Here is a 72,089-nt window from a genome sequence, read left to right as displayed (position 1 = left end):
CCGGCGCTTAACCGATTGAGGGAGTGCTGAGCAGGTCCCGTGGGACTCGTGATGTCTGCGAGTAACTGTGGGCTGCCAGTGTGCACATTTACTGCTTTCGACTCGCTGTCTGCCTGGGCAGAGCGTACGTGCACGGGTTTCGTTTTTACAGAAACCACGCGCCGTGTGTGACATAGTGTTTGTGGGCACTGAGGAGTGGCCACGTTTACTATGTGGAGCACGTGACCGATCTGAGTCGATCTTATAGGCACGAGCCCTGTGTGCAGGGCTGTGCTTACATGTGGAGATGGGCAGTTACTATGCCCATCTCGAGTTACTATGTTACAGTTACTATGCCTAACCGAGTGGGCACGTTTACTATGCAGTGCGCGCGATCGTCTGAGTCGCTTTTATGGGCGCGAGCCCTGTGTGAAGGGCTGTGCTTATATGTGGAGATGGGCACTGAGCAGTGGGCATCGTCACTACATTTATAGCACTATCGGCCGTGGCCGGGACACCAGAAATTACACCTCTTTCGAGAAATATCTGGGTAGCCGTGATAACGGTTTTTGTGTGCAGGCAAGCGGGCAACCGCACAGGCTTGCACATTGCAAAAGACGCTGAAACAGTCACAATCCCTGGAACTGAAACAGCGGCGCGCTTAGGTGAGAGTTCGGCCGCGGCGACTCGTACACTGGCGCTTTCCTAGGACGGCTTCGGGGCTCCCGGCCTCACCGTAATCCTCTGCCGCGGTCCCCGCGGCGCGGGGCGACGGCCGGTAGAGCGAGAACGGGGGTCTCGAGCTGCGTTGCTGAAGCTGTTGTGATAACGGCTTTTGTGTGCAGGCAAGCGGCGCTTCGATGAAGCAGCTATCGTGTGTGGTGCAGACGCAGCCTCTTCAGCAGCAGAAAAGATTCGCGCGAGCAGAGGTGACGTCATGCAGCAGGCTTTAGATGGCAACACCGCTTTCGTCCGCCGTCCAGCAGAGGGCGGACAAAGGTGCGTCGCTATCGCCTGTTCCACCGGCGGAAGTGACTGGTAGTTCCTGTTTTTAGCATCATCCAGTGTGGAGAATGCTAGTGAGACAGACGAACGAGTTCGCACTGAATATGGAGCGTTCCAAGCCTTCGCCACCTCTTCGTGAAGCTCAGGAAGAAATGAGGCGGGCTTTGAGAAGTACGCTCATCCGAAAGGAAACTACCATCCAGCCGGGAACGAGAGGAGGGGCGCCGGTGCAGACCACTCGAGGCCGAGACTCGTCGCGGCCAGCGTGAGCACTCGCCTCGGCTCCTTCTCGATGTCAGCTCGTTTGCTGGGCTTCTGAGCAGAAGGCGCGAGATCCTCGGAGCTCGCCCAGCCCTCACTGCCCGAAGCTAGCAGAGAGCGCGTGTCCTCTAGGGAGAACCGGCGAGCTCGGTTGAGCTGAAGACAGTTCCGGAATCCGCTGGAAGCGGCGCTTTTACGGCGCCTCAGCGCAGCGGAGAATGCAGGCTCAGAGAAAAAGGCCAAGCGAGTCCTCAGACAGGCATCCGCCGTCAATGAGCGCGAGCGCTGCATGATCTTCACCCAGGCAGGAGACACAGATGACGAACCGGTCTCCCTCGCTGAGTGGGGCTCTGACGAGCCGCAGGAAGGCATCTTAAAAAAGACGCAAGCTCTTTTACGAGTGTGTGTCGCAGGGCGAACACACACACACGCATAAAGAACAGTTGGATATAACAGAATTGAAAGGATATGTGCGCCGGAGAGCGCAGCAGAAACAGCAGTGGAAGGCGGCGAAGGCCAGCAGCTTCAGAAGTGGCTCGTCCCGCTGAGATGCCTATCAGAGGGCGCTTGCTTCCTTCGTGATCCAGCGATGCGTGAGCTTCGCTGAAGAGATGAAAAATCAGGTGAGTCAGCCTTTTCGAGCTCCTTTTCTAAGGTTGGGCCACACCCGTTTCGGCGGGAAGTGGCATGAAGGGCACGAGGCGCCCTTAATGGTCTGATATGGCATCATCCTGCGCTCGATAGGCTGTGCACTTGCCGCAGAGCAGCCAATGAGCGAGCGAGCCGTCTCGCCTATGGCTGTGTACTGCTGCAAATGCACTTTACAAAAATTCAAAATTAAGGATAATTTTTTGCTTCAGTATTTCGTGAAAAGAGATTTTTCCCGTAGTGTCTTAGCTAAGACGCAGTACGAGAGAACTCTCGTAAGAGAACTCAAACTTCACATAAAAACTAGAATATTTAAGACCTTTATGTTGTGGAGCATTCATTTATTTTATTATGGGTTTCATTTGAATTGTAAATTGACTTTTTATTAGGCTGTTTTTAACAGTAGGCTACTGGCATATTTATTTTTATTTATGTCAGTTTGTGTAGGCTATTGGTGCTGGTAATATTTTTTATTGTATTTTTATTTATTTAATTTTTTTGCGAAACATGCATGCCAATAAGTGCCCTACTTTAAAAGAACTAAAGACTAATATAACGCAATATGTCCAGTAGGCCTATCTCGGGTCTTGTGTCTTTGATGTCTGCGAAGGTGTCTGTAACATTTGGTTTCACACCTGATTAAGCAAACGCCGCTTGCCCTGACCTCGCATTTGTCCTGCGACCCTCCGTGTTGAGAACATGCGCTGCGCTCAGTTTATTATTTTATTTGTTACCTTACAAATGCATGTATTCGGAATATTCTTTCATTCACGTTTTGCTAAAAGGTTTGAGTCGCATCCCACTAGTGGATCTCGTGAAATTCCAAAACCAGATCCAAAGGGGGTCAGCAGGATTGGACTTTCGAGAAGGCCGGGGAGGTTGGGAAATCTGACTCAAGAAAATGTAAACGAACTTTTGCATACAGGCTTTCAGAACAATGGTAACATCTCCAGACCAGCCGTGAATTTAGCTCACAGGTCATCCTCTACGAACGCGAAAGGATTCTGGAATCAGTTCATGTTTCGTGGGAAATCAGACTACAGATTCGTGCTGCCGATTAATAACGTCGAGGTCCGTCAAGAGAAGTGTCGCGCGCTCACTTTCTCGCAGGTAGCCACTGTCTGTGGGCAGGGGATTTCAATCTTACTTTATGGATTTTTTTTATACTGCACAAACAATGTTTTATTTTGTAAATGTAAAACAGTATTTTGTATTTCACAGAGGATCTTCCATGAAAACTGTGAAACGTTGGAGCTCCAGAACAACGTGTGTTTCGGGAAATGTTACACGGCGCCCTCTCGTGGGGATGAAGGAGGCTCACTTTCTTGTTCTGTCTGCTCACCGGTTATCATCACTTCCAAGACTGTGAAACTGAAATGCACTGACAACACAGAAATGATAAAAGTTGTGAAAATAATAGAGGACTGTCAATGCAAAATAAAAGAAGGACAACATTCACATCAAACCGGTCCCGTGCTGGTTGACCCAAGCGTTCAGCAGTACCCTTAAAAGCGATAATATAATAATTAATTATGACATTTATTGACTTTTACTTTGCTCTAGTCATTGTGCATGCACTGGGTGAATACGTTAAGTTACTTTCATAGCTGGAACAAAAGAAAAACTAAATGTAAATAAATAAAACCAATTTTAAAAAAAATGTGTATGAAGTGTCTTTGCTACATTGTTATTTCTGGTTGCTGTTGAATAGTAAATATTTGATGTAAACATATTTGTACATTGGTTGTGCATGTCATAAACCGTTGAATCTGAGCACTGGAAATGAAAAAAAAATATATAACTTGAGTTCGTTCATATATATATATATATATATATATATATATATATATATATATATATATATATAGAAGTGTAAACATTTCATGGGAACAAATACAGGTGTTACCTCTGACAGATATAATGCTATAATTGCGATAAAAAAGGGTTATTTACGCAATGATTAATTATCTAAAAGGTGTATTTTGCCTTATAAAGTTAACTAATAAAATTATTTAGCATTTTAACGTAATAAAATCATTTTAATATTGAAACAGTAATGCATTACTTTTATGTCAGCATCAATAACTTACTAACATGCCCGTTAACATCTTCTATGTTTCTATTTTTTATTAATAAAATATTTATACATTCATAGTTATGTCATGTAGCTCATATATTCAAGTGTACAAACACTATTTTGCTCTAAAACTGTTCTGTGCGCGTGCTGTTTCAAACGACAAAACATATTCTCGCGATAACCTGGAAGTCTATGTGAGACTAGGAGTCGGATATCCGGTCTCTTTTCGGTGGTGGACTCAGGGCGAGAAAGTCCTCCATAATGAAGGTATGGGGACTGAAAAAGTGATTTTACAAGTTTTATAGTTCACAGTGTGCTGGAAATATCGAATGAGTTCAATTTCTCAGTCTCAAAACAATCCGATGGACTTCTGATAATCGAGATCGGCCCAGACAGTATGAAGGATGGATGTTGATTTTGTTATGTTAGCAGTACAGCGGTGGAAGTGCGGCAACATGGCAGCGCCCGCAATAGACGTGCAGTGAGCACATTAGAAAACTGAAATTGTTGCGAGCTACGTTTAATAAGTCAATTTAGTAGCAATTGTTGTAGCTGTAATGACATCGTTAGGACACGTTCTAGCAGATTGGTATCGAGTGTCAAACTATCATCTACTCCTGTCGCATTAGCGCTGTTTAGCTATCGTTAGCAGAGACGTGTCGGATGAAGACCTCATGGTTATAGTTATAACTGCAGCACACAGTCTAATAATCTTGTCTTGTTTCTTTTTTTACTTGTTCGACTAGCTCAATATCTCGTTCCCAGCCACTGGCTGCCAGAAGCTGATAGAAGTTGATGATGAGCGCAAACTGAGGATCTTCTATGAGAAGCGCATGGCCACAGAGGTAGCAGCAGACTCTCTGGGTGATGAGTGGAAGGTGAGTCATTACAACTTAAACCATCCCGACTTTTGTGTGTGCATTTCCAATAAAGCAGAAAAGTCTTACATTTCATTAAGTCTTGATTACAAGGGTTCCCCTTGACCAGTGTCTTCAGTTTAAGACCGAATATATTGAAATACACTATAGGACTTTTCAAATCTGAATGGATTTTAAACACTAGGCATCATAGTCTTGCTAACTTTGAAAATGTTTACAGAAGAAATGCTGGATGTCACGCACTAAACCAGTGGTTCTCAGTTCCAGTCCTCACAACCCACCGCTTTGCACATTTTGTGTGTATCTCGTCACTTCAGAGATTTGTACTATTCGACCGGAAGTGCCCTGCGTGTTAAACAGCTGGAAAGTCATTCCAAATTCATGCATTAACATGATGAATGAAAAGTAAATTTTAAAATCGACTGAAAATGCCAAACATGCTTGGCTTGCTATCCTCTAATTAGATGGAATCATAGTCTGAAGCAAAAAAAAAAAAAATCTGTGCCTTTAAACACTATGCAGTTTACTGTGAAATCTGTCAACTTTGATTGGTTGCCAAATGAGCTTTATTCATTTTTGTGGCACACTAGCAGTTCCTTTTTGGCTGATCAGTAGCTTAAAAGGAGGGACAGTGTGGTGCCAAAAGCAACAGTAGAGCTGCAATCCGGATAACAAGCTGTTCATGATCTTAGTGGCTGGTTGTATTGCATGGCTCTGTCATACTTCAGTGTATTGTTTAGAGAATTGGGATAGGTGCTTTATGCAAAGGTGTCCAAATTTGTTCCATTTAATTGGGGCTTCTAGTTAAAGTTTATTTCACGCTCTCTCTGTTAAATCTGTCAACTTGGACTGTCTCAAATCTGCAGACTGCCTCAGACTTTCGTCCAGACTGTTCTGAAGATATCTGGAGAAAAGTAGTGTAGTGACTGGCCTTAAAACGGCTCAAAATATCAAGCTTGTTTAATGTCCTCTAAATAAATGGAATCATAGTCTGAAGCTCTGTGCTCATTATACACTTCTTGATTTTCTGTAAAATCTGTGAACTCTGCCAAAAAAACTCTGCAACTGCTTTTGACATAAGACAGCTATAACTGACTCCTCCAGAGTACAATTTGGGACAAAAGTCGTGAAGTGTATTCCACATTTAAGTGGACTTGACAACTGCAATATTCACTATGCTGTACTTGTAAACTTCAAACTGACATTAAAATTGGCACAACTGTGTTTATCTTGTAGGGCTATGTTGTGCGCATCAGCGGAGGCAATGACAAACAAGGCTTCCCAATGAAGCAGGGTGTGTTGACCCAAGGACGTGTGCGTCTCCTCCTCAGCAAGGGTCACTCCTGTTACCGCCCTCGCCGTACTGGTGAGCGTAAACGCAAGTCTGTCCGCGGCTGCATCGTTGATGCCAACCTCAGCGTTCTCAACTTGGTCATTATCAGGAAGGGTGAGTATAGTTAGAAGTTTTAATTGAATATGTAGGTTGTGGATCCACCATTGTTTTAAAGGGATAGATGCCATATTAAATTTAACACAAATTAAAATTCCATCAAGCCTTGAGCCTCTGTGACTGACTGATTTTTGCACAACACAAAAGGCAATTTTTTTGCAAAATTTAGGTTGCCAAACAGCTTCCAGTCCCATTAACACTTATTGTATGGTCAAAAAATATAAATGAAGTCAATGGAATCTGAAACTGGGATGAGCAATGGCAGAATTTTCATATTAAGAGACACTTCATTAATAGTGCAAATGAACTTCGGATTCATAGACGGCACACCAGCAGACCCTTTTGGTTTGATGGTAACCTCAAAGGGGGGACAGTGTGGTGCCTACAGCAACAGTGGAGCTGCTAACGGATAACGACCTGATCATGTTCTTAGTGGCAGGTTGTACTGCATTGCTCTGCCAAAACTATTGCTTTGCATTTTGTTTGTAAATGGGAACAGGTACTCTATGCAAGTGTGATGTGATGGAAACAGTTAAGCTGATCTTGAATGTATGCACCTTGAATGGCCTGTTCCATAGCATCTGTTTGATAGATGTTCCTCTCCTTCAGGTGAGAAGGACATTCCTGGGCTGACTGATAGCACTGTCCCTCGCCGCCTGGGACCCAAGAGGGCTAGCAGGATCCGCAAGCTCTTCAACCTTTCCAAAGAGGATGATGTCAGGCAGTATGTGGTCAGGAGACCCGTCACTAAAGAAGGTATTACTGCTTATGCTTAGTAGTTCTCATAATGTGATGTAAATATTGCGTCATGAGATTGAGAGGGGTGCCAGCAGCAGTGGAGCTGCTAACTGGATAACAACCCCATTCGTATTATGTGCAGCTGGTTGTATTGAATTGCTCTGTTGAACCTTCTGCAGTGCATTGTTTACAGAACTGGTATAGGTTCTTACATGCATTAAAAGGTGTCAAAATTTATTCGTTAAATCTTTGTGATGCTGGACTTACTATTTATTAATAAACAAGCTGGAGGGAAAACATTCTAGAGTGATGTTTGTTTGGAAATGCAGGCTTTTTAGATTTGTTGTGCATAAATATTTGGGTACCTAACATGATTTCCTACCAGATTCTCATCCCTTTAAGCCCGCAAGAAACGATTCATAACATCCTTTTAAAGCTTATAATCTCAGAGTTTTTTAATGAATGTTATTTTGATAAACTCTTAACAAATGCTTAGCAGCCCCTTTAAACCGAATTATCTAAAAATTACAGATATTTTTCAAACCACTGCCATGATAAAAAAATGTATCATTTGAAAGCTTAGAGTCTAAGCTTTACTATGCATGTAGCCGCTTTGATTAACTCCAAAATTGTGCTGAGTTATGTGGATAAAAAAAAAATTTCTCCATAATTTATGAAAAAAAATTTGTGCCATGCACTGACAGAAACATCATATAGCTCAAATAGTCATATGTGACCCTGGACCACAAAACCAGTCTTAAGTCACTGGGGTATATTTTTAGCAATAGCAAAAAAAAACATAAATTATAAATCTTTCTTTTATGCTGAAAAATTTACACTTAAGATTGGTTTTGTGGTCCAGGGTCACATATGTGATTTGAAATGTCCCATCGAGTAAAATAAAACAAGTATAATTGTTTGGGGTTTTGGCTTGAGTGAGGCATTACTTCAAATTCAAAACAACAGTTTTAAAACTGTCTAAAAGGCTAAGAGAAGGGCTACTTTGGTTCCAAATGCTGTAACTTTTGATTACTTCATGATATCGCCACAAAATGTAATTCTCATACAGCACATATGTTGGGGAACATAACCAAAAAAAAAAAAGAAATAATTATTTTCAGTAGATATTGAATTTCAAATAAGATTATGAAAAATTTCCCTTGACCTCACTTTATATATATATATATATATATATATCACCCATTTCTCAACATTTAATTTAGAAAAAAAAATACAGAAAGATTTCTATCAAACAGTACCTACCTTTTGACTACCCTTGCTACTGTCTTGGAGTCATTCTTTATGTGAAAAAGTATTAAAATGCCCTCAGGGAGTCAAGAGCTAAACAAAGAAGCTTGTTTTGTTACAATTTTTTTTAACATTTTGGATAAAAAGACTTTTATTAGCCATTTCTCAGCAGGAGAATGTCCAAATGAAATATTCTTCCACAATACCAACCTTTTGAATCCTCTTGCTACAGTTTTTGAGTCATTATTTTAGTGTATGTCACTCAGAAAAAGCATCAACTTCAGTGAGGCAAAATTGCCCTCGGGGCTTATAGGGGTTAATATGGTGGCTAGGTTCTGCTGTTTGTATGGTCACAAGTGTCTTCTCACCTTGTGTTCAATATCATGTCAGCTTGATTAGTTTTCCTGCATCTAGTTCATATCTAAAGCTATGGACCTTAAGGGGTTTAAATGTATCCAGAGACTGACCATGCTCTTTCTGACAGGTAAGAAGCCCAGGACTAAGGCCCCTAAGATTCAGCGCTTGGTTACGCCCCGTGTGCTGCAGCACAAGCGCAGACGCGTTGCTCTCAAGAAGCAGCGCACACTGAAGAACAAGGAGGAGGCTGCAGAATACACCAAACTGCTGGCCAAGAGGATGAAGGTACGTGGCTGCTGTTTTTGTTTAGTGAAAAGTCTAATTGATGTGTCTTCCTACCGTTTAATCTATGTGAATAGTTATATTGACTTCTGAAAAAGAAATGCCTCAATTGAATCTTTATTACTGAAAAAGCACATGTTGTGTTGTGTTGTAAAAGCTGACTGTCAATGTTCTTTTTATAGGAGGCTAAAGAGAAACGTCAAGAAAAGGTTGCCAAGAGACGCCGTCTCTCCTCTCTGAGAGCCTCCACATCCAAGTCCGAGTCAAGCCAGAAGTGAGATGTACCTCACAAATAAAACATGATTTTGTTTAACATTCTAAATGGTGTCTGGTTTATTTTTTATTATTACCCTGTTGTAAGGTAGTATGTATGTAAAAAGTTTAATTTTGTTAGTCTATTTCTTTTGGCCATTCTACATTTATTTTGCAACTGTAAGGGAAGATGTTAAGGTTTGTCAATCAAGATGACTCATAATGATCATAATGGGTTTCATGTGAAGATTGTTAAAAAGTCCAGATCTAACCTATATTACCAAAATGTAAAAAAAAAAAAGGTAACCGGTTTCAAGCTCAAGCACTAAGGGGAAACACTTTAAATGTTCATGCATGTAGAAAACCGTTTGTTGAATAACTCTTCTGATATGTTCAAGACCCCTAAAATAGTCTTATACCCTTTTGTTTTTTCCTTACAATGCCTGTCAGAGTAAACTAATTCTCCCTGCGACCAGAGGGGCGCTATGTGAGCATATTAACGATTGCAGGCGCTAGACACATGGAAGGCCATTTAACATTCAATCCTGTATGTTAACAGTATCTACTTCTGTTAATTGAAGCCAGTTCGTATTTATATACAGTCGTGGCCAAAAGTTTTGAGAATTACATAAATATTGGAAATTGGAAAAGTTGCTGCTTAAGTTTTATAATCGTAATTTGCATATACTCCAGAATGTTATGAAGAGTGATCAGATGAATTGTATAGTCCTTCTTTGCCATGAAAATTAACTTAATCCCAAAAAAACCTTTCCACTGCATTTCATTGCTGTCATTAAAGGACCTGCTGAGATCATTTCAGTAATCGTCTTGTTAACTCAGGTGAGAATGTTGACGAGCACAAGGCTGGAGATCATTATGTCAGGCTGATTGGGTTAGAATGGCAGACTTGACATGTTAAAAGGAGGGTGATGCTTGAAATCATTGTTCTTACATTGTTAACTATGGTGACCTGCAAAGAAACGCGTGCAGCCATCATTGCGTTGCATAAAAATGGCTTCACAGGCAAGGATATTGTGGCTACTAAGATTGCACCTAAATCAACAATTTATAGGATCATTAAGAACTTCAAGGAAAGAGGTTCAATTCTTGTAAAGAAGGCTTCAGGGCGTCCAAGAAAGTCCAGCAAGCGCCAGGACCGTCTCCTAAAGAGGATTCAGCTGTGGGATCGGAGTGCCACCAGTGCAGAGCTTGCTCGGGAATGGCAGCAGGCAGGAGTGAGCGCATCTGCACGCACAGTGAGGCCAAGACTTTTGGAAGATGGCCTGGTGTCAAGAAGGGCAGCAAAGAAGCTACTTCTCTCCAAAAAAAACCTTCAGGGACAGATTGATCTTCTGCAGAAAGTATAGTGAATTGGATGCTGAGGACTGGGGCAAAGTCATATTCTATGATGAAGTCCCTTTCCGATTGTTTGGGGCATCTGGAAAAAGGCTTGTCCGGAGAAGAAAAGGTGAGTGCTACCATCAGTCCTGTGTCATGCCAACAGTAAAGCATTCCTTTCCATTCCATTCATGTATGGGGTTGCTTCTCATCCAAGGGAGTGGGCTCACTCACAATTCTGCCCAAAAACACAGCCATGAATAAAGAATGGTACCAAAACACTCTTTAACAGCAACTTCTTCCAACAACAGTTTGGTGAAGAACAATGCATTTTCCAGCACGATGGAGCACCGTGTCATAAGGCAAAAGTGATAACTAAGTGGCTCGAGGACCAGAATGTTGAAATTTTGGGTCTATAGCCTGGAAACTCCCCAGATTTTAATCCCATTGAGAACTTGTGGTCAATCCTCAAGAGGCGGGTGGACCAACAAAAACCCACTAATTCTGACAAACTCCAAGAAGTGATTATGAAAGAATGGGTTGCTATCAGTCAGGATTTGGCCCAGAAGTTGATGGAGAGCATGCCCAGTCGATTTGCAGAGGTCCTGAAAAAGAAGGACCAACACTGCAAATACTGACTCTTTGCATAAATGTCATGTAATTGTCGATAAAAGCCTTTGAAACGTATGAAGTGCTTGTAATTATATTTCAGTACATTCTTAATTTAGTAATTTAGAATCGCAGATTCTTAAATTCTTTGGAAAGCTACAAGTGCTAACATATACTTGAGTATATAATAGTCAAGTTCAATAACTAGTATATAATAAATAGTTACATAAATGATAGAAAAAAAACAGTAGTCACCAATGAAAGCCGTAGTAGTAAATTAAAAACAAATAGGCAGTTAGCAGATATGTTAATACGGCTTGCCATGCTGGGATGCGACACCTGTGATGTGTTTTGTATTCTAAATCGATTCTTCAGTATTCTATTGGAAAAATTGACTTACTGTTCATTGATAATAAACCAACGCTTTATTAAAGATGACGAGCGTCTGTACAGTTGCGTTCATGATGATTGATTGAACCATATTCATTGTGGTACTTATGATACATCAGCTTTGTGGCTTTGATGCACCATCTGCCCGCACGCTCTCTGGGCACCTGATGTCAACGTTGCGGGGTTTTTCCCCTATTAATTTCTCCAGACGAGTCATTAATCCGCCCTCCCAAAAATCCGCAACAATCTGTGAGAGGTTTCCGTGATTTCAGACGTGTGAGCAATAAATACAACAGCACGTGTATTGGGCGGTCACGGCCACGGTGTTCACGTGGCTGAGGATCAACACTGAGCAGCGCTGTTGAATGTTGGCACATTACTACACATCTAGACGCAGACTTCGACAAACCTCGCAGCCATGGACCTTGAAGTGGAATCAGCAGAGTAAGTACACCGTTATTCACTTCACTTCGAATGGATGGGATTCTGACACTGTATTTGATCGTTTATGAGTGCAGAATATAATACATATACTTGTTATGGACGGATAAACTTATGATTTTTCAACTGGATGATATCGGGAATCAAATGCAATGTCAATAGAGTGTGTTAATGTTTACTTATCAATCAGTCGTTGTGTTAGACAAAAATTTAAAGTAGAATTTAATAATTAAAAAATCAGTCTACGTCAGCGTTTTTTCCCCTTTCCTTTTTTCATAACTCAAACAGCTAAGTTAATAAAACTAATGCCGATTAAACCCTGCAGTAAAATACAGATACCGTTTAGTTGATGTTTTTGTAAAGCTCCGGTGACAGCGTCCGTCGCTTTTTGCAGCGTGATTCGTCTGATCATGCAGTATCTGAAGGAAAATAATTTGCACCGCACTCTGGCGATGCTTCAAGAGGAGACAGCAGTCTCTCTTCACACGGTCGACAGCATCGACAGCTTCATCTCCGACATCACCAACGGCCAGTGGGATATAGTGCTGCTAGCAATCCAGTATCTGAAGCTTCCTGACAAACTGCTCATTGAGCTGTACGAACAGGTAAATAAGAGAAGGAAAACCTACAGCTTTCTCAGAAAATAGAAACTTGCAGCATGTCAAATAGTAAATTAAATCTTCACGTAGAATCTTACTTTTCAGAAGTGAGTGATATCTGGTTGTCTGTGTAGATTGTGCTGGAGTTGATTGAGTTGGGTGAGCTGGGAGCTGCTCAATGTTTACTAAAGCAGACCGACCCCATGATCATGCTGAAGCACACTCAACCTGAGCGCTACTCGCACCTGGAGACCCTCCTCAGCAAGCCATACTTTGACTCGCAAGAGGTACGTGTTCAAACTGTATCATTTAGTAACTGGTTAATGGTTAAGGTGAGAATCAAGATCTGTATAAATGACTGAGAAATTATCATTGGTGAGTTACACTCCAGTGCAGGGGTTGCCAGACTTTTCGCTCAGCTTTAAATGTAAAATATATACATTAGATTTTAAGCTATTATATTAATATATATATATATATATATATATATATGTATATATGTGTGTATATATATATATATATATATATGTGTATATGTATATATGTATGTGTGTGTGTGTGTGTGTGTGTGTGTGTGTATGTAATTCTAAATTATTCAGGAAAATATGATTTTCTTAGTGATAAACAGTTTTGTTAATGAGTACACTCTCCTGAAAGTAACAAAATAAAATTAAACTAATAATAATAATAATAATAATTATATATATATATTATATTATATTATATATATATATATATATATCTATTACAAATGTAAAATATTTTTATTTCTTGAAAAAAAACATACTGATATTTATGTCTTAAATTCTTTATTTACAAACATTTAAACCTGCACACTTTTATTTGAACGGAATACTCGAATACTGTAAACTTTTCTATCAACAGAAATGTTTGAATGTTTAACTAAAACAACTGGAAATGTATCACACCAGAAGCCTCGGACATTCAGGTTACAAAAGGCATCACCCACTCTTAAAAATAAGGTGGAAAACAATAAGATATGTATTTTTGTGTAACAATGATTTATTTTTTGTCTTGCCACTGGCCTACAGGCATACCCAGTGGGCAGCAGTAAAGAGAAGCGCAGACTGGCTATTGCTCAAGCTTTTGCAGGAGAGGTCTGCTTGGTGCCACCTTCTCGTCTCATGGCTCTTCTGGGCCAGGTTTGCTAACTTTTATGTTTTCTTTTTTTTACTAACCTGTTGCATTCTGTTGTATTGCATGCATCAGTTATCCTTTGTTTTTACAGGGCCGTATATGTGAGGGTGCTTTATACAGGTTACAGGAAACCAAAGCACTACGGCAGTTTGGCTCACTAGCAATGCTGGTGAGTAAAAAAAAAAACCTCTTCTACTTGAGCAGTGTTACCTGGGCTTCTTCTTATTCGACTTTACATACTCTACTTTTCCCACACTTTGTCTCTGAAGTCGCTGAAGTGGCAGCAGCACCAGGGTCTCTTACCTCCAGGTATGTCTCTGGAACTGTTCCGGGGGAAAGGTGCATTGAAGGACATGGAGGAAGAGCGCTTCCCTACTCAGCTCAGTCGCCTCATAAAGGTGCTGTAAACACAACACTGTGATCTCAGTCAGTTTACTTGTTAGAGAAAATAGAAAGGAATATTCTTACTGTTTGAAAAAGGTGGTGCAAATGTTTTAAATCAAGACCGAATATAAGAAATAAATGATGGATGTTATTCCTATCTGCATTACAAGGAATCTTATCTGAATATTCTACATGCTACAGGGCTCAGCATATGCACATTTAATTGCTTTTGTGACCTGAGGCTTTCATCTGTATCTTGCACTCTCTGTGTTCTGCCTTACTTGCTTTAACACCACACTTTTGGATTAATATCAGCATGCAATTTTTGGGAGGTTTATAGTGTCCCAAGGCAGGCTGGTATTGTCTAGGTAAGGGGTTTCAATTTGGGATCCAGGGAACCCCAAGTGATCTCAAAGGGGTGCTGGGATGTCTGGAAAAAATTTATAGAAAATTATTCAAATAAAATGATTAAAAACATTAAAAAACATTTTTTTAGAGTGGTCAGAACATTAACTCAAAACTGCTTTGGAACAATATTTATAGTGCTTATTACTATAATATATATATATTTTTTTTCCTGTTTGTCCATGTGTGCGCATGTATGATACAGTTTGGGCCAAAGTCCCATGTAGAGTGTGCACTATTCTCTCCTGATGGACAGTACTTGATTACTGGATCTGTTGATGGTTTCATTGAAGTCTGGAACTTCACCACTGGTAAAATTCGGAAGGTGAGTATATACTGCCCATCAAATAAATGGTATTTCATATAAATTATATATAATATTTTTATGACTTTTTCTTATATAATAATTTATATAATATTTATATGATATTTTTATTTATACATTTAGAACTGATCAGACGGTTAGAATAAATCAGATTTTTTATATTTTTGAAAGGAGTCTCATGCTCACCAAGACTGCATTTACTTTAAAATGTAATCTTATTCCTGTGATGGCAGAGCTGCATTTTCAGCAGCCGTTACTCAAGGGTTCAGTGTAAAACGATTCTTCAGAAACCATACGAATATGCTAATTTCAGCATCAGGATTATTTGATGAATAGACATTTTAATGAGCCACGTTTATTTGAAATAGAAATCTTTTGTGACATTACAAACTCACTTTTGATCAATTTTATGCATCTTTTTTATCTACTCAAAGCTTTTAAATGTTAGAGTATCGAATGATCTTTGAAGGTTCATGTGACACGGAAAACTGTAGTAATGATGCTGAAAATGTAACTTTGACAATCGCAGAAATAAATCACATTTAAACTAAACATTAAAACTCGTAACATTAAACAACAGATTTTACTGTATTTCTGATCAAATAAATGCAGCCTTGGTGAGCATAAGAGACTTAAAAAAAAAAAAAAAAAAACGTAATTATTCCGTAATTATTCTCTCTCGGAATAATTACGTTTGAACAGTAGTGTATATTCTGCCATATATATCCTATCATGAATGGGGCCAGTGGAGATTGCATAGCAGAGGTGAAACATGAGAGTACCTGCTAAGGTTGAATATCAGCTGGATGAGCTGACGTTTGATTAAATGTGATGTGAGTGTGTCGCCACAGTCAAGACAAGATCATGCTAGGGCCTCTAGCAGAATCTCAATAGATTCTCTGGTGAGAAATGTGTGACTCTGTAAATGTTCTGCAGGAGGTATCGTGTTTTGCCTTTTGCGAGTATGTGGGCTGTAAATGAGAAGTCTTTGTCCAGTGTGACACCAAGGTTTTTGGCACTCTGTGTGGATGAAATCAGTGAGTTGTATATTGAAATGACAAGGCACTGGCAAGGGATGAACAGCAGCACCCCGGTATTTAATATATTCAGCTTTAGATGATGGGCATTCATCCAGAGAGAAATGCTTGCCAGACAAATGATTTGTGAGGGTACTGTAACTGGTTGTCAGAGGATGGGGAGAGATAATTAAATTGGTTACCATCACCATAAGAATAACAGAAAGCTGTTAACTTCAATAAATGATTTGTTGTAAATACAATAAAACAATAAACTCCTTGCATTCTTTAAACAAACTTGATGACTTTCATTTGCCTTTTGATGAACGACTTCATATAATCACTGTACTGCACCTGATTTATGGAGTGTAGCAGAGAGGGTTGTTTTTCCAGCAGGTTCTTCCAAGGCTCTCTGACAAATATGCAGTATTTTCACTAGAATGCTTTGAAATGTGATTATATAGAAAAGTAATTATTTATTAACAGATTCAGTCTATGTTCATCTCTCTATGCTATATATAAATGCACAGCTCAAGAACATCATCTCCTTGATGCGTGAAAGAGGCAACGCACATATGCTGTCCTAGGCCTGTTTTGTGGGGGCAAAAAATTAATTCTCACATTAAGTGTGGCTTAATTTTTTCTGTCGGGAAAGCCTCGGATTCAAGTAAAACCTCAGAGGTATACAATATGGGTCACCCTAACACTCTATGACATCTATTAGGTTGAGCTGAGGCAGTTGGGGCCAAAAATAAATGCTAGCCCTTTCTCACACATGGACTTCCACTACTACTGGGGAATCTGAGTGTACAGTATGAGACTCGGAGTGATTTATTTTTCTGGCTGTTTAAAAAGCGTATGTTGTGGTTGGTGTTTTTCTTTCTGGTAGACATAAGAAACTGCCTTACCACCTAAATCAACCCATCATTTGGGTGTATTGTCTTATGCTGTTTCATTCCATACCTAGGCAATGTCTGAAAACCTATTTTCTTTTTTAAATATAACATCATTTTGTGTGGTTAAATGTGATGTGTGATGGTCTGCCCGTTTGTTTGTTTCTTGCACGAGTAGGATCTGAAGTACCAAGCTCAGGATAATTTCATGATGATGGATGATGCTGTTCTGTGTCTGGCAGTAAGTCACGACTCTGACATGATCGCATCTGGAGCTCAGGATGGAAAGATACAGGTATGGCCCTTCACTGACCAATGTTCCACTTGCAGTCTACTGTATGTTTCTAACTGTACACAGTCTCTAGTATTTGTCCATTTGAAACTATCATTTATATTTTTGGAAATGTCAAATCAGAAATTAAAACTGATATAAAGCAAATCATCTTTTTTTTTTTTTTTTGAGTGAAACATTACTGGTCATATATACCGATACAGGTATGGATTTGAAAGCTAGTAGAACTTGAACCTATGTTCTTGAATTCTAGAAGTAAGAAAAACAGTATTTTTGGTTCAAATAAATCAGCCTTGGTGAGATGACGTTAAAAAAGCTCACCAGCCCCTTGATGCTTTTCAGCGGCATTGTAAGAAACCTCAATCTCAGGGGACAGTAGCTCTGAAGGCAAATGTTAATTAAACCCTGTAAGCACTTATATATGTAGTCTTTTAATCACACAGCATCCGATTACAGTTGTGACTGCAGTCCATTATAACATGAAGAACAGTAGAGTAACTGATCTCTTTGATTTCTTTGATCTACTGATCTATTGATTAATTATTATCAATTACAAATTATTATTTGAAAATCCCTTGATTCAGTATTTCATGGCACAGAAAGCTAAAAATTATGATTTATCATCTTCACTGAATAATGATGTTTCCATTTAGACCTCATTGCACACCTTTAGTTCAGTTGAAGAGGTTTTCCTTACCTCTGTTCAGTTTGTTATGTGGTAAGATGTATCATTTTGTTATTCCAGGTTTGGAGGATTCTGAACGGGACGTGTCTGAATAGAATAGAACGAGCCCACGGCAAAGCAGTCACCTGCGTCTGCTTCAACAAGGACAGCAGTCAATTATTAAGTGGCTCCTTTGACCAGACCATCAGGTTCAACATATATTACAAATCTGACTCTGCACAATTTCATAACTGGTGTTCACTTTTAGATTGTGTTCTGAAGATGGATCTGTTATCTAACTCCTGTCATGTTTTGAGTGGCATTCCAAGTGGCAGATTCACAAAAAATTCAGCAAAAGAATCACACCATGCATGTCCATGACTGATCATTGTTTACATTACTGATTCCTGGTGTAACTTGCAAATATTCTTTCATGCTCCTAGTATTAATATTTATCATATGAAGCAGGTGTTAAATTGTAATTACAACAGTTTATTAAAAACAACCCCCAAAAATGCATTAAACAATGGGGATTTAAAACAAGTTGGATGTTATCCTACCTTTAAGAGGTTAATTACAATGATCTTTAATAAGATTTTTTTCAAGTTTTTTTCAAGGGCATATTCTGTTTCCTGATAATCCGTGCAAAGTCAGTAAATTTTAGTCTAATGTGATAACATTTCATTGGACTACAACTTACTGACTTTGATCACACAACTACCCAAAAAAATTGCTTATAAATTTATTGGTATGATATGTTATTACCAAATATTGTATTTAATCCTTTTATCAACTTGTTTTATTTTAATAAGCACAATTTTTGTATTTCTTTTTGGAACTGATTGGTTGTACGCCTCCTTAGTTTTTGAGTGAGTATTGCCAAAGTTATCCACAAATAATGCTTTTGTAATCAAAAATTGAGGTGCAAAAGCTGATTTCAATAGCTGAATTCAAAATTAGGTGATAAATGGGCATAATGAGAAATTTACAAGAAAGGTTTTTGACAGGGAACACCAAATTAGTTAAAGGATTTTCAGCACAGCACAAGGGTTAAATAATGGTTCACCCAAAAATGAAAATTCTATCACCATTTACTCACCCTCAAGTTTTTTCCAACTTATTTTATTTTATCATACTTTGGAAGTCAGTGGCTACGTCATCTGTTTGGTTACCAGCATTCTTCAAAATATCTCCATTTGTGTTCAACAGAAGAAAGAAACTCATACAGGTTTAGAACAACTTGAGGGTGAGTTAATTATGACATAATTTTTATACCTGCAAGAACAATCTTAAAAAGAAATATAAGCACATTCCTAAACGGTTCTCAGGTTTTTCAAATAAGAAAATAGCACTTAAGAATTTTATTCTTAAGAATATTTTGTGAATCTGGCCACATATTTTGCACGTGCATTACCCAGATTGTTGTTAATCTTAAGATAATTGCTTTGATTTTCTTGCTAAGTGGACAGAAAAGAGATTGAAGGTAGAAAGCCATGTAATGGATCTCACAATAGGAGCATATTGTATGCATAAGAAACAAAATGATCAGTTGCTATGCAATAACAAGTGCCAGTAGGAACAGTAGGCTACCTTATTGAAATGTTTTGCCATGTATACTTTGTAGACAGAAAAGGCGGTAGAGGAGGAGGAAATGTAAAGTCGTGGTCTGGGTGTTAAACATCATTAGGAATATTCCGTCACATGCCCAGACTCAGCATCTCTCCCTCACTCGCAGACCAGACTGCAGTACTTCTACAGCTGGGTATCAGTTCTAGGCTCTCATGGTGCATGTGGGTGGAAAGAAGCAGGATTGGCCACGTGCTTGAGCGAGGCAGCACGCACAGATAATGGGTTTCTGTTCGTTGCTCAGCTACCCATACAGCAGCGGACTGAAGCAGACGTTTTGTCATTCCAGCGCCTTAGCTGGATTGGGAATGGGAGGGGTGGTGAAGTGGCAAGCTGCTCTGCTATTGGCCACTTATTGATAAATACTAGCCCCTCCCCTTTTGCAATAGATTGGATTTATGCTCTCAGTAGTGTATGATACACGTGATTGCCAGCCTGGCTTTAAAAAATTATGTATAAAAGGCTACCTTTCTTGTTTGTTTTTGTCATGGTCATCTTTGGATCATGTATGTGTTTGGAAATCTTTGAATGAGATGAGTACATTTGAGGGGTTTGGTATGGTGCACATGGCAGTATAGATGTGTTTCAGGTAACATGTTGTATTTTTGCTTTGTTCTCTGTTGTAGACAGAGAGATGAGTTAGACAGAATTGAAACAAATCAAGGTCTAGGTATTAAGAGTCGTCAGGAATATTCCATCACATGCCCAGAGCGAAAGTCTCTGTCTCTCTCTCTTTCTGTCTCTCTCTCTCTCTCTCTCTCTCTCTCTCAGTCCTGACTGCAGTAGTTCTGCGGCTGGGCGGTAGTGCTAGACTCTCATGGTGCATGTGGGTGGAATTTCATGTGCATGAGAGGACAATATTTTTCAGTAAAGATGGTAGAATCACGTTGAAAGGTTTAGTTTTTTTCTATCTTCTAGTATGACATCGATATATGATTTTTATATTCTCTTAGATCTTTGATGCTAATGATTAATTGATTGACATAATGTTGCCTTTTGTTTTATAGTACTGTGCTTTCATGTCTTGCTTTTGTTTTGTTTTGTTTTGGCTTTGTTTTTGTTTAGGTTCATTTTGTTTAGTTTATAGCTCCTTTGTTCATGCTTTACGTTATAAGTTGATACAATCACATTGACCTCTCTTCATGCCATATTTTATTTAGTTTTTGTGTTTGTATTTTGCTTTTTTGTTTTGGGTGTCACTCTTTTGCACAGGCTTCCTTTATAAAGAAATGTTGAATCTGTGAAAATGATAAAATCACTTTGTATATGTTGCAAACAAAAGCTGTTGTTCTGCATTATGACCTTCATGTATGATTTTTTGAATTAAAATTCTCTTTGATTAATTTAAAGACTCTTTAGTGATAATGATTGATTCATGACATCATAAAAAAATTTTGATTTTGTTTTGTTATATTGCTTTTTTTGTTACTCCTTTGCTAAAGCTTCATTTTTTTAAATGATTAATTTGTGTTTCATTTCTAACTATTTCTAATTCTAATTGAATTTTGTTTCATTTCTAACTTTTGGATTTCTTTGATCAGGCTTCATGGTTTGAAATCAGGAAAGATGCTGAAGGAGTTTAGAGGCCATACGGCTCATATAAATGATGTCATCTTCTCACACGATGGCCAGCATGTCATTAGCGCGTCAGCAGATGGCACAGTAAAGGTAGGTGTTCATACTGTGGCGAACAACTTGCAATAGCCTATGCATATTTACATTTATTTTTGTGGATTTTCTTTACTTAATTGTCTTTTTTCAGGTCTGGAGCATGAAGACAGTGGATTGCACTCACACAATAAAAACCCCTGACATTCCTGATAGTACAGACATCACTGTTAACAACGTTGTGCTTGTCCCAAAGACTCCTGAGCACTTCGTGGTGTGCAATAGGACCAACACGGTGGTTGTTACAAACATTCATGGCCAGGTGAGAACAAAAATTAACCAGCATATACTGAGCAAGATACTTCTGGATCCTCCTCATTATTATTTTAAAAAGCTTACACTAGAGTGAAACCTACAGCAACTGGTTTTCATATTTGCCATAAATGGCACAAAATAACACAATTAATGAATCAGAAACCTTGACTAAAGGCTGGATGTTGAGCAGAAGTAAAAAAAAAAAAGGCATCAAACTTCCAATGCAGTTTGTGAGGTTTGCTAAAAATAGCTACGCACTTATTATTCTGACCGTCTGATGGCTTATAAGGCGTACCCTGTTCAGTCGTCTCACCCACTCTTTTCTTGACGTATTTGATGACTCACTCTTGCATGCTTCTTGGTACTCTCTGAAGCGTGCCTTTACCCATTTGCATTGCACTTTCGCTCTCTCACCCTCTTGTCCCCCTCTCTTTTTTCCCTCCCAGGTGATGAGAAGTTTCTGTTCAGGTGTAAGAGAGGGGGCAGACTTTGTTTGCTGCACGTTGTCTCCACGTGGAGAGTGGATTTATTGCGTGGGAGAAGACTATGTGCTGTACTGCTTCAGCACCATCACTGGCAAACTAGAGAGAACCCTCACGGTACCGTCCGCCCTCACAGCACATGCTGCATATCCACGAGATCTGTTTTAGTCTGGTGAAGTGTGATAGGTTCACAGCTGAAGTTGTCTTCTGGGTATTCCAGAACAATTGGTATTTATAATCCAAACACCGGCTGTACCTCTAATTAGGACTAGTTGGAGATCTATATCAAGACTGAAGTGGATATAAAATTAACTCTGCTTTAAATTAAACAAGTGTTTGTGTGTACATCCTCCACAGGTACATGAAAAAGACGTGGTTGGCATAACTCACCACCCCCATCAGAATCTCATCGCCACATACAGCGAGGATGGCCTACTCAAACTCTGGAAGCCTTGAGACTCTGGACACATTTTTTGAGTTTTATTTTCAGGATTTGTGGTATTCCTGCACACACACACACACACACACACGTGTCTCTGGCTTTATACGCCTGTTATGACATTGGTCTTCCATTCAAAGCTCTCAAAAAGATTTATGTTCCTGTTGAACATTAGCATCATACCTTGAGATGAAGGACCTCTTCGACATCTGAAATTAACTACATCCAGTTATGTAATACTAACATTCCTCTGAAGTCTCTAGTGGAAAACAAGAAATACTGCATGGATGTACTGGTCTTTTATTATAATTAAGGGCTTTGTGGTATTGTCTGTGATAATATCTGCATGCAAGATTTAGCCCGATTGACATTAGTGTGGTAAATGTACAGGTTTTCTTTCCAGACCATTCTTTGACATCTTATATGTGAATGGATTTTCTTTGATCATTTTGGCCAAAGACAAATAGTGTGTACTTGCTCATAATGTGACCTTGCACTAGTCTTGGACTCAATGAGGACATTTTCACATATGTGTACTTGTGTACATTTAGAATTCTGATATGTTTAGAATTCATATGGTACAATATTGTGTTGATTATAATGGTTTAGTGTGTTTTAACACTCAACCAAGCACATCTACTTGTACTGCATGCGGGTGAACATATTATGCAGTTACTGCAATACTTATGAAGTAATCAGTATGGTTTGTATTCTGATAATTACAGATTATTTTTTAATCGAGGGTATTCAGAGTTTTTGTTGAATATTGGTATAACACTGCTTTACAGTGTAAGTCTCTGAGTATCTTACTGTGTTGGTAAATAACGTGCTGTTATTGCTGCAGTTTAATTAAAATTCAAGCATGAATAATTCATGACTATCTTTTCAAGAAGATTTGTCATTAAGATGCATCATTAACTGGTTAGATGTGTGCTTGATATTTGCAGTAGATCTCCAATAAAGCTGTAGAGACATCTTGATATACAAAATGTATATTATGATTTTTTTTTTTTAAACAAACAAGAGGAATGTTTATTTCCACAAGTACCCAAATCCCACCAGAGCCAAAAAATACAAAAGTGACTGAATGAATAACATTGTGACATTTATTTTATAAATAGAACTACAAATGGCAGAATGGCAGTTATTGGTCATAATTAAAATTCACAAATTTTCAATTAATCTTCAGTCAACACAGATAATAAAATAATCGAATAAAGATTTATTTAATAGCAAAAATTAAAATAATACTAATAACAAAAGGGATAAAGGTGCATTTGCAATATCCAAAAATTTCTCGAGTTAAAATGGAATTTGAAAAAGCTTCAGTTTTCTTAAGACTGGATTTATGTAGAGCTATGTAAATCCGGCTCATTTAAAAAAATTTTTTTGGTTATTTAGATTAAATAAATTCCTCCCAAAAAGGATTTTAATGTCTCCTTATAGCAAACAAATACAACATGATATAGTTCAGTTCAAATCCTTGGCTATTATTTCTTAGTTATGATGACAATGTAAGCACAATATCATGAAATATTATTTCACCTGGTACTGAGCTATAAATAATATCAAGCAAACTAATATCACTCTCTACAAAATAAAGCTTTTATGTAATGGATCACAGTCTGCCATCATTATGAACAAGATTTCTTCTTTAGAAATACCACCATTTCAAATGTATTTAAAACTTAATTACTAACCCTCTTATTAGTTTAAAATGTTCTAGAACATTTAACAGTAAACTGGCACACAGCAAATTTCCAACAACATCAAGATCAAACAGTCTTACATGTAACTTAAAATTAATTGCCAATAAGCAGAACAAAGATTGTAATGTTTTTTGTTTTTTTCAAACTGAGGATGTGGTTTTCAAAGTAAATTACATTTTAAAGATGAAATTTTCTGGTATTATGGCACAACCAACTTGACCTAAATGTCCCATTTCCACTGTAACTTCTACACACATTTCCATAGACTTTCCCTTCAACTGAAACTCTATGGCACCAGTCTCACAACTCTCCCCTAAGTTTATTTCACAAATTATTTGCTCAAAATTATGGATGAGGAGTTTCTTCCAAACAATGACACAAGAGGTCGGCACTAAGAGGTCTTATTCCAGGCACAGAACTAGTTGAGAGGTAAATAACTTTTTTCTTCTTGGTCCTTTTCCTTGTGTTCCAGCAGAGGTGGCATTTGTTGTGAAAGGGAAGGTAAGGGAACAGTAATCTCTATGAGGTTTGGCACTGCACACCTCCAGATGGGTAGAAGTCCTCCTCCTCTATATAGTGGTAATTGTGGCGTTCACGGGACAGATCACAGTCTTCAAGGTCAGCGTATATATAGAGGTCATCATCCATGCCCTCAGGCTCAATATTTGCCTGTTTTTCAGGCAAGTACCTTTCTAATTCCTTTAGTTTGTTTAATGGGAGGAAGTTCTCTTCAGGGAAAACAACCTTAAGAAGAAAATAAGCACAATCAGTTAATGTTGTAAGTTAGAAGGAGCAAGAAAAAAAAAAAAGTTACAAATTAATACAATAACCGTTTCTCAGCCTTTAAAGTACAGTGGGTAGGGAAAAGAATCACCCCTTTTAAAAGTATCACATTTTGTTGCTTTGCAGCCTGAAATGAATCCAGCTGTATTTAATGTAATTTAGAACATCAAGTGTGTATATAAAAAAACGGAATCACTGATTTGGAAAAAGGATCACCTCCTTGTGTCAGTATTTTGTTAAACCATCTTTTGCTTTAATTACAGCCTTTAGTCTGTTGGGATCTGTCTCTACTAACTTTATAGACTAGACTGTAATATTTACCTTTTTCTGCTTCAACCACTGTGTGCTCAGTTTTGCTGTGTGCTTTGGGTCACTGCGATGTTGGAAGGTAAACTTTATTCCTATTGAAAACTTTCTGGCAGACGGCAGTACATTTTTCTCAAGAATTTGATTGTATTTTTTTTTCTTCTATCCTGACAAGTGCTCCAGTCCCTGCTGATCACCTCTCTGAGCAGTTTCCTCCTGGCTCTTTCATCCAGTTTGGAGCGACCTCCTGATCCAGGGAGGGTCTGTGTTGTAACAAATACCTTCCATTTCTTAAAAATAGACTTCACTGTGCTTCTAGGCATTGATAAAGCCTTTGCAATTTTGCTGTATGCATCTCCTGACTTGTGCCGGTCCATAACTTTACCCCAGAGATCTTCTGACAGTGCCACCCATAGTTGATTGTTTGCCTCAGTTGCACTACCAAGGACTGAAATGCTCAGGAAAGCTCTTTTCACTCTGAGCTAATCAAAATGACCAGAGCTGATCACAGATGAAAGTCAAATAACTTTGTGTGCCACTGAGAAGATGATTAGCTACACCTGATTGAGTCGGCAAGTCATTTCTAGGAGGGTTTTTTTCCTGACATATAGGTGTTGTTATCTTTCACTTGGATGTTCTAAGTTGCAAAGAGTAAATACAGCTGGATAAAAAAATCTATGTCCATCTTCATTTCAGGCTGATTCATTTCTATACCCACTGTATTTATGTATTTGCTCTGAAATGTTTAAAATATGTTTTTACAAATGTAAAAGTGAATCATTAATTAAACACTAAAATTAATAAATATTTGTTAACCTTCATGTCAATGTGACCATTAAGAGGCAACAAACTGGAATGTGTAATCATGTTATCCACAAAAGGTTACTGTAATCTTATTATGAGCATTATAAAATGTAACATACTTTTGACTACTTGATTACACTAACTTGATTTATAGAATCTAATTCTGTAATCCAGATCGCATGTACTAACATGACCGCACTGTAAAGATCTATTGAAAAATGAGTACTCACACTGAAAAGGATGATGAGTTTCCCTTTCTCAAATGGTCGACGGTGCATTGGCATCCCCTCATTCAGGACACATCTCTTATCCCCAGGTTTGATCAACTCCCCTATTAATGCAACAAAGAAAGACAATACAATTTGCTTTGCCCATCTACAGTTTATATTACAGTTACCTGAGCTCTGCTATTATTAAGATTAATTTAACAACCAGCCAAGCTTCTAATTGGTAGTTTTTACTCTCTAAATGATTCAGGAGTAAATTCAGAGTGATATCAGAACCAGTTAATCCAAATCCAGGTAGACCAACTTAATCAAAGCCCACAAGAAGAGATGTTACACACATGCCTGGTAGTCTGATGATATACACGGTCAATAAAGCACTAAGGATTAGGAACTCTGGAAAATCCAATAGCAAAAATGACCATAAGGTGTGCCATCTGCTAAGGTTACGTAATATCACTCTTGCCATTCTCCCCAAGCCAGATCATTACCAAGAGTGGATATGCTTACAGGTTCAAGACAGAAACTTCCATCAGGCTGTACGCAATGACCAGCACAGACACACCATGTTGCTAATGTTATTAGAAACCTGCATGTAATGCTTGTATACTTATGTAGGATGGTTCACCTGGATGGGATGTGATGAGTAGAGTTCTGTTGTCCAGTGTTTTAACAGGTTTCTGAAAACCACATAATGACTCTACCAACTGTAGCTCCATGTTCATGATGAGGTCCTCTCCTTGTCTGGCAGGCGAAATGGTAAGTATGTTAATCGTTAGGTTTCTTACACAATATCTATATATTCTGTTCTCTAATTGCCTTGTCTAAATGACCAAGTACTGTAACAGACTGTCCCATATACAGAAAACAGAGAAAGTGTGACACCAATCATGAAATAAAGGAGCCAGTGCTGCCATCTCCAGGACAATATCATCAATGACATGCCTCTGAAAATAAACAGCCCCTGGATCTTGAAAAATAAAGCCTAATTTTAATAATGGCAAGTTAAAAAAATGATTTCTGTCGCTTTTTAGATGTAGTAAAACACCCACAGATGTGAACTTTCAGTCACTGGCTTTAATTCTAACCTTGAAATAAGGATTAGGCATAAAATAACGTCTTCAGAATCAGTCATACATGTGAAAATCAGCTGAGAGTTAAACAAATAGTCATAACCCGGCTCAGAGAAAGAAAAGCAGAAATGATATGAAATGCACATATTTATTGAGAAAATATGATGTGCTAGACACCACATTTAGAATCAGCATCCCAAAATTTTTTACTAATTTCATTCAGCAAATATATTGCAGGACAATGTAATCAGCGCCAACTTCAAACTTCAGTATTACCAGCATCATATAACATAAATTAACAAACCAAACCAATTAAATAAAAAAATCTAAATCAACCAGGAGTTCAGAGACTGATTGGACCGTGTGATTTTACCTGGTGAAAACCGGGTGTGCTCTCTGATCCAAGACAATAATGATGTCTCCAGGTTCAAGGCCAGGCTCCTGGTCGCCCTCCCCATGGAACACTATTTTCTGTCCATCTTTCATACCTGCAATAACACATAATCAAGCATAAACAAAAGCAACAGACTGCAGAGAACAGATGTTTTGGACTGAACCGTGCTTTTCCTATCACTTTCTAACCTTTATTAATGTGCACATCAAGAATCTTCTTCTGCCGTAGTATCTTGCGTCCAGCGCATGTTTTGCAGCGGTCGCGGTGACCCAGTCTCTGACCTTGCCCCTGACATCCGGCACAGACTGTTGATATCTGCTGCACCATGCCAGGTGCTAAGTGATGTAGTCTGACCTGGACACCCACCCCATGACACAAAGGACATACTTCTATCACTCCTTTACGGCCTCCACGACCTGTAGATCAAAATTCAGTTAAAAAAAAAAAACATATTCCAACTATTGTATTTGAAACACTTAAGCAGCAATGCAACAACTGTTTTAAACTTTTAAAAAAAAATCTTACCAATCCAACATTTTTGAATGGTATTGTAAACTATATAGTGATATAAAATAGTTCATAAAATGACCCCTTATACAAAATTTCTGTCAATTATTACCTTCACACTTGTCACAGATTACATTCTTCTGGACAGCAAGTTTCCTGGTGGCTCCATTATAAAGGTCTTCCAAAGACACCGTCAACTGATGCACCATGTTCTTTCCTGTGTACAGCAACCACAGAAGCTTATTTTTTTCACATTTCCGGGTTTCTCAGCAGCAGAAGTTGTCATAGTTGGCTAAACCTCTATAGCAGTGAATGGGAGACTACCACAAATATATTTTTTGAATTCCCATTTTTTCAAATTGCAAAAGAAAAACATGAGTGTTTTCATGACTTTCAAATAAAGGAAAAAGAATCGAGAGACTGATAACGGCAGTCAGTAGAGAGAACAATGTCAAATTTACTCCCATAGACACCGTGTTAGAAACACTCTTGCATTAGCGTTAATTAGTTTTTTGTGATTTGATGCAAAGGTAATATAATACAAAGTATAATGTTATAAAAGTACATACATTAAAAAAAATCTATTCACTTCACTTCCATTCACAAATCCTCCAGGAATAACATGGATTACCAGGTTTGCACAAACTGTGGAGTCTGTAGCTAAGAAAGAAATGTCCTTACCTCTCCTCTCCCGGTGCATGCGTCCCCCTCCTCCAAAAAACAAGTCAAAAATGTCCATGGGGGAGCCAAAACTTGGCCCTCCATTTCCGCCCTCTTTAATTGCCTTCTCACCCCCTCTGTCATACACTTCTCTCTTCTTGGCATCTGACAAAACCTCATAAGCTTGGGAGATCTGTTTGAACTGGAAATAAAATAAAATAAAAAATAATAATAAAATACATTTTAATTTCAAGGTTCAAACTTTGAAACCACCCAGATGATCCATAAACTGCTATATACATCCAAATTATAAAATCACTCAAATATACACTCAAAAATAATGCATTATAATGTATTCAACTTTGACAGTCTTACCCTTTCCCCCTCTGTTGGGTTTTTATCTGGGTGATATTTTAATGCCAGTTTACGATAAGCCTTCTTCAGTTCTTCAGGGCTGGCGTTAGGCTTCACACCCAGCATATCATAAAAACCAGTCTCTTTCACCATTGTTGCCCAGAACAGGTTAATCTAGTCAAAAGAAACATTTCAAAATACTAAAAAAGCTGGATAATTATTTCATTAGTATTACCCGTAGAAGAATTACTCTAAAGCTTAGCCATGTTTTCAGTTAGCGCTGGTTAAAACTAAATTCAAATGACCATCATGAACAGTCACCAGAACATTCACACAGATTTAACTTGAACAATCGGTTTAAAATAATAGATTTCAGTCATTGGCTGTGTTAAAAGGTTTTAAGTGGTGATTTCAAAATCACGCGACATTAAATGCCACGCTAACGTTACGTGTCTGTTATTAAAGCCATCATTTTGGGAGAACAAATAAAGAAAACAAAGACCACAATCACTTTATTCATGCCACAGCACTTTATTTTAATAAATTGTCCAATACCGTGAAATATGGTGAAATCCCTTCTCGTCTTATGACTCCTTGTGCAAATCAAGAGACTTCCAGAATCTTCCAGCAGCAGCGCTCTGCATCTTCTTCTGGTGGAGCTTTATTGAACTTTGATTGCCGTGCGACCTATTTCTGCCACCTACTGTACATAGTGACGTATGACAGGCAATGACGATCAGCCGTTTCATTAAAGTTTTGAGCTAATTTTGACAGCATTTGATAATAAAGCGTATTTATTATAATGTTGCGCGTCTCTTGAATTCCCAGCTTTTAACTTTGAGCCATTTAACATAGCAACCAGACTAATCTTTGCAAAAAGTATCACTCGCCCGAACAGGGACTTGAACCCTGGACCCTCAGATTAAAAGTCTGATGCTCTACCGACTGAGCTATCCGGGCTCTGTAAATGCATTTTCTAATAGCGTAATGTATTTAGTTGTCTCAAACTAGTTCACGTTAAATATTTGAAAAAAAAAAAGGAGTCAGAAACGTTGATTCTTGTGGCACAATTTCCAAAGAAAACTCGAAAATCGAAGGTTTTATTTCTGAATAACTGTTTTTCAAAAGAATGTTTTATAATTTGATGATATATCTTCTAGAGAATAAATTCCAACACTATTTGTGCGGTCTGATTTGACCGATTCTGCCTAGAGACTGTGAAATATAAGTTTAAACCAATTTAATATTAATCAGTTTGGTATTGTTCTTTTTATTACGGATATCCTACCGCAATGTTCTGGAATCAGTCATTTCAGACGAGCTCTGCATCCTATATTACTGCACTTTGTTATTTATTTAGAAATTATAATGATAAGAGTCCAACAGGATATTTAAACAACTATTTTCTGTAGCCACTGATCTACAATATAGAACGTATACAGAAAATTCCCAAGCGTGTCATGTGCACGATAGTCGACCTTCATGAACCAAAGATCATTGCGAGACCGTTTTAGCTTCCATTGGCATGTTATGTACATCTCTGTCTATCACAGCAATTATGAGATGCAAAATGCGAATTGAATATTTCCATCAATATTTCTGTTTGAAAATGTGACCATGTTCTTAACAACGTAATTTCATTAACGTTACCTTTAATAGCCGTCGCTCAAATGCATGTACTAAAATATATTCTGCAATTCGAGATTACAAGGCACAAGCTGATATGTATTTTTTTACTTGTAATTTAAAGCACAAATAAATATGAGCACATTGCACTTACACTAGAAAGTATGTGAAAATTAAACATTTAAATGCATACAGTCGTGGCCAAAAATTTTGAGAATTACATATATATTAGTTTTCAAAAAGTTTGCTGCTAAACTGCTTTTAGATCTTTGTTTCAGTTGTTTCTGTGATGAACTGAAATATAATTACAAGCACTTCATACGTTTCAAAGGCTTTTATCGACAATTACATGACATTTACGCAAAGAGTCAGTATTTGCAGTGTTGGCCCTTCTTTTTCAGGACCTCTGCAATTCGACTGGGCATGCTCTCAATCAACTTCTGGGCCAAATCCTGACTGATAGCAACCAAGCGGCAAGGAAGTCGACCGGAAGTTGAAGTCGGCCGGGTGCCGCCATCTTGTAGCAGAACTTCACTTGCGTTAGCATCCCATTGACCTCCCATTCATTTTGGCGTCACTTTGACAGCGAATAACTTTACATCTGAGGCGTTTAAAGACTCCATTTGTCCATTATTTATTTCTAAAGATACACGACAATGTATAAAGGGCTCCATTACCTTCTATGTTACATTATGGCCCCGTAGAAACAGTTTTATAAAAATAGGCTAACGATTGCGTCATAACCACTCGACTCTCTGTCGCATTACCGTACACACAGGAGGAGAAGCTCGCAGGCAATTAACTTAATATGGCGTACTGGCGTTACATTTTAAAATACTATACAAAATAATTAATCAGAATACTTACTCCTGCTCACTCACGCCAAAGAACTCCCCGCTCAAGCTCGCCGTCTCTGCAAGATTAACGATGGCAGTTTGCACGCACAGCTACTAGAAGATTTACATCTGTCAGACAGGTTGCTGACGTCATCAAGCTTAGTTTGAGTCTGCGCCTCAGAAACAGAAGTGCTAAAAATAGCTAAAAACGGGCTTCACTTGTCTCAGTTGAGTTCCAATGGGGTCGCTGTGTCCATTTCTTTTACTGTCTATGATAGCAACCCATTCTTTCATAATCACTTCTTGGAGTTTGTCAGAATTAGTGGGTTTTTGTTTGTCCACTCACCTCTTGAGGATTGACCACAAGTTCTCAATGGGATTAAGATCTGGGGAGTTTCCAGGCCATGAACCCAAAATTTCAACATTCTGGTCCCCGAGCCACTTAGTTATCACTTTTGCCTTATGGCACAGTGCTCCATCGTGCTGGAAAATGCATTGTTCTTCACCAAACTGTTGTTGGATTGTTGGAAGAAGTTGCTGTTGGAGGGTGTTTTGGTACCATTCTTTATTCATGGCTGTGTTTTTGGGCAGAATTGTGAGTGAGCCCACTCCCTTGGATGAGAAGCAACCCCACACATGAATGGTGTCAGGATGCTTTACTGTTGGCATGACACATGACTGATGGTAGCGCTCACCTTTTCTTCTCCGGACAAGCCTTTTTCCAGATGCCCCAAACAATCGGAAAGGGGCTTCATCTGAGAATATGACTTTGCCCCAGTCCTCAGCAGTCCATTCACTATACTTTCTGCAGAAGATCAATCTGTCCCTGATGTTTTTTTTAGAGAGAAGTGGCTTCTTTGCTGCCCTTCTTGACACCAGGCCATCTTCCAAAAGTCTTGGCCTCACTGTGCGTGCAGATGCGCTCACTCCTGCCTGCTGCCATTCCTGAGCAAGCTCTGCACTGGTGGCACTCCGATCCCACAGCTGAATCCTCTTTAGGAGACGCTCCTGGCGCTTGCTGGACTTTCTTGGACGCCCTGAAGCCTTCTTTACAAGAATTGAACCTCTTTCCTTGATGTTCTTGATGATCCTATAAATTGTTGATTTAGGTGCATCATAAAAGGAGTTTAACATGTCAAGTCTGCCATTCTAACCCAATCAGCCTGACATAATGATCTCCAGCCTTGTGCTCGTCAACATTCTCACCTGAGTTAACAAGACGATTACTGAAATGATCTCAGCAGGTCCTTTAATGACAGCAATGAAATGCAGTGGAAAGGTTTTTTTGGGATTAAGTTAATTTTCATGGCAAAGAAGGACTATGCAATTCATCTGATCACTCTTCATAACATTCTGGAGTATATGAAAATTGCTATTATAAAAACTTAAGCAGCAACTTTTCCAATTTCCAATATTTATGTAATTCTCAAAACTTTTGGCCACGGCTGTACAATAACCCATTTATATTATGTCTACTGTTGACTTCTGGTATTTTTCACATTTTTATCACCACCTGCATGTCTCATCCACAAGTAGCTGAATGAGCAATAAAGCTATAGTGAGCCCCTTTATTAAAATAACTGGAGGTGAGGAATAATATAAAAATGTTATATTCACTCAGCATTACTTGATCTAATTCACAAATATCTCAATTACAGTTAAAGGGTTAGTTCACCCAATAATCAAAATTATGTAATTAATAACTCACCCTCATGTCTTCCAAACCAGTGAGACTATGGAAGCATATGGGTAGCAATATTCAATTTTGAATGTAATATGCATGTATATGTAAATGCATATGAATGTAATGACAATGCAATATGTAAGGTGGCAATACATTTATGTATTTACATTTTCCAATACATTTGTGCAATGTTTGGTGCAAAATGAAAATTAAATTACATAATTTTCATTTGCCATTTCATACACTAGTTTTAATATGTAAAATGAATACTGCTTTTAACGCTTTTTAAGTTGCAAAATGAAAATGAAAATGTATTACAGAAATGATTAGATATCTGTAACATGTTCTAGCAAAAACTGTGGCAAAATTATCATTCAATTGTTATTTTTATTTAAGAAGACAGAACTACTTGCACTGTATTTATCAGTGGGACAATATTCATACAATACTATAACCTAGAAATAATTTAAAGGGGTCACTTGCAGGCCTCAGCAGCACGAATTATGTGTCCAGCAACATCTGATTCAAATATTATGCTAATTTAATAGTGAGTGGTGGTTTCAGACATCACAGTGCCGCACTCACACTTACTTGACTCTTGACTCTTACTCACAACTCTTATTCTGCCTGAAAGAATGAAACAGCCGTGCTGAAGGTGGAACGATTCGACCAATCAGATGAAAGAAGTGTTTCAGCTCCGCCCACAAGTGCGAATGAAATATTGAAGTCATAAACCGATTTGTAACGTACACGTTTTTATAATCAAAACTTACACGGACCAACTGTCTTGTCCATGTTCTCTCACTTGAATCCTCTTGAGTCTTGAGTCTCTTAACCTTCTTCAAGCCCTGCCTTGTTCACGCAGTGATTGACATGGCGGGAGGGGGCGGAGACGTGATCGATTTTGCTACATTCATTGCGGGACATTGAATGAAAATTCAATCGTAAGTGTCTTGACTGTGATTGTAAATGCAATTAAGAAAAATAACATTTGAATGATAATTTTGAATCGTTTTAAACGGTTCGCGTCTCCTATATGCATTAATCCACAAATGACTTAAGCTGTTAACTTTTTTAATGTGGCTGACACTCCCTCTGAGTTCAAACAAACCAATATCCCCGAGTAATTCATTTACTCAGACAGTACACTGACTGAACTGCTGTGAAGAGAGAACTTAAGATGAACAGCGAGCCGAGCCAGATAATGACTCGTTCACGGGTCAAGAACTGGTTGCATCGGTTTTCGGATCACCAGTAGTTCTTTCAGACAGTTCAAGTGAAGTGAAGTGACATTCAGCCAAGTATGGTGACCCATACTCAGAATTTGTGCTCTGCATTTAACCCATCCGAAGTGCACACACACAGAGCAGTGAACACACACACACACACACACACACACACACACACACTGTGAGCACACACCAGGAGCAGTGGGCAGCCATTTATGCTGCGGCGCCCGGGGAGCAGTTGGGGGTTCGATGCCTTGCTCAAGGGCACCTAAGTCGTGGTATTGAAGGTGGAGAGAGAACTGTACATGCACTCCCCCCACCCACCCACCCACAATTCCTGCCGGCCCGGGACTCGAACTCACAACCTTTCGATTGGGAGTCTGACTCTCTAACCATTAGGCCACGACTTCCCTAATGATCGTTCGAATCGTTCAATTCAATAAACCGGTTGAAGAAAATGGTTCACCGGTTCTTTTGCGATCGACATAATGACGTTATTGGCGATGACTGCAAGCCTTCGGTTTACCCGTGCTCATAACATTAGCACAGAATCAGTTCAGAATCAATCACCAAAAGAATCAGTTCGGTTCAGACGCTCTGTGTGTCAGTCTGCTTCACGCTGAATCACACATGCCCAGTATCATCAGCTCCTCGGTTCTCGAATCGGACGCGTCTGACAGAAACGGTTCTTGACTCGAGAATGAGTCATTATCTGGCTCGACTCGGTGTTCATCTTCAGTTCTCTCTTCACAGCAGTTCAGTCAGTGTACTGTTGGAGTAAATGAATTACTCCGAGATATTGGTTTGTTTGAACTCAGAGGGAGTGTCAGCCACATTAAAAAAGTTAACAGCTTAAGTCATTTGTGGATTAATGCGTATTGGAGATGTGAACCGTTTAAAACGGTTCAGTTCGATTTGGTGAACTGGTTCAAAAAGATCCGGTTACATCGAATGATTTGTTCATGAACCGGATATCACAAACTGCTTTGTTTTGAACTCTCTCTCACAACAGACACGGAAGAGAAGACGATGCTGAATAAAGTCATAGTTTTTGCTATTTTTGGACCAAAATGTATTTTCGATGCTTAAAAAATTCTAACTGACCCTCTGATGTCACATGGACTACTTTGAAGATGTTTTTCTTACCTTTCTGAACATGGACAGTAGACCGTACACACAGTTTCAATGAAGGGACAGAAAGCTCTTGGACTAAATCTAAAATATCTTAAACTGTGTTCTGAAGATAAACTGAGGTCTTACTGGTTTGGAACGACATAATTTTGATTATTGGGTGAACTAACCCTTTAAGTAGAAATTAATTGTACGCAGTTGTGTTTTAGGCACTAAAACAGTCCTGTACATTATAATCAAACATATTTTTATATTGAAAAAATAAAAAAATTCTGTGCCACCCCCTCCCTGGCCACCCCTATGAAAACATCCCGCCATAGCCAGTAGGTAATATTATTGTGTTTCATGGCACTTATTTTGTTTTTGTTTTGAACACTTGATACTAGTGTTTATTCTTATGTTTTAAAACATTGATATGGTAACATAATACTTTTCCTTGTGTTTATAATAACAAAAATAGATACAAAACATATTAAGCAGTAGCAGTTTCACTAACATGACTCTGGTCTGGCTAAACCAAGCTTTAATTTCTTTAAAAGTCTCTTGTATAAAAACATTTTGTATAAAAATGCATGTGTCGGTGATGTCCTTAGTCTTATGTTTAATATTTATCATATTTAGTGATAGAATTCATCAGTTTTAATCTTATTCTTGACTGTTTATATAGGCAAACAGGCTAAAATTAAGTCAGTGTCTGATTTATGCAGTTATGCTTTTTTTGTTTTTGTTGCTACACAATTCAATATTGGTTGCTCACCTGGAAACTACATGAAAAAACATGACCAACCAAACAGGTTGCGGCATCCGTGATGCAACGTCAGATCTGTGAACGAATCGTTCCTTGTTCGCGAATCGAACTGAATCGGTCCGAGCGAGAACCGTGGCTGTAGACTGATTTCAGAATAGCAGCATACTGCTTTCATACTTTATAAAAATATGGAATACGACTAAAAGCAATTATGTTAGAATGCTATTATGATATTGCGAAATCAGACCATCTCTTTCATATTTGGATAATTAAATCACACAGTAACTACCACGTAAAAGAAAAAAAATCACATGCTGATTTCAGAACAGCATTACTATTTCTGCCATAGAAAGATATTCTAAAATAGTAGGCCTACTTTTTTAACAGTTCGAAAGAACCGATTCGCGAAAAAGAGTCGGAATTTCCAGAACTAGTTGAGCAGCATTAACTCACACTCGTGTGCGATGCTTGGGAGGTTTTGGGTGTCACTCGCTTCTTCAACTCAGTTGGCAGCTCACAAAACCACAAGTGGTTCACCAGAGTTCGTCTACTCGAAGTCTACATGATTTTCGATAAGTCGCACCTCGTGTCTCAGGGAACTATAAAGAAGAAACACCACAAACAGAGGAAGAGTCAACGCCGAATGTGTAGAATAAGGAAGAAGACTACTGCTCCGTTGAGTATTTGTTGACACTCGCAAGGAGTTGGGATCTTGTCTCTCGCGGCCAGCCATGGAAGTGACAGGGAGATTTCTGTCCTGATGCTGCGATCTCACGCGTAAGCGTTCCTTACACAAATGTGAGTAACTGTTACACCTGAGATTGTGTATGCTTATATAACTTATAGGAAATCACAATATAAAAGCTCAAAACACATACCCGTGTGTCTATCGATGTTAGCGCAGTCAGTACAACATTACAGTGCTTACCATTAGCCTGTCTGCCCTCACGAGTTCACAAAACGGTTAGTGATACTTAACAGGTTTTTCTATTGTACTTGTATAGGGACACGACGTTATTGGCCTCCGCCGTGGTCGTGTGGGAATGGCTGAACGAGCACGGGCGCTGGCGGCCGTACAGCCCGGCCGTGTCTCACCACATCGAGGAGGTGATGAGAAGCGATCCCCGCGGCGGCAGCGTCGTTTTAGGCCGAGCTGACAGCCGCCTGTCGCCCTACATCATCGATCTTCACTCCATGCGTCAGTTCAGACAGGACACCGGTAAGATGAAGATCAGCAGCGCATCAGTCTACCTGTGGCAAGCCATTTCTTACAATAATTCTATAGAACAACGTAGAAATGTTACGATTTTATGTATGTATTTAAATTTCACTAGTGGCTTGAAATGAAAAACGAATACAGTACATTAGTTCTTGCTAATCTTAGTGATATTTTAATTGAACTATGAACAGTTCTGAGTTGTCCTTGCATATGAGTCAGTGAGATCAGAAATGTTATTAGTAACATTTTAGGAATGGATACTAGTAGCAGGTACTAGTAAAACTTCAGGCAGGTACAAATAAGCTGGACTGAATATTAATAACTATTGAAATGGTTACTAGTAACTTAATCAAGCTGTAAATATGGAAGCCCGTTTCTACCAAAAAATAAACTCAGTCTCACAATAAAAAGGACTTTGCTTCTCACGGTCCCGTTTTGTTTCTTTTCTCACTTGCAGTTGTGAGTTAACATCTCGCAATTCTGACCCTTTTTTTCACACAATTCTGAAGTTGATAAAAAGTAAGAGAAAAAAAGAACTGTCAGAACTGTGAGATGTAAAGTCAGAATTACAAGGAAGAAGAAGTCAGAATTGTGAGATGAAAGAGTGACACATTTTTTTTTAATCCCGTGGTGGAAACAAGCTTCCATACATAAGTGCTAGAACCTCATGAACAAGACTGGAATCGAATCCAGCAACAACTTGAATACATGGTACATTGGAATCAAGTGGTAAATTGTCGCGCTTTTGGAATTATGAGTAGTTGCAAAGGAATAAGTGCTAGTATCTCTTAGTGAAACTGAAGAAAATACTAGGCATTATTGAGATACTAGAAAAAAAAAATCAATAACAGATAACTGTTTTATGGAATCATTGTTAAAACATCTTGAAGAGTTAAGGGCCTCTCAAGCAAAGGGAGTGGTGAATATATAATTTGTGATGTATAATTTCAAAGCACTTCTATGCTCTGTAGTAAACATACTGTACACTTGCATTCTGCATTCAGCGGTTTTAATGACATGTTGTTTTCGCACATTCACCAGCAAATTAAAAAAAATGATCTACTCATACATATGCACTCATTTAAGTTTTGAAATGTGTGACATTAAATAATGTCCACTGTCTGCCCAGGCAGCTGTTGTATTGGAACAATATACAATGGCAGATAAACAGGTGCATCTCAATAAATTAGAATGTAGTGGAAAAGTTAATTTAATTCAGTAATTCAACTCAAATTGTGAAACTTGTGTATTAAATAAATTCAGTGCACACAGACTGAAGTAGTTTTTTTTTATTGTGATGATTTTGGCTCACATTTAACAAAAACCCATCAATTCCAACAAATTAGAATATGGTGACATGCCAATCAGCTAATCAATTCAAAACACCTGCAAAGGTTTCCTCATTCTTCAAAATCATCTCTCAGTTTGGATCACTAGGATACACAATCATGGGGAAGACTGCTGATCTAACAGTTGTCCAGAAGATAATCATTGTCACCCTTCACAAGGAGGGTAATTATGACTTATGAGGATTATAATTATGACTTAATTTGGCTACAGTTATCATATTCCTCTTGTTAAGCCACTCCTGAACCACAGACAACATCAGAGGTGTCTTACCTGGGCTAAGGAGAATTGTCACCATAAACCGACAATATATGTTAAACAATATCATATGAAAAACAAATGTATGCATGATTGGACCACACAAATGGAGAGAGTAAGAAAATAGAGGTGCAGAAAAAAAGGCATGTCATGCTCTAGAGAACACAACTTGTTACAAAACTCCACCCATTTTTCTTCTAAAATTTCCAGACATGCTGAAGAAATTAATTTTGTAGATATAATGCTTTCTAATGCTTGAAGTTGAGTAACAAAACATTTTCTAGGACCTTGCACAATTTTAGTTGGACCAAACCTCTTTCTTTAGCTTTACATTTAAAGTGTTTGAAGACCTGTATATTTGCAGACACTGAAGGTGGTGCATTGTGGTGCATTAGCCATGTGGATAAAGTGCATTGGTGTTAATCAAGTGCACATAGACATTCATAACCACACAAGTCTAAATTGAATAATGGTTTACCGATACACATACACCCAGGCAGCTCCCAAAATTTTTTGATAACACCCAAATAGTTTTGACTTGTCTCAGGTAATGTTTTGCAACCAATCTAAAATAAGGTTAGTGACATTTGCAACTTTTATTACTCTGTCAAGACTTGCCCTAAAAACCTGCACAGTAACTTGCTCAGACACACGTACACAGAGTGAAGTTCCATAAAGGACTGCCCAGGGAAATGAGCACACTTCTATTAGAAAGAATAAAACTATAAAGATTGATTGAGGAGAGAAGAAAAGGTTGTTACTATGCAACAGGCTAGTGTGTAGTTTTATCAACTCTGGGCCCTTGGGGTGCCGTCAGTAGGGCTGGGTACTGAACTTCGATGCCTTTATGGTATCGAGCGAAAAACTTCGATACTATGAGTATCGAAAAAATTATTTATCTTTCGGTGGAAAATTTCGGGTCCAAAAGCCAAGCGGCCGGGTTTTTTTTTTTTTTTTGCCAATCGGCTGTGTCTGTGTGAGCTTGTAGCATACGTGCATGCAAGGACCTAAATTCGCCGTGATTGGCTGTCCACCACCACGTGACGTCACGGGGAGGATTTCTGAAGAGACTCGCAGTCACATAACACAAGTGTAGTTGTTTTTTTTTTTCTCAAAACGTTTCCGTTTTACAGTGCCAAAGAGGTCTAAAGTGTGGCTACACTTTATAAAAGTGGATGCCGAGTCAGCAAAGTGCAACATATGCGATAAGAGTACTGCAACCAAAGCCGCAATACCACCAATTTAATGAAGCATTTGTTTGGATGAGTGTTTTGCCCTCCCTCCCTGTTTAGTTTGGTCTACTCCATTGCATATCTTGAAACACGCCCCCTTTCATGTCGTCTAAAAAACAGAGATAGAGAGAGACAGATTTATCCGGTACAGCGAATTTCTCTAAGCAGCTGGCCACTGTATACGGTCACTTAAAACATAATCGACTGTGTTTACGAGAATACTTGCAGAGACAATTATTTTGATATAATTGTGTGTATGTGTTCATTCAGAAGTTACGATGCGCGAAAGATTAATTCATTCTCTGTACGCGCATTGTCTGAAATACTGCTCATAGCGCGTGGTTTGAATGAGTGAGCGCAACCTCCTAACACGCGCGAAATGTTTAAAACGCTTGAGTCAGCAATATTTAGAAACAAGTGCAAACGATCAGCAACGATCCGTTTCACCCCTTCAAGCGAGTGAACAACGCGAATCAAGTTAGGAATTTTACATCACTATTCACGATAGCCCATCGGACTGGAAAACACAATAGCCCCGGGACGTGGGGCTAACGATTTTGTGAGCCCTGCACCTCAGATCTATCCAGTTTGTGAAACAGTGGTTTCCACACTGGTTTCATTAAACAAAATAAATTATTATTTTAAGAGATTGACTCAAAAGAATCATCGGTTCACTAATCGGATCATGAACTTGTATTACCGAGCCAAAGATTATCTATTATTGAACATCTCGAATGAATAAAGACTTCAGGTTCATCTGTAAAGCACATAAAGCTATCGTTTGAGTTTATAAACTTCTATTTCATGCATGATTCATATGGATCTGCTAACTGAATGCAAAGTGTGAGTTCTAGAAGAATGTTTGTGTCTTGATGAGCATGTATCGCTCACTAGGAGTCGCTAAATGAACAGCTGCTGTTCTTTTTTTTCTTTTTCTTTTTTTCAACGGAGGATCAGTTGCCCTATAGGTTAAAATCCCCAAACTGTTTGCTTAAATATTAAATTAATAAATGACATCAAAACATGGGGCATTTGCGTTATGATGTGGTGGGCTGCTGTGGGCCAGAAAGTCCAGGGCAACTTTTTGGTCCCAGTCCGCCCCTAAATGGCGCACCCCTATCCAAAAAACACAACCAGTTGTATTAATAATGTTATCCTGAGTGTGAAGTGTTACCAGAATTTGTTTTAATTAAGGTGAAAAATAAAAGTTTTGTGTTTAATGTATTTGTGTTGACGTTGAAATGGATTTTAAAACATGGTATCGAAAAAAAATGTATCGTTAGGAACCGGTATCGAAACTGAGGTATCGAAATTGGCACCGGAACGAAAGATTTTGAACAATATCCAGCCCTAGCCGTCAGTTACTCTGTTTTCTACATTGCAATGCAGTTTGGAGATTAGTATAACACACACACACACACACACACACACACACACACACACACACACACACACACATTGTGTTTCACTTCATCCAATGACTCTCACATGGTTAGGCTGAAGAGTTGAGGGAATGTTGTAGTTTCTTTTTGGTTGATCAGTCTCTGAATCATTTCTGTTGGTATCACTGCCTCTCCCACACACACACACACACACACACACACACACACACACACACACACACACACACACACACACACAAACCTACCTCTAGTCAAATAACTGTTGTTCTAATTATTTTCAATGTTAAAAACATTTTTTGCTGCTTTTATATATATATATATATATATATATATATATATATATATATATATATATATATATATATATATATATATATATATATACGGTATATATAAATACTGAGAAAATGATACATTTTGTTTTTCAGGATTCTTTGATTAGAAGAAACTAAAAAAAAAAATAGTTTCAACCGATAATAACAAGAAATGTTTCTTAAGCACCAAATCAGCATTTTAGAATGATTTCTGAAGGATCATGTGACACTGAAGACTGAAGTAATGATGCCGAAAATTCAGCTTTGCCATCACAGGAATAAATTACATTTTAAAATACATAAAATAAAAAAACAGTTGTTTAAAATTGTAATAATATTTCACAATATTACATTTTTTACTGTATTTTTATTTAATTACATGCAGTCTTGGTGAAAATAAGACATTTTTAAAAAGTTTAAAAAATCAGAATTATTTCAAACTTTCGACTGGTAGTATAGTTTTTGAGCTTGCTTTCTGCTTGTTTTGCTTGAGCTGCAAGCAAAAGTTTGTCTTCCATCCTTAATGATTTTCAGTGCTGAAAACCACTTATGGCTGGCCCCCTTTTCTTCCTTGCATTTACAACTCTCTCTCTCTCTCTTCCTCTGATTCATGCTATAAGGATCCTTTGTGTGCATTCCCTCCATTTAAGCCCAACGAGTTATGGGTCACCCCCTGTAATGCTATGTGACCTCCAATTTGGGGGCCTTCTTACACCATTATGACTGAATATTATTATTTTTTTTTGGTTTTGTTAAAGGGATACTCCACCCCAAAAGGAGAATTTTGTCATTAATCACTTACACCCATGTCGTTCCAAACCCATAAAACCTTTGTTCGTCTTCAGAACACAATTTAAGATATTTTGGATGAAAACCCAAGAGGCTTGTGACTGTCCCATAGATTGCCAAGAAAAATACACTGTCTAGGTCCAGAAAAGTATGAAAGGCGTCGTCAGAATAGTCCATCTGCCATCAGTGGTTCAACCATAACATTATGAAGCGACGAGAATACTTTTTGTATGAGAAGAAAACAAAATTAACGACTTTATTCAACAATTCCTCTTCTCTCTCTCTCCCCACTAATATTGCTAAAGCTACCATTGTCTCTGCCTGTTTTCATGTGCCACCAGAATTATTGTGAATAGGAATGTGGTAAATTACATTTGGAAGCAATGTGAGGTCAGTAACACTGTCACCACCAGTTAAACCGTAACATTGATATGCCCGCAAGCATGAGCTCTTGAAGCTCCACACTCTTCTGAGAAGGGAGGCGGGAGCAGCAGCTCATTTTCATTTTAAGGGGACATACACATAAACAGCGCATTTTGGCTTATACCCTAAAAGTGGCTATGGCCCTGGCAGTGTCAGTTTATTGTGGGCAGCCTTGTTGAAGGCTTTATGGGAGTGTCATGCCATGTTGCTTGCAGTGCAGGCGGGGTTGAAAACTGAAATTACATTAATTGGTAGAATAATCTGATTAATACATGAAATGTTTCACATTTCATCAAGTCATTATATATATAAATAAATTGTGTTGCGAAAGCACATGCAGATACACTAGGCTGGCTTTCAAAAGATTTGGATTAAATTTTGTTTGTAAGAAGTTTATATTTTATAAATTTGTTTTCCTTTTTTCCTTTTTATTGTGTGTATAATATATATATATATATATATATATATATATATATATATATATATATATATATATATATATATATATATATATATATATATCAAATGCAAAAAGGAACAAAGTTTGTGCAAATTTTATTGATTTTGTTATTTTATCTCTGGCCTCAGAACATACCACACTTTCTAAAAGCAGCCCCTGAGATACATCATTTGAATGTCCCTGCCATGCAGCGTATGTGCCGCTCACATGCAGTTAAAAAAAAAAACCATGTGTTTATCATAATCTTGACTTTATAATACAGTGAAATGACTTCTTACAAACAGCAACAACAAAAAAATCATGGCAAATAGTTGTTCATCTAATTCATCTGTAACAAAAAGACATTGTTTCATTCAGCTCACAATAGAGCTGAAAGGGAATGACTGTGATCGAGGCACAAAGCTGGTTAAGTGAGTTCAGACATAATGAAGGATGAAACAAAGCATATTGATGTCTATAATTTGACTGAAGTTACATAATATCTGCAAAATTGTGCAACATGTAAAATGGACATAAAAAAAAAAAATCAACTTTTTGTATTCCAATAGTGTTTTTTTGAAGATCTAGTAGCTGTATCTGTTTTTTTTTAAGTAGTTTTTTTTTTTTGCTTCTAGAACACCGTATGTTCACAGTTCTCCTCTTGTGCTAAAGTTGACACCTCAGTGGGTCTTTTGTGTTCAACAGCTCTTTGCTTTATGCTCAAATCGATTTATTCAGATGGGTTTTTGCTTACTCTTTGTTAGGGATGTAACAATTCACTTTAGTCACGATTAGATTTGATTCGATTCATGAGTTTGATTTCACGATTCAATTCGAGTCACAATTTGTTTTTTTACAAGATTAAGTTATAAATTAAAAGTGTGCTTTTATTGTTGTTCAGACAAAATACTCCACATTTCTTTTTGAAATTAAAATATAACACTATAATATATACTAATATAGCACTTGCATATTATTGCTCTTTTGTTGGTTTTGATTGCTTCTATTGTCCTCATTTGTAAGTCGCTTTGGATAAAAGTGTCTGTTAAATAACAAAAGTGAAATGTAAATGTAAATATAAAATAAATAAGTGACACAAATAAAATAAATCTCTTCATATAAACAAAATAAGCCTTTGTCTTTGCTCTTTCCATTTAAAATTAGAGGCAGGCCACCACTGCATGTTATCATGTTATCATGATCCAAACAAAGATAATGCATACATGCAACATGAGTAGTTTTTAATCTAAATTAGATTGTATAATTTAGAAAGTTCATGCAAATACAGAATGATTTGACTAATGTTTTGTGAAACTATACATAAAAAATATCTGCATGAGATGGAAAACAGCAGACGAGCTGAACGAGACGCGGATTCACTCTCTGCCAGCAGGTGACGCTTAAAGCATTTCCATTGTAAACAAAGCAGCGCTGCACTTATGAACTTTAATATGCTTTATACAGAGGCAAGATGAAAAGGAAAAAATACCATCTAAACTTTTCTAAAGACAGTAAGTTCCTCTCAGACATACATTCATATAACCTCCAAATCGTGATTTGTTTAGCATCTCAACTGATTTGAATCGCCACGTTTGAATCAATTTTCAACCGGCTCGCGGTTAATCGTTACATTCCTACTCTTTGTGTGTCCCAGGACTTGGTCATAAATTCCTAAATGTATCTCATGCATTAGCTAAATGGATGCTTTAAATTTGATTGAAGAATTCTTAAACCCTCCAGATCCCGATTTGATCTAGAAAGAGCATAGAAACATTTCTTTTCTGATAAATGGGTTTAAATTCAAACATGTGCAAAACACAACAATAGGCATTCAGTGGGTATAATGGAGGATTGAATGCTTACATTGGAGACATTGTGCCATTTTATCCTGCTCTTCTGTGATACCAGCTGAATGCCTTTGATATGCAGTATTGTTCTGGTATTTATAAAAGAAGTAGAATTAAGGCTGCTGATGATCAAATGAATGTTACATACATAACATGACTGGCTGACTCTTGTAAGAAACACTTTATTTAAAGGGATACTCCACCCAAAAATGAAAAGTCTCTTATCATTTACTCACCCTCAAGCTGTGCATATGAATTTCTTTCTTCAGATGAACACAAGTATACGATCCTCTTAACTGGTTCATTATATCTATTTTATTATAATTGATTTATAACCTTATTTTTTACCTCCTCAGGTACGTTAAGACCAGTGCGACGGAGTTTCTATGATCCCACCTCAGCACCAGGCCAAGGCTGGATATGGGAGTGGGAAAATGACGCAGGTTCCTGGACGACCTATGACATGGAGGTTATCATTGCCTTGCAAGCGGCGTGGGACAGGCAGCAACCCTGGCTGGACCTGACATCGATTGGCTTTTGCTACTTTGTGGACTTCCAGACCATGACCCAAATTAACAGGCAAACACAGCAGCAGAGGCGTTTGCAGAGACGCTCCGATAGGGTTTACCCACTGGTCTCTGGGCCACTGCCTAAAACCTCACAGGCTTGGGGTACAGGCTCAGGAACTGGAGGCGTGACTAGAGGAGTTACATCAGGAGGGGGCTCATCTGGGGCACATCTTGGGGTTGGTGTATCTGGTTCTACTTTGAGTAGAAAAGGAAGTGCGGTATACCCAAACGGGATGCTTTCGATATCATCTCTCAATCCTCCTGGACAGCCATGTTCCTGCCAGCAGTGCAGGCTAGTGTTGAGTGTAAAGGCAAATGGAACCTCATCACAGACACTGGGACGTGCAACAAAGCCAAACAGTCCTAAATTCAACTTTGGGACACTTCCATCCTCTTCTTCATCCATGTCTGTTTTAAACTCGAATTCTCATACACTACCACGGGGCACATCTTTAAAATGTTCGCTCTCAGAAGAAGCCAAGAATTCTGCTTTTGATCAGTCATTGTCTCTTCTCATGTCAGATACTGCCAATCTTTCAATCTCCTCTAGCCGTTCACCGCCTCTAACTCTGCCAGCGTCAAATCCGCAGCCTTCATCTGTCCCAAGCTCTTCGTCTTCAGCAACATTTGTGGCTACAGCCATGCTTATTAACACATCAACCATTCCCACATCATCCACAGCATCTTCAACAACGTTGTCCTCTCAACGCTCCGCTGCGTGTGCTGCCCCTTTACCAACTCGTGCCAGTCTGACAGGGCTCAGTCAGCCTGCTTTGCACAGAATTGCCATGGCACAGTCACGGGCCCTGATTGCCTCTGGGTGAGAAATTAATTTTTTCCTTGTCTTTCAATTTCCCCCAGTATACTGTATAGTTCATATCATTATATTATGATTTAAATTTATAATATACAATATCATTAAAAGGTTTGGGGTCAGTACAGTAAAGAAATGAATACTTTTATTAAGCAAGAATGGATTAAATTGATCAAAAGTGACAATAAAGATACTTATAATGTAACATGAGTTCTGTTTAAAATAAATGCTGCTCTACTGAAACTTTCTTTTCAAATAAAAAAAATTAATAGAGTCAACGACTAAAGAATATTAATCAGCGTCTATTTCAGCGACATGCAGTCACTGGTATGACAGGATCTGCAAAAGCCAATTTCAACAGCTTTCTCACCCGAAATAAAGGGGTTTTAGTCTGAATAAAATGCTAGTAGCAGGATTGTAAAATTAATTGATGTGATTATTGTCATTTGATAAACTGTAGAGAGCACGTTATGTTTGAGATCATTTTACCTTGTTGACGGTTTCCTATCCTGTCACGGAGACCGCTGTACACGCCTCTTTAAATGGTTTTGTGGTGCTCGTTGTTGTATTTTAATACACAATTGCAATGTTTTCAACTGACATTATGCTATTTAACATAAAATTATCCCAAGCGTAATTGTGGCTGTGGCACGCAGTCAGTGAACCGCTTCCATCAGCGCTGCTGCAGCAAAATACTGTTGGTCACATGATATATTTTTATGAGAGTATTATAACCTGTGCTTAATTTGATCCTGGTGGATCCTGCTTCCTGAAATGTCTGATTTTTGCATTCTGGTAGGCCTATTTGTTTAAAAAAATCTGGCATTTACAGGGCGTTAGATCGTAACAGTGCATGGCTTTGGCTATACGTATTTAACCGCGATGTTCAAAATGCATCAGTTCAACCGCAAAGAAACTAATCATAGGCCATTTTGTGGACATTACACAAAAAAGGTTACCTAAATAATAATAATAATTGCTTCTATTGTACTCATTTATAAGTCGCTTTGGATAAAAGCATCTGATAAATGACTAAATGTAAATGTAAAATCACTGGCATATATTATAGTGTTAATAGGTTAATAGTTCCACTCGTGTATTTGTGTGTTCTCGTATTTTACCCTCCTCTGTGAGGGAGTGAGTTTCTCACGTTTCTTACACTGCTAAATCATCCATGTCTGCTCTGTTTGATGACCATCTGGGGACAGAATGGTTTTATTCGTTCCCTCCCCATGCCGTTTATTCATATAGCTGTTTCTCTGGCTTTTCCCATGGTTCTCAGTGGTGAGTTCATGTTCACGCTGGGTTTCTGCAGCGACCTTTGTTGACATGACATGGGCTGGTCTGCATTAGTAACACAATGCTGTCTCACTGAAGCAGTTGACATAGTAGAGTGTGTGTGCATGACTACATTAAGAAGGATTTGGGGTAACGAGCAAACGGTTTAGAGATTGACTGTTACAACAATCGTGTCCCAGTGTTTTCCTGAAGCATTAGACATGACATTTTTCTTGTTGGCGGTTTGGGACGTAGCTGGAGTGGATAAAAAAAAAAAGAGTATTTTTATTATTTTTGGCTAATTTTGATGTTACGGCTAGATTAAAGCAAATACAAATAAAACACTGGTGTTCCATACATGTGTGCTTTTAAATGCAGGAGAACACTGTGAGTCTGGTGCTCTTTCTAATGTACCTCCTGTTTTAGACATAAAGCCATCTGGAGGCGTTGTGCAGCAGGTGTTGGGCATGTGTGTGAAAGAAAACAAAGAGACAAGTCTGTTGTAAAGGAAGATCAAGGGTCAGTGAAGGTCAAAAGCTTCCCCACTGGCCTTTCCCAAACTGCCATCTACCCTCAAAACTTCAGGCACTTCTGTTATTTCAATGGAAAACGAAACAGGCATATTAATAACAACTACTGTTGCAGTATTTAAAACAAAATGTGTTTTAGCCAATCATTATATGTTGATCTGTCATCATTTTAAGCAAACATGCAACATCTGCTTCTTTTACCACTGAACCACTTCAACATAATTGGTTCAGTTTTCACTTTCGTGTGAATAACATCATGTTGCAAATAAAGTGTGACTCAAACAGAACTTCTGTTCAAGAGAAAAAGAAAATGTGGCAGTAGCACTGATCTATGTATATATAATAGATCAGTGGGCAGTAGACAAATTATTTATCAGTGTCAAAAAAAGGTTTCTTTTATCACTATGAACTAGTGACATAGTAGTATTTAGTTTAGTTTATATGTAGTTTTAGAATATGCTTTTGCGGCTCTTAGATGAAGCTTCTCCTTGATTTATTTTAAATTGATGATAATATATATGTATGTTTTTATATCATCATAAGACCAACATCAAAATATAATTGTCTGCTGCCTTTAATGTATGTGCTGTAACTGTATATACATTTTTGAGGTTAGTCACCAACCATCTGAAAAATAGTATACTGTAATACTCAATATCTGACAGCAAGATCAGTACGTGCATGACATGCAGACTCGGCAACAGCTGCTACATTCATATATATTTTTCTAAATGTAAATATGTATAGACAAATCCTTTTGTTAAGACTAGCAGCTAACAGACTGCAGTAAAATGAGATCAGAAAATAAGTGTGAGAACACCGCAGACAAGACCAATGAGGGTGTAAAGAGGGAAGTAAAAGCACTGTACATTAGAGTTGCTTTCTGTGGGTTTTTCTTTCTTTTTATTGTGCATTTTTTGACAAGAAAACTTACTGTGAGATGCGTTTGGTATTTTGTTGTTCTTTTTTTTTTTTTTTTTTACACAGATTTGACCAAAAATGTGCTTATATAATGGTAAATAGTCATTTGATGCTTTGCCAAAATTGTCAAAATGCACCTTCAGTCAAGTATCATATGACTGTTGATGTTGGAGGCAAAACAATGGTTTATGTGTTTGTTAGTCGTTGAACAAGAACTGCGTGTTGGACTCTAGAAATTCAATAGATTGCTGAGAAAATTCCTTGTAATGAAGAAATTGGTAGAATATCTGTGGGCTAGTTTTATGCAACAAGCAACATTATCATGATATTTATAGAAATTTAAAGTCAAATTCATCTTTAACTTTATTTTGTGTTTTCTCTTATGTTCAATGAAATACACTCAAAATACGAGTGTGTGGAATTTTTTATTTTAATTTTTTTATGTAGGATGGCAACCAATAAGGCAATACTGCCACCTACTATGTTGGAGCATCAACCAGATACCAGTTACTTGCACTGTATATTATCAAATGTGTAGTGTAAACACAATATTAGTATTTTATATTTAAAATATCACAGTATATTGCAACACCCCTACACTAAAAGATCTTCAGCTTCAAGAGGGAACAATACTGCAGTTTTGAGGTTTTTTGGCGATGCATGAGAACATTCAGTAAGACAGCAGTCAGTTTGTCCATTGGCCTTATAGAGCTTTTTTTTTCCTCCTAGGGTACCGACAGTACCAGTGAAGAATCTCAATGGCTCCAGCCCTATCCATCCGGCTTTAGCTGGTAGGAAAATAAGACGCATTCTTAATACATTTTCAGAAATGACAAACTAACAGTACATTACATATTCTAGTTTATACATTGTAATTTGTTAAAACATATGCATTATGATGCCTTGCAGGTATTACAGGTATTCTGATGAGTGCAGCAGGATTACCTGTATGTTTGACCCGTCCACCAAAACTAGTTCTGCATCCCCCACCTGTCAGCAAGAGTGACATCAAACCAATTCCTGGCATTGGGCACTGTTACCGCAAGACCACCAAGAAACAAGCACGCAAAGGTGAGAGTTCATGGTTCTTTGTACTTAAAGACAAATTCACAGATGTACTGCAGTGTTGCTGCATAATTTTGTTTCTGAAAGTGAAGCGAAGACCAAAGTCCTTAAGTTAGGTTGCACTTTATCAATTCATGGCATAATACATTACGGGGAATGTCATGAATAAAGTCATAAAAAATGAAACATAATGCAGCAGCCACCAATCACTACCAACTGTCTCTATCAATGGCCATCCAACAGTTTTATATACACACAAAATGAAATTTGAATACATTTTGAAATGTAACACAAGTGATTTGTTTTCCAGGTAGAACACCTGAGGAAGTGGTAAAAAGGTACTTACAGAAGGTCAGGAATCCACCAGAAGAAGTAAGATATCATTGTTTCTTTAAAATAAGTGTTAAAAGATAAATGTGTTTTTTAATTGTGCAAAATATATCTACAATTTTATTAATACAAATTAATATAAAATTAAACAAAACCTTACAGGTTTCATAATTTTTAATATTACCAGATAACAAATTAAAAACTCAAATTAATTAACAAATTATACAACTACTGGAAGTCGATCCAACCTTACCCAGATACATACAGTACACTCAAAATCATATGTACTGTATTGCAATTTCGACTGCTTGATTCTTTTGTTTGTGAAAAATGTCAAATTTATTAGCACTCAGAAATATATTGAAAGTAAGATATAGATATATACAACCCGAATTCCGGAAAAGTTGGGACGTTTTTTAAATTTTAATAAAATGAAAACTAAAAGACTTTCAAATCACATGAGCCAATATTTTATTCACAATAGAACATAGATAACATAGCAAATGTTTAAACTGAGAAGGTTTACAATTTTTTGCACAAAATGAGCTCATTTCAATTTTGATTTCTGCTACAGGTCTCAAAATAGTTGGGACGGGGCATGTTTACCATGGTGTAGCATCTCCTTTTCTTTTCAAAACAGTTTGAAGACGTCTGGGCATTGAGGCTATGAGTTGCTGGAGTTTTGCTGTTGGAATTTGGTCCCATTCTTGCCTTATATAGATTTCCAGCTGCTGAAGAGTTCGTGGTCGTCTTTGACGTATTTTTCGTTTAATGATGCGCCAAATGTTCTCTATAGGTGAAAGATCTGGACTGCAGGCAGGCCAGGTTAGCACCCGGACTCTTCTACGACGAAGCCATGCTGTTGTTATAGCTGCAGTATGTGGTTTTGCATTGTCCTGCTGAAATAAACAAGGCCTTCCCTGAAATAGACGTTGTTTGGAGGGAAGCATATGTTGCTCTAAAACCTTTATATACCTTTCAGCATTCACAGAGCCTTCCAAAACATGCAAGCTGCCCATACCGTATGCACTTATGCACCCCCATACCATCAGAGATGCTGGCTTTTGAACTGAACGCTGATAACATGCTGGAAGGTCTCCCTCCTCTTTAGCCCGGAGGACACGGCATCCGTGATTTCCAACAAGAATGTCAAATTTGGACTCGTCTGACCATAAAACACTATTCCACTTTGAAATAGTCCATTTTAAATGAGCCTTGGCCCACAGGACACGACGGCGCTTCTGGACCATGTTCACATATGGCTTCCTTTTTGAATGATAGAGCTTTAGTTGGCATCTGCTGATGGCACAGCGAAATTGTGTTTACCGACAGTGGTTTCTGAAAGTATTCCTGGGCCCATTCAGTAATGTCATTGACACAATCATGCCGATGAGTGATGCAGTGTCGTCTGAGAGCCCGAAGACCACGGGCATCCAATAAAGGTCTCCGGCCTTATCCCTTACGCACAGAGATTTTCCAGTTTCTCTGAATCTTTTAATGATGTTATGCACTGTAGATGATGAGATTTGCAAAGCCTTGGCAATTTGACGTTGAGGAACATTGTTTTTAAAGTTTTCCACAATTTTTTTACGCAGTCTTTCACAGATTGGAGAGCCTCTGCCCATCTTTACTTCTGAGAGACTCTGCTTCTCTAAGACAAAGCTTTTATAGCTAATCATGTTACAGACCTGATATCAATTAACTTAATTAATCAATTAAATGTTCTCCCAGCTGAATCTTTTCAAAACTGCTTGCTTTTTTAGCCATTTGTTGCCCCCGTGCCAACTTTTTTGAGACCTGTAGCAGGCATTAAATTTTAAATGAGCTAATTAAGTGGATAAAAGTGTAAAATTTCTCAGTTTAAACATTTGCTACGTTATCTATGTTCTATTGTGAATAAAATATTGGCTCATGTGATTTGAAATTCCTTTAGTTTTCATTTTATTAAAATTTAAAAAACGTCCCAACTTTTCCGGAATTCGGGTTGTATAGTACATCCTACTTTACCTGCATACATAGAGTATATTCACATAAAGCAATATGTATTATATAGCATCTCGGCTATGTTATTGTTTCTGTTGTTGCAAATTTGTAAATTGTGTTATCATGCATCTTTATATATAAAGATAGATACAACTTCATCTGCATACAGTACACTCACATAAAGCAAACTGTACTCTATAGCAAATCTAAACTGCCTGATTTTTTTTCATCATAAAATGTAATTGAATTAATATTCAGCTTTTTATATAAAGTTGGATATAGAAATATTTGCATACATAAAGTACACTTGCATAGGGTGACTGCTTGATTGCTTGTGCTGTCGCAAAAAAATGTAAGCTTTATTATCACCCAGCTCTAATCTGCTAAATGCATGAGGATATTAAAACTTTATAAACATTAAAATCATGATTTTCTATAAAGCTGCTTTGAAACAATGTGTATTATGAAAAGCACTATACAAATAAAATAGACTTGACTTGATGAGAGTCAGCTAAATTAGGTTGCAGTATAGGTCAACCTCAAAAACTTTTAACAAACTATCCAAGGTAAATGATAAAAATCATGACCCAGACAACATTAGATATGGGTTTATATGCGACCAGTATAAACATATTTTGCGCTGGCTACAATGTCTTTTGTATGGTAATTTATTGGCTGCCAAAACCATTGAAATTCAAGAAATACATTTTTAGAACAAACATTTAGAAACAAAACACTCAAATTAAAAAGACAAGACATTCTGGCCATAGATGTAAATGTCACTGGTTAGATGTAAATGTTGCATCTTATTGAAATTATTATTATTTGTCTTTTTTTTTTTGTAGTTTGTGTTATATCAGTATTCTCGGTTTCATTTCAGGATTGTACTATCTGTATGGAGGCTCTGGGAGGACCCTCAGGGTATAAGGGTCCAGGTGAGTCTGTTGGACGACTGGCACAGTGTGGGCATCTTTATCACTTGCAGTGCCTAGTGGCCATGTACAACAATGGCAACAAAGATGGCAGCCTGCAGTGTCCCACATGCAAGACAATAAATGGAGTAAAGACGGGCAACCAGCCGCCCGGTAAAATGGAGTACCATGTCATCCCGCACTCACTTCCAGGACACCCAGACTGCAAAACCATTCGCATCATATATAACATACCGCCCGGCATACAGGTATAACTATATCATATGGTATATATGAAGTTATGTTCTGTAAAACAGTCAGATCGTAGTCTATTTTCAGTGCATCACTTGGACTCCACACAATCATCATTATATTTAATCGAATATCTCCTCTTCTATCCTATCTCTCCCAAGGGTCCTGAGCATCCAAATCCGGGGAAGCCTTTTACTGCAAGAGGATTTCCCCGTCACTGCTATCTCCCAGACAATGAAAAAGGACGCAAGGTAAGTCCTCTCATCACACAGTTTGTGTTCAAAACTACTGCTCCCAATTTTGGGGTTGGTTTTAGTTTTTTAAATCTCTTATGCCCACACAGGCTTTTTTTTATTTGATCAGAAATATAGTAAAAACTCTAATATTCTGAAATATTATTGCACTTCTATTTTCTCTGTGATGGCACAGCTGAGTTTTCAGCAGCCATTATATATATATATATATATATCTGAATGACCCCAAACTTTTGAATAGTCATGTATTTTTTTCCGGTTGTTTTAGATCAGTGAATCATATGGAAAGATTGTTTTAGTTTTTTGGCCACTATACACTTCTGTCTCTTAAGGTTAAACTTCAGGTACATTTAAATCCGAGTATTGCAAAATTAGCATTGCAAAGTTTTCTTACTGTTAAAACATATGTCAGCACATATATCCACCAATTGTACCAAAGAGGGTATGAGAAGACATTTAGATTGAATGTATATAATGATTATTATTCTTTTAATGATATCAATATACTGTCTGGTTTTTAGGTGTTAAGGCTGTTATTGGTGGCGTGGGATCGACGGCTGATCTTCTCAGTGGGCACCTCAAGCACCACGGGAGAATCAGACACTGTCATCTGGAACGAGATCCATCACAAGACAGAATTTGGCTCCAATCTCACTGGACATGGCTATCCAGACTCTGGCTATATCGACAATGTACTGGAGGAGCTTAAAGCCCAGGGCATCTCTGAAGATGAGGAACAGCAACTGTGAAGAGGACGGGACGTGCTCAATGGCAGTGGAAGGATGTTCTAGAAGTGCGAGAAATCATATGAAAATGAGAACTCGGATGAAAAAAAGTGTGACTAATTGGTACAAATAACTATGTAAATGTGAAACAAGTAAGCAGGGATCCTATTCTCAATACAAGTTTGGGGATGAATTAACACAACTAACATGAGAATGACATTTGGTTAAAGGTGAAAGGTAAGTTTGAAAGAAAAATGAAAGAAAGGAATGTGTGAAAAGTAAGAATGAGAGGTGGAGGGGATATGAAAATAAGGGAATAGAAAGACTAAGAAAATGCAGGTTATTGAAGCAGCCGACATGGTTTATCTGCTTAAATGATGTTGCGGTGTGAGTTTGTGTAAAACAGTTGTAAATGGGGGTTTATTTAGTCAACTCTGGTACTTCTAACTGGATTTCTTGCTCTGAATCTGTTTCCTAGAACTGAGAAGTATAGTTTAGCGCATATGAATGCTTGTATAATCTAATTTGTATCATCATGCGACATCATTCCATTTATTCAGTCTAGTGTATTGAGAACTTGTACTATTTTTGTACGGATGACAATGTGTGCATAAGATTCAGTGTTTTGATTAATTAAAATAGAGCAGCATTTTATTTTATTTTTTTATATATCAAAATAGAAAGGATTATTATTTTATAGAATATCACATTTTCACGGTACAGGAAACCAATTTGGCGGTTTAAGCTAAGAAGTGCTGCTTTACTCAACATTTAGCATTAAATATGTTCAGCTTTAAAACAGAAGAAAGCTATGAGCAAATGTAGCTAGATAGATTGGTAGTTTAATTTAGTTATATTTTGCCAAAATGAATTTTGAAAACTCAAGAATTTGCATAAAATATGATATAGTTCCTTTTAACTGTTCTTTACTGTTCTTATACCCTGTTTTAGGCCAGTGTTTATGTTAGGTCAATTCTTGACCTGTTTCATAATGCTCCATTTCTAAGAACGTGCCATTGTTTGGTATGTGTGTGTCTGTGCATGTGTGAGCCCATGCATCATGTGTATGTTTGCATTTGTGCTTGATTAAATGCTATGCATCCACAACACAGAGGTACTGTTACTCATCTGCATAATTGTCTTCATGCATTTCTGATTGTATTTCTCTTTTATATTGTCCTCTATTTTCCTTGTTTTAAGAATGTTTCATATTGAGAAATTTTAGATTGTTTTTGGTTTATTTTTGCCAGTCAAATGCTATTTTTGTCATGTGAATCATAGATATGTCTTAAGTTATGGGGGAAACAGCTTTGAAATTGGCCAACTGCATTATGTTGAGTTTTGTAATGTGTTAAGCATTAAGATAAAATGATCAAATAAAAATATTGAATATTCTGGAAAAAAAAAAAAACGTTTTGACAAATCAGGAGTCAAGCATGAAAATACCTGTATATGAAAATGTAAAATTAAAACCTAAAAAAAGAAAAAGAGAATCAAATGCTTTTGTCTTTATTGTATCTCCATTTATTTTTCATAAAATTCTGTTGAATATTTTGTCATGTAATCTGTAGTTTTTATGCATAATGAAAGATCAAACAAAGTGCATTCATAAAATATTGAATCATTTTATTTATTTATTTCACATTACATTTGTCAAGTTGCTGCAGCTATTGTTTTATGTTGCAGCCTTTGTTTAAAATGCTTTAAATATTTTTTTCACATTAATTTACACTTTATACTCCACAATGACAAAGCAAAAACCAGATCTGTGGTGAGTTTGCATTTAAGATATGTAATATTTAAATAACAAAAAAATCTAAATTAAATATAAGACCAGAACAAACAAACAAAATCCAAAAGGCTCTCTAAATCTAAGTGCACTACAGTGTAAAATAACCAAAAGGTTGTGGCATGAATTGTGGAAATAAGTGGATAAAAATTAGTAGATCATAAATGTCTAATAAACCATGAGTATACTTTATATGGTAGGCCTATAAAATGCAAATATTGCTGGTATACACACACAAATAAATTGGTTCTTCAGTGGTTCTTTGGGGTGGTTGAGGTGCTATAGCAGCACAGAAGCCGTTAAGCCCCTGTACAGCTCTTAAAAGGTTCTCTAACTCTCTCTTAGTCTAGTTGGGGAAAGGATAAAAAAACCATTTAAGAGACTGGGGTTCCTTTTATGGTTCTACATAGCACCATTTCACAAAGGTGCTGTATAGCACCTTTAAAGATAGGTGCTATTTACCACTTAAAGTGGTTCTGATTACAAGCCAATGGAAATTAAATGAACACTTTTTGTTATTGGAACACTAATGGTGATACCAGTGCTTATGTATAATGTTTTGTGACAGATCACCCACGAAATCCTACAAATCACCTGTAATGTCATTTTATGTAAAAGGCAAAGTACAACATGGAACAACAATTTAAGAAAGACACTCATGCCAGAAACCATGTATTGTGTCACTTTATTCCCATCAGATGGAGCTGTTCAGTCAGTTCTGAACCCGTGACAGGAGTACCACAAACTTTATTTATTATTAATATTATTATTATTATCTTTACCATTGACATGGTCAAGGAATCAAAGTCCTTTCTCATATTAAATTACTATATGATCTTACTGATTACATTTTATGTTTATTTTATGCCTTTTTAAAATACATTTATAGGTTTCATTTCTCATTAGTGTTAGGCATTGTTTAAAAAAGCATCTAAAAGTATAAGTTATAAATTTCCTATTCACAGGCATAAGCAGCAGGAAGTCCTGGCATTTAATTTATTATTGTATATTATGACATATTATTATGGTATTCATTTCAGTGTAGTTAATGTATCATTTGGGGCAAGGTGTATGAGTGGATCAGCAAGGCCCGAATTACTTTAATATATATGTCACAACAAATATTCTGTCTCAAGTCCTTGTCACTAGAGGCTGTTGAATTCTGCTGGTGTGATGAGGATTCAGATTCATGTCCATGAGAACTCACCTTAAGAACCCCAAGCTCTATTTAAGAAGAAGAAGAAACCCTAGGCTCTTACATGTACCTGCATGTCCCAGTTTCACATCCTTTAAGCCTAATTATCTATTGTGGCAATTCACGAAATAGCTCATCATTAATGTACTGTGTCCATTTATACATAAAGTGCAGCTTCTGTTTAGATTTGTGGTTAACACATGAGGAAATAGGTTGTACGCCCTGTTTTTAGTCATTCTTTTTGTTAGGTCAGTAATTAATAGTTATTAAATAATAATTAGTAATTCGTTTTACAAAGTTAATGTTAACAAAAATGTTTACCTTTTTATTTTTTGTTAGTTATGTTTGGATCATGGTTTTGATTAAACTGAAAACTATGTAAATATGAAAATATGGCAGTCATCAGTTCTATGCATGGGAAATGTAAGCATGTGTATGTTTGCAAGTGTATATGAATGGAAATATATTTGTATTTATAGTTTTTTGTAATTTATGTTAGTTGTAAATTGTGTTCACTGGTAAAATATTCAGATGAATCAGGTTCTCTGTCATTTTTGTTATAGTAAAACCAAGTTGTCTAAATGTAGAGGAAACATGCAATCATCGTAATGCTGCTAAGACAGATCTTACTCATATAGGTTCTGTTCATGGTCCAAACTGAGATCAATTTGGTTTCCGTTTCTGATTTTTTAAACTAAGCTTTTAACTTATGAATATGCACTATACCAGTAATGTCCTTACATACATATATATATATATATATATATATATATATATATATATATATATATATATATATATACAGTACAGACCAAGAGTTTGGAAACATTACTATTTTTAATGTTTTTGAAAGAGGTTTCTTCTGCTCATCAAGCCTGCATTTATTTGATCAAAAATACAGAAAAAAATGTAATATTGTGATATATTATTACAATTTAACATAATTGTTTTTAAATCTATTATACTTTAAATTATAATTTATTTCTGTGATGCAAAGCTGAATTTTTAGGATCATTATCACATGATCCTTTAGAAATCATTCTAATATGATGATTCATTATCAAAGTTGGAAAATGTTCTGCTGCTTAATATTTTTTCAGAACATGTGATACTTTTTTAGGATACTTTGATGAATAAAAAGTAAAAAAAAAAAAAAAAAAAGAAGCTATGTTTTTAAAATATAAATATTTTGTAATAACAATATACACTACTGGTCAGTAATTTGGGGTCAGTAATTTATTTTTCTTTCTTTTTTTTTTTTTTTTTAATAAAATCAATACTTTTATTCAGCAAGGATGTGTTAAATTGATAAAAAGTGGTAAAGAAAATATATTATTAGAATATATATTATTAGAATTTTTTTTTAATTTTGAATAAATGCAGTTCTTTTTAACCTTTTATTCATCAAATATATTAGACAGCAGAACTGTTTCCAACACTCATAATAAATCATAATATTAGAATGATTTCTAAATGATCATGTGATAGACTGGATGTTACGTGATGAGTTACCAGGGCGACGCTGATGTGGACTCGGGACGCTCGTCACAACATATTCATATATATACACACATATCTACATATATCCATATCTCCTCTTCAGTCAACACACAGGTTTTCTATGCGATGTAAGTCAGGGGACTGTGATGGCCATGGCAAGGCCATTGGAATTTCCAAATATTATTGCCCTGATGGTGGAAATGGGTTGAATAATTTTATGTTCCTAGTCACGTAGGTGTACAAAAATATTTAAAATATCAATGGGAATATATTAAAGGGAATGTATTGATAAATATTTATGGCATTACATGACGTTAATTTGCACCAGAATCAATCACTCAAGATATCTGAGCAGCTTCTCAAATGTCAAAACAGGTGGAGACAAGAACTGTCACCAGAGCTGTCATTAATGAGTGTCATTTAGAACAATAGTATAACAAATATGAGCAGAATGAACATGATTCATGCTTATTGTCAGTAAATGTCCCTTTGCAAATTAAAAAAGAAAGAAAATATTCTTCATAACAACAAGAAAAATACCATAACTGACAACGAGTCCACCTACAATGGAGGAGACATATCCCCTCCCTGGAGTTACAAATGAAGTTTCAGGTGCTGCTTGTTTAGCTTGTCTTTTTTAAGCAAGTTCTTCCAGTCCCTCCAACACCAAAAATCATCATTTTTAATCTTACTATAGAAGATACGCTTAAGAAGCTATAGTCCAGAGTTCAAACTGTTTCTCAAGATGATTCATTCATTTGGGTACTGTTGTGTACTGCACCTGATGTGACGTGGCTTAGTATGGTGTCCCATACTACATTTGTGCTCTGCATTAAATCCATACATGCAGCAGTGAGTAGTGAACACACACACCCTGTAAACACGCACCCAGAGCAGTGAGCAGCCATTTTTTTACTCTTTGGGTTACAAATCCGACTCTCTAACCATTAGAGACCATTAATCCGCAACTGCCCCAGATATTAACAGAGACACATATACAGTAAGTGTTGCATTAATGAAGTGTGGCATTTAAATGAGAATAGTCATCATGTGAAAATGAGGTCAATAATAATCTAGAACAATAAAATGAGCATGACTCATGAAAGCGGTGATTATCTGAAAACAGGCTGAATAAAAGCCTCACCAAATAAAGATGTCTCTCAACAACAGGTGAGATGTTCTAAACATTATACAAGACATTGATATCACAAAAGATGTATTACACATTCCTAGCTTAGCATGCTTTTGTACATCACGTAGCTACTTAGTTTGCAACTAGGTCATTACCTTTATCTGTAAGATACAGAAGTTATGCCCAAAGTGTTGGTGGTGGTGTTTTTCTTATATTCGTCTGTATTCTGCATGTGTTTACTGTGGAAATGAATCTGTGTTGAGAATAATAATAATGTTGAGAGTAAACCTTAAAACTTCAGTCCTGTCAACTAATCTAATGTAGCTGTGTGTAATTATTTACAGAGTGTTCATGATAGTGAATAAAACTAATGAGCTAATTTGAATTAATCCTAAACTGACCGATTATGTTCATTCATAATTCCTCATGAGATGACTAACAATATGTATTTAAAATATTTGATTACTGGACCACTTGCAGCCAAACAGTATATTAGCAATTCTGTTTGGTGATGCTAGTGGTGCAGAAATGATGTATTTCCTCTTTAAATTGTGGGAGAAAACAGAAATACTAAATAGAACAATGTATTTCTTATTGCAAATAAATTTGAATTAAGGTAGCACACAAGATGCAGAATTGCTATCTATCTATCTATCTATCTATCTATCTATCTATCTATCTATCTATCTATCTATCTATCTATCTATCTATCTATCTATCCTAGTCATTTCCATTCCTACTTATTAAAATATTTTTGAAATCGCTTGCAGCTAATTTCCAACGCTCTGACTGTAATTATTGATGAATCACTGACAATGATTTGTCAAGAAATATGCCAAGGATGAGCTACACCTCTTTAAACGCGATCCATTTTTGGATATCATCAGAGGCCGACTTAGTGATTTGGGGCCAACACACGGACCACATGCTCTTTTATTTTCATAACCCTTATTTTGCTTTCTCTCTCTCGTAATTTGGAGTTCATCTTGTCTATGGGATTATCTTGTCTTGTCTTGCAAATTCAGTAATTAGTCCCGACATTGTTCTTAAACCATTTTTTCCCCTCAGATCATACAGTAGTCATGTGAATGAATAATAATTTATATACCTAAGCTACACCTAACTTTATATATTTTTTTGTTTTAATAATAAAAATTATTTAAATTACAACTACTTTAAACATTTTCTTATTTATAATCATTTTGCTTGCTGTAAATAGAGATCTCTGACACTCTCCAGAGCGCAGACACAAATACGCACGGTGTGTTTGCCATATTTGTTTCGCCAATATCATATGGGGCCCTTTTATTTCTTTTTTTTTGGTGCCCTAAGAAACTTCACTTATTGGTTGTCAGCCCCTGGATATCAGTACAGTTATTCAAGAATAACCTATCAACTTTTATAGTTTTTCTCAGTTGCTTTAGTGCATTTCTCAAATCATCCTTAATATTTGCAAAAAAGTATGTGTATTTCTCAAAACAATTCGTACAAACAGCACCACATAATGGATTACCTGTAAAAGCCTGTAACTTACTCAAAATCTTTAGTTCATATCTCAAAAGTAAGTATTTATGTCAATGAACATATCAGTCCTTGTGTCACTGTTCATGAGATGAACCTTTGAGCTATTTCAGAGAAATGGTTTATCATTGGTTGATCTATACTCTCTTCATTGGTCAAGACTCACTTGCACAATTCATGCCAAATTTACAAAAAGTCTAATAATAATGTGTAAAAAAATGTGTTTGAGGGTTTATGACAACTAAATTTTGCAAAATGAACCATTTTGCATTTAATGACTGATACGATGAACTAAAGACTAGATGTTTTAAAGGGTAAAACTATTGCACAGAAAACTATACAATACATTTTGAGCTGCATGACATTAGCAAATTATAATGTAGGAAACCGCAGATAAATAAACCTCAGAGAAAAACTGTGAATAAAATAAAAACTATTTTCAAACAGCCATACAAACTATTCTCATCTATTAGGCTTGACTAGAATATGTACTCTATGTACAATATGCTATACAACAATGGATGTGTCAAGCCAATGGGTGGAGGATTAACTTATGATTTAAGCACTTATGCTCTTGACTTCGAAGGAACAGTATGAGTCATATCAAAGCAATTATGCAAGAAGATACTTAGAGCAGCTACATATACAGTTTTGAAACCATACTTACTATTGGAAAAAGACAAAAGATTCTATACAAAAAAAGTTTCATGGCAACCACTGTTAAAGCCAAAATATTGTTTCTGTAGCTCAGGCAAACTGCAAACAAAGCTTCCAGAATCAGTCATTTTGTGTCTTTATTTATTCATATTTTATATATAGAAAAAAACACAAACAAACAGGGGCAGGATAAAATAATTTAAATACCAACTACAATAGGAGTTAAGATAATTTGTAAGCTACAGTGAAAATTATACATTGTAATTACCTTTTATTTAGCTTTTAGCTGTCTATGTTCTATGCAGTGCTCAGTGAAATGTGATACTTGTGTGATACTAGTTCATTTAGAAGAAGCATATTTAACCTCAACAGTTAAATTCTTTTTTATGTTTTAAGAAAACAATAGTCTTTATGATTATGACCGTGTTCGAACATCATGGAAAGACTTCAACAGCAAAGAAGAATCGTAAGCTAAAACAGAAATTGAAGGAAAGGTGCTGTTAATCACTACAGAAATTTGATTCCCCACACCCCCCAAAAGCAATAATGGCAGCATACGGCATTCCTTATTTAGTGTTGAACCAGTTCCTAAACCTTGAAGTGTTGTACTATTCTGGTGTCTGTCATTATTCTGTCAGGTTATATATATCAAATGAGGTTTGAATACATTCATACACATCAGTAATTCAAATTGAAAAAACATCTGCTGTGTTCACATGACCTCTTTAACCTAAAGGTTATAAGAAACAAAACAAAAATAAAACTACTGTCAGAAAAATAACTACTGTCCTTTAGTGGTTATAATTTCCTGACAAAATCGTCTTTCTCATTTGACAAACTTTATAAACCAAATAAAATTTACTCTAGAATATAAACTGCTTAATAATATATTTTTTTGTTTGTTTCTAGAGCTGTTCGATTGATAGATTCGCCACAGCTGTGAGTTTGTGATAATGCTCAATTATTATTAACTATTTCTTAGTGCACATCTAATTAAAATATGTGTCATTGTGGATTAAAACCATAATTTAACATTTATATGATACCTTTTTGACATTGAAAAAATCACAGAAAGAATGTGCCAGTCTTTTATAAAGATTGCCTGATAAAGTTCACTGAGAAAAGCAATTGCTCCGTTTAAACAAGATTAGGAGTGTCAATTTATTCGTTGAGTGAGGATAAAGATTTTCAAGATGGCCTGTCCCTTGGCATAATAATCAACCTGAGAATATTAGACTTTAGATTCGTTATGAGAAAAAATACTTCATGTCTTAATGTAATGTTTAGTTTTCCACCATACACTAGCACTATTTAGGCTACTGCAATTTCATATTGATAAAAATTGGGAGTATTGACATCAAGAACTGGATTTTTAACACTTTATAATTGTTTAAAACATTAAAGCAATCGTAATCTAAAGCATAATCTTCCCTCCTCCTTTCACCCCCCACTTCTACAAGGAATCACTTTGAGTGAAATGAAATAAAGTAAACTTCATACTGAATTACTTTTTTTTTGCCATTCATTCTCCACTCCTACCTTATTTCCATTCCTTTGTTATTTAAGACCCATAGTGTTCAAGTAACATGAGAAACCTGTCAAACAACAACATGTTTAAAATCCAGAGCAATCAGTCACACAAATATTGCTTTGTATTGATCCACATTCAACTGCGCCAGATATGTTGGCATGTCTACCATCTTGTAACAGCTAATGTGTAAACACTCAGTAAAAAATATTTTCCAAGACACCACAACACTGGTTGTAAAATCCAATTTAAACTCCTAAGAAATTTGGAGAAAATATTTCACCTGTGAAATAATGTTTCACAGGTGAAAATGTGTTGGTTTGGGATCTTGGACTGGCTTTGACTGTTCCAATATGGCAGACGACTTATGTATAGTGGCTATATATCTATGATGCCTAATCATGAATTAAAGGTAACATGCGATCAGGCTTCATTTCTGGCAAACTGGTAACCCAACCTTGCATTGTCGATATTTTAGTAATCAGGTTGCAAAACAAACAAACAAAAAAAATTATTGTATTATTAAATTAATGTAAAATATGTTATTGCATTTACTTCATATTTTCAATGGTCTTTCAAGGGCTAAGAGATTAATCATTTGTTTTGTACTTCCCTGTTTATGGGAGGTATCAAAAAAAAAAAAGACAAGAAAAGAAAATAAAAGAAAAGAAAAACAGGTAATGGCAAAAAGAAAGATTTTTGCAGTAAATTAATACTTTTACTTCTGGACAAAGATTGCTTGTAGATGTGCCAAAATTTTACCTACTTCACTTCCTCTTTACGCTCTTCATTATTATGATACAAACACACACTTCAAGCATCTTGAAGACATTGCCACAGTTCTTCTTGATTTAGTCTTAGTCTCAGTTTGTTCTGTGAGGTCAGATCTCTGTGTGTGGAGCACTAGCTGCTGTCAGACTCCTTGTGCAAACAAAAACCTCACTGGATTATACAATTAATGGCAAAATGAATGTTTGGAGATGTAAACTGATATTTTCTATTGATATGCTACAGCAAAAGATATAAATAACTGACTTAGAACCATTTTTTAGCTGGTGAAAATACTAGTGATCTAATAGTTTTGGCCACCACTGAATATTTTAGTTTATACCTGTCAGCATGGTTTTCACATTAAATTTTGTACATGCATCATTTGCCCATGTGTGTCTTGTCATATCCGTAAACAAAGAGATGTAGCTCTGTCTAATGTATAGCATATGTATGCGGTGGAAATACTGTAGCAAAAGACTGGTGTCAGAACGAGCAAGAAATATAAATCACTGTCCGTGCAAAACGGCAATCATCGGTTTTAAAAACAAAAAATCTCTGAACAGAGCAGAAAAAAACCTGAATAATCATTGGCTTGGCTTTTTAGAAGTGAGAGAACTGCTTAAAAGGAACTAAATTTCAACAGATTTAAAACTGACCGAGAGATGCTTCTTTTTTAGTCAACATTTAAGAATGTGTTTTTTAATTATTATTATTATTTTAATTATTATTATTAAATCCACTAAATAGCCATGCAGACAACAGTAATGTGAGTTCAACATATAGCCTACTACTGGTCATTATGGATTGCTGTAGTGCTACGTTGCTTATTTTCAAGGATGGAGCGTGCAGATTATAAACCTAATGATCGTACAGGATGGATAAATGCAATTTTTGATACATCATTCCATCAAACAACTATGTTTCCAATTACTTAAAATAACAGACCTACTCTGATGTCTTTTTCAGATTTACATGTGTATATTGGTGCCGTGAAACACAACAATGTTCTTTCACGACATCAATAGTTTTATTTGTTAGAGGGCCAAAAGCTTTAACTTTGTTTGGACATAAAGATAAAAAAACAGATTAATGTCAGCAGGGAACATTAGTCACAAACAATAAAAAAAAAAAATGTATGACAACATATAAAAAAATCATGTCAAGCAAGTCATGGGCCATTCCACCGAATGCTTAATAATATCCTTTGTATAATAATAAAATGTATTTTATAGATAATTTTCATGCATATTTATACATATAATAATGTCCTGGGGACAGAAATGGTCCTCATAGCACTGATTTAGCACATATTTAGAGTCAGTATTGATATATTAAAAATTGAATGTAGTCCCTTACAAAGTTGTCTTGAATTGATATAGAAATTAATTAATACTTCTTTGACATTAATAGCTGGATATTAATAACCCCCCTGTTCCCTTTGTTTCTACAGAAGAGGAAGTGTTTTCATCTTTGTCTAGCTAATGCCTAAAGCCCATCCCAGGTGAATTCTTTGTGCTTAGCGCAAATAATACCCTCTTGGTCCTTAGCATACCTTAGCTGGAGGTCTACCTTTCTGCAGAGTTTAGTCCTGACACTTGCCTTGATGTTTCTAATCCTAAAGACCTTGATTATTTAGTTCATATGTGTTTAGGTTTGGAGATAATCTCGAGGAGCAGGATTTGGACACCCTTTTAAAGATTGTTTGTTTAAGGATGATGCTGGTGTAAACAAAACACCACTCTTTAAAGTAATTGAAAGTGTTAAGGGTGCTGATGTGAACATTAATAAATAATAACGATAATAAAAATAGTGTTGTAGCCTATGAGTTTTTTTTGTTCATTGTATGAGAATGGTACCTGGTAATTGTACATTTGAAGAGTATGTAATTGTGACTTTCCCTGCTCTGTAGAAACCCTGTAATCATGGGATTGTATTTCAAAGTAGACTACTGTAGAAAGCTATTCAAGCTCAAAGTTGGTCATTAATAAATCCTTTCTGCATACGTCATCGAGAGATGGTGTGGCTTCCAAGAAAATCTCGCAGCATTTCTACACGTTTTCATAATTTACGGAGATATTTTAACCCAAGACAACTTGCATTTTTAAGATTCATCCATAAGCGAAATCGTACTCGGTTACGAACGTAACCTCGGTTCCCTGAGATACGGAACGAGTACTGCGTATTGGGAAAAGCTCCTTTTTTCCTCGATACTGAAGCCTTTTTTCAATAACGCAGTGCAACTGCACTGCCATTGGTTTAATCTGTAAACTTTTTTAAACCAATGACAGCGCTGCGTAGCTGCGCGAGCCTGTAGCGATGCAGCGCGCCAAAGCCCGCCAAAATGGGCGGGGCGAATGGCTATATAAGCAGGCAATCGCTAGAGGAAATCAGGTCATACGACTGAAGCAACGACACTGAACCCGCAGCCTCGTGGCACGGCATATAACGCAGTACTCGTTCCGTATCTCAGGGAACCGAGGTTACGTTCGTAACCGAGTACGTTCCCTTTCGATACTTCACTCATACTGCGTATGGGGAACGAATTCAACCGCGCCGTGCCACGGTAGGGAACGACAAGACTTATCTTGAACACCCTGGGGTCCAGAGGATAAGTGAGAGGGCCGGAGCCATCGAACACTTGAACCTACACTGCTAAGAGGGAGCTAGCTACCTGGAGGTGGTATGATGACGGAGTCTGCTAGATGCCGTCGTATCAAACTGAAAGAACCCGAGCATGCAAGGTCGGGATATCCAAGTTATAGAATCTGACAAAAGTGGACAGCAAGGACCAGCCGGCCGCCTCACAGATGTCCTTGATAGAGACACCACTAGACCAGGCCCATGAAGAGGCCATCCCTCTAGTAGAGTGGGCTCTTACTCCTATGGGGCACTCAAGGCCCATAGAGGAGTAACATAGAGCGATAGCTTCAACTATCCAACGCGAGAGGCGTTGCTTTGAGACAGAGGACCCCTTGGTGCGGCCACCAAAGCAGACAAAAAGCTGGTCAGATTGCCTGAACGGCTGTGACTGCTCAATGTATATCCTCAAAGCCCTCACTGGGCAGAGTAAATCCAGCTCTCGCTCACCTGACAACGGAGGCAGAGCTGAGAGGGAAATTACCTGTGCTCTGAATGGCGTCGAGAGCACTTTAGGGACGTAGCCATGCCTGGGTTTTAAAATGACCTTCGAGTCATTGGGCCAAAACTCAAGGCATGCAGGGCTCACCGAAAGGGCCTGCCAATCGCCAACACGCTTGACCGATGCTAGAGCAAGTAGCAGAGCGGTTTTGAGCTTTAGGGGCCGAGGTCAGCTGACCGCAGCGGTTCAAAGGGAGGTCCTTTAAGTGCTCCAAGGACCGTGTGAAGGTCCCAAGTGGGAACGGTGAGAGGACGTGGGGGCTTCAACCGCCTAGAACCTCTCAGGAAACGCACAATGAGGCTGTTTCGACCCACTGATTGGCCAGCAATAGGAGCATGAAATGCTGCGATGGCTGCTACGTAAACCTTGAGCGTGGAAGGGGTGAGACCCTTGTCTAGACGCTCTTGGAGAAATGACAGTATCGGAGATACGTCACACTCAACAGGGTCTTTGTTTTGTGGAAAAAAAAAAAAAAAAGTGAAGTGACATTCAGCCAAGTATGGTGACCCATACTCAGAATTTGTGCTCTGCATTTAACCCATCCGAAATGCACACACACAGAGCAGTGAACACACACACACACACTGTGAGCACACACCCGGAGCAGTGGGCAGCCATTTATGCTGCGGCGCCCGGGGAGCAGTTGGGGGTTCGATGCCTTGCTCAAGGGCACCTAAGTCGTGGTATTGAGGGTGGAGAGAGAACTGTACATTCACTCCCCCCACCCACAATTCCTGCCGGCCCGGGACTCGAACTCACAACCTTTCGATTGGGAGTCCGACTCTCTAACCATTAGGCCACGACTTCCCAAAGCACCAGTCAACGAAGACTGACCATTTCTGGGCATAGAGGCGTCTTGTAGACGGGGCTCTTGCCTGAGCAATGGTGTGTAGCACGTCCCCGGGGAGGCTCAGAGGCTCCCATCGAGGGACCATACATGCAGAGCCCAGAGTTCTGGCTGTGGATGCCAGATTGTCCTGTTCGCCTGAGAGAGGAGGTCCCGCCTCAGGGGGATCGGCCATGGGGCTTTCATGGAAAGCATGAAACTTGGCTCCTCCAGAGTGGGGCCACTAGGAGGACTCTGTGCCCGTCTTTCCTGACTCGTCTGATGACCTGAGGGATCAGGGCGATCGGGGGAAAAGCATAAAGAAGGAGGCTGGGCCAGTCGTGGGCCAGCGCATCTGTTTCCTTTGAAAAATAAGTTGGGCAATGAGAGTTGCTTTCTGAGGCGAAGAGGTTGACCTCTGCCTTCCCGAAAATCTCCCAGATTTTGAGAACCGTCTGGGGATGGAGCAATGTCCCGAGGGGACATTGCTCCGCGAAAGCATGTCTGCTCCCTGATTCGTCTTGCCAGGTATGTGTGTCGCCTTGAGCGATCGCAACCTGGGTAATGCCCATTCCAAGAGGCGCTTTGCCAGTGCGCAGAGGCGGCTGGATGAAAGGCCGCCTTGGTGATTTATGTAGGACACCACTGTCATGCTGTCCGACTGGACTAGGATGTAGCGCCCTTCTAGGATCGCCTGAAAGGATTGAAGGGCTCGTTCTACTGCCAGCATCTCGAGGCAGTTGATATGGAGATGGCTTTCCTCGTGCGATCACGAGCCGAAGGCTGGTCTGCCTTCGCACAGAGCACCCCAACCCAGGTTGGACGCATCTGTTGAGAGCACCGTCCTTCTGGAAACCGCCTGTAAGTGTACTCCATGACTGAACCAATCCGGGTTCATCCAAGGCCCCAGGGCTACTAGACAGGCCTGGTTGACCCTGATGCGAAAGCGGCCGTGCCGCCAAGCATGAGGTGGGACCCGGAGTTTCAGCCAGTATTGCAGGGGCCGCATTCGTAGGAGGCCGAGCTGTAAAACTGGGGAGGTGGAAGCCATCAGCCCTAGCATCCTCTGAATGACCTTCAGAGGGAAACAGGCTTTGTTCCTGACAGAGGCCGTGAGCTGCTGAAGTACCAGAGCGCGCTCTGGTGATATGACCGCCCTCATATTGACTGAGTCGAAAACTGCTCCCAGGAACGTAATACGTTGGCTGGGGAGCAGTGAGCTCTTGGCGAAATTGACCCTGAGTCCTAGGCACTCTAAGTGGCTCAGGAGCATGGATCTGTTGTGGTCTAGCTCGGTTCCTGACTGGGCTAGAATGAGCCAGTCGTCGAGATAGTTCAGAATGCGGATTCCCATCTGTCTCAGAGGGGAAAGCGCCTTGTTCATGCACTTCGTGAAAGTGCCGGGAGCAAGAGACAGCCCAAAGGGAAGGACTGTATGTATATTGGTAAGCCACACCCTCGAACGCGAATCTCAAGAATTGTCTGTGATGGGGGGCTATCTGGATGTGAAAGTAAGCATCTTTCAGGTCCAGCGAGAAGAACCAGTCCTCAGGGCAAATCTGCGTGAGGATCTGCTTCAATGTCAACATCCTGAACTTCTGTTTCATGAGGGAGAGGTTCAGGTGTCTGAGGTCTAAGATGGGTCTGAGACCGCCATCTTTCTTGGGGACAAGGAAATAACGGCTGTAGAACCCCGATCCGCTTTCTGAAGGAGGAACTATCTCTATGGCTCCCTTCCCTAACAGCGGAGGACCTGAGCGTCGTCCAGCTCTACCAAGGTGGGAATCACCCCGCGAAAACGCGGGGGTCTTCGGGCGAACTGCAGTGAGTAGCCGCGTTTTATTATCCCCAACACCCACTTGACTCTTGACTAGACTCATCCAGGGAACGGAGAAGCTTTGCCTGGAACACTTGTAATATGGCCATGGTGTGTAGTGCTGAAGCGGCTTGGCCCGCAGAAGTGTAGGCTCTGCCAGCCATGGCAGAGGTCGTCCTGCAGGGCTTGGAAGGAAGGGCTCTCTTGTTTTTCCACCCCACAGCCGCGGGGGGACAGAGGTGAGCAGCCACGGCCTCGTCCAGGGGCAGCAATTGCTCATAGCCCTTCTCCTGAGAGCCATCTACTCAGCTGAGAGCTGCAGAGGAAGTGCGTAGGCGGGCCGAGTAGGGGGCGCACCATGACTTTGTCAGCTCATCATGAACCTCAGGGAAGAATGGGGCAGAGCGCTGGCGGGGGCCCTGGCGGCATCCTGGCAGGTACCACTCGTCCAGCCTGCTGCGTGTCGGCTCTTCAGGGGGGCCCACTCCGGTTGGAGTTCATCAACGGCCTTTGAGAGGATGCGGAGAAGCTCGGCATCCATCCCAGCTCTGGCGTCGATGGGCTCTAGTGACGACAAGTGGGCGGGGTCAGAATCACCGGCCCAGTTGCACTGCATAATTGAAAAAAGGCTTCAGTATCAAGGAAAAAAAGGAGCTTTTCCCCATACGCAGTATGAGTGAAGTATCGAAAGGGAAACGAATTATTCTGCTGAGGAAAAACTAGAATATCAATTAAGCATTTTAAGACAAAAACAAACGAAGTCAGATTTAAACAGATAATTTTAGGAATTTGTTCAAAAGTGGGCTACTTCCAATAACTTTCCACAGCAATTATAGTCTCAAAGTTTTAATTTGAAAAATGAAAGGGAAAAATAAAGTAAAGTCGACCTCACACTTACACGTAATGAATAGGCTATATAAATAAATAAAGGAACAGGATTATAAGAAACAGAAGTGCGGAGATATTAGAATGAAACTCTGTCATGAGTAGCCTAATAACCTGAGATGACATAACAGGTTTGATAGCTCTGTCTAAGGGTGGAACGGATCATCTTTTTTGTTGTTTGGTTTGTATCACGGTTTTAT

At 38.0% G+C, this 72,089-nt stretch overlaps 4 protein-coding genes and 1 non-coding gene across 5 annotated transcripts; 3 read left to right on the top strand and 2 right to left on the bottom strand.

Annotated features, from left to right (window-relative positions):
• The first annotated feature begins 4,108 nt into the window (after window positions 1–4,108).
• Window positions 4,109–9,245, top strand: LOC132142631 (small ribosomal subunit protein eS6-like). Its single transcript, XM_059552635.1, has 6 exons — window positions 4,109–4,237; window positions 4,717–4,848; window positions 6,085–6,295; window positions 6,908–7,054; window positions 8,769–8,926; window positions 9,106–9,245. The coding sequence occupies exons 1-6, from the start codon at window positions 4,232–4,234 to the stop codon at window positions 9,199–9,201; spliced, it is 750 nt and encodes a 249-aa protein (XP_059408618.1). The 5' UTR covers window positions 4,109–4,231; the 3' UTR covers window positions 9,202–9,245.
• A 2,552-nt stretch (window positions 9,246–11,797) lies between these two features.
• On the top strand, window positions 11,798–23,148 carry smu1b (SMU1 DNA replication regulator and spliceosomal factor b). Its single transcript, XM_059552633.1, has 13 exons — window positions 11,798–11,956; window positions 12,348–12,558; window positions 12,687–12,839; window positions 13,605–13,715; window positions 13,802–13,879; window positions 13,980–14,108; window positions 14,705–14,824; window positions 16,912–17,028; window positions 17,771–17,898; window positions 20,857–20,983; window positions 21,078–21,245; window positions 21,685–21,837; window positions 22,078–23,148. The coding sequence occupies exons 1-13, from the start codon at window positions 11,931–11,933 to the stop codon at window positions 22,174–22,176; spliced, it is 1,620 nt and encodes a 539-aa protein (XP_059408616.1). The 5' UTR covers window positions 11,798–11,930; the 3' UTR covers window positions 22,177–23,148.
• Window positions 23,149–23,243: 95 nt separating this feature from the next.
• LOC132142630 (dnaJ homolog subfamily A member 1-like) lies at window positions 23,244–29,689 on the bottom strand. Its single transcript, XM_059552634.1, has 9 exons — window positions 29,529–29,689; window positions 28,995–29,147; window positions 28,641–28,821; window positions 28,072–28,176; window positions 27,641–27,868; window positions 27,432–27,546; window positions 26,614–26,729; window positions 25,992–26,092; window positions 23,244–24,612 (listed from the first exon to the last, which is right to left on the bottom strand). Exons 2-9 carry the CDS (start codon window positions 29,124–29,126, stop codon window positions 24,388–24,390), a joined length of 1,203 nt encoding a protein of 400 aa, XP_059408617.1. The 5' UTR covers window positions 29,127–29,147; window positions 29,529–29,689; the 3' UTR covers window positions 23,244–24,387.
• A 171-nt stretch (window positions 29,690–29,860) lies between these two features.
• Window positions 29,861–29,933, bottom strand: trnak-uuu (transfer RNA lysine (anticodon UUU)). Its single transcript has one exon. It is a non-coding gene; the product is annotated as a tRNA-Lys (tRNA).
• A 6,741-nt stretch (window positions 29,934–36,674) lies between these two features.
• On the top strand, window positions 36,675–55,165 carry LOC132142628 (E3 ubiquitin-protein ligase DTX4-like). Its single transcript, XM_059552632.1, has 9 exons — window positions 36,675–37,025; window positions 37,232–37,446; window positions 45,855–46,887; window positions 50,340–50,401; window positions 50,520–50,681; window positions 50,986–51,047; window positions 53,869–54,168; window positions 54,313–54,402; window positions 54,927–55,165. Coding segments are annotated over exons 1-9 (2,154 nt in total). The 5' UTR covers window positions 36,675–37,023; the 3' UTR covers window positions 55,155–55,165.
• Window positions 55,166–72,089: the final 16,924 nt, after the last annotated feature.

Source organism: Carassius carassius, chromosome 6, assembly GCF_963082965.1.
Source record: "Carassius carassius chromosome 6, fCarCar2.1, whole genome shotgun sequence".
Taxonomy (NCBI): Eukaryota; Metazoa; Chordata; class Actinopteri; order Cypriniformes; family Cyprinidae; genus Carassius; species Carassius carassius.
Note: the sequence above shows the minus strand (reverse complement) of the source record. Positions and strands in the feature narration are given on the sequence as shown.

Bases quoted from the DNA above. Each gene is read 5' to 3' on its own strand.
- LOC132142631 (XM_059552635.1), top strand. The intron at 4,849-6,084 runs GTGAGTCATTAC...TTTATCTTGTAG, and splicing joins CTCTGGGTGATGAGTGGAAG to GGCTATGTTGTGCGCATCAG. The intron at 8,927-9,105 runs GTACGTGGCTGC...TTCTTTTTATAG, and splicing joins TGCTGGCCAAGAGGATGAAG to GAGGCTAAAGAGAAACGTCA.
- LOC132142628 (XM_059552632.1), top strand. The intron at 50,682-50,985 runs GTGAGAGTTCAT...TTTGTTTTCCAG, and splicing joins CAAGAAACAAGCACGCAAAG to GTAGAACACCTGAGGAAGTG. The intron at 54,169-54,312 runs GTATAACTATAT...ATCTCTCCCAAG, and splicing joins ACATACCGCCCGGCATACAG to GGTCCTGAGCATCCAAATCC.
- LOC132142630 (XM_059552634.1), bottom strand. From the start codon at position 29,126: ATGGTGAAAGAGACTGGTTTTTATGATATGCTGGGTGTGAAGCCTAAC. The intron at 27,869-28,071 runs GTAATAATTGAC...TTTGATCTACAG, and splicing joins AATCTGTGACAAGTGTGAAG to GTCGTGGAGGCCGTAAAGGA. The intron at 26,730-27,431 runs GTAAAATCACAC...TTCGCCTGCCAG, and splicing joins GCACACCCGGTTTTCACCAG to ACAAGGAGAGGACCTCATCA.
- smu1b (XM_059552633.1), top strand. From the start codon at position 11,931: ATGGACCTTGAAGTGGAATCAGCAGA. The intron at 11,957-12,347 runs GTAAGTACACCG...CGCTTTTTGCAG, and splicing joins CTTGAAGTGGAATCAGCAGA to CGTGATTCGTCTGATCATGC. The intron at 21,838-22,077 runs GTACCGTCCGCC...CATCCTCCACAG, and splicing joins AACTAGAGAGAACCCTCACG to GTACATGAAAAAGACGTGGT.